This window comes from Uranotaenia lowii, chromosome 2 (assembly GCF_029784155.1).
Source record: "Uranotaenia lowii strain MFRU-FL chromosome 2, ASM2978415v1, whole genome shotgun sequence".
In the NCBI taxonomy this organism is placed as follows: domain Eukaryota; kingdom Metazoa; phylum Arthropoda; class Insecta; order Diptera; family Culicidae; genus Uranotaenia; species Uranotaenia lowii.
The window spans coordinates 45,943,932-46,016,020 of NC_073692.1; the positions used below are offsets into that span (position 1 = coordinate 45,943,932).

General features: G+C 36.3%; 2 protein-coding genes across 3 annotated transcripts; one reads left to right on the top strand and one right to left on the bottom strand.

Annotated features, from left to right (window-relative positions):
* Nucleotides 1–823: 823 nt before the first annotated feature.
* Nucleotides 824–3,835, top strand: LOC129741343 (uncharacterized). The gene is made up of 2 exons (XM_055733066.1): nucleotides 824–864; nucleotides 1,942–3,835. Exons 1-2 carry the CDS (start codon nucleotides 824–826, stop codon nucleotides 3,833–3,835), a joined length of 1,935 nt encoding a protein of 644 aa, XP_055589041.1.
* An 11,555-nt stretch (nucleotides 3,836–15,390) lies between these two features.
* LOC129748515 (protein phosphatase 1B-like) lies at nucleotides 15,391–59,373 on the bottom strand. 2 transcript variants are annotated; one of them, XM_055743163.1, is made up of 2 exons: nucleotides 58,924–59,373; nucleotides 15,391–19,368 (listed from the first exon to the last, which is right to left on the bottom strand). In XM_055743163.1, exon 2 carries the CDS (start codon nucleotides 19,011–19,013, stop codon nucleotides 17,904–17,906), a length of 1,110 nt encoding a protein of 369 aa, XP_055599138.1. In that variant the 5' UTR covers nucleotides 19,014–19,368; nucleotides 58,924–59,373; the 3' UTR covers nucleotides 15,391–17,903. The 2 variants fall into 2 exon arrangements, with proteins under 2 accessions (XP_055599138.1, XP_055599139.1); XM_055743164.1 differs by lacking the exon at nucleotides 58,924–59,373 and adding an exon at nucleotides 19,437–19,587.
* Between the last annotated feature and the right edge of the window lie 12,716 nt (nucleotides 59,374–72,089).

Here is a 72,089-nt window from a genome sequence, read left to right on the forward strand (position 1 = left end):
TATTGGACTCACTCTTTTTATAAATTAAGGACAATTAAAATTTGATTAAGGCTAGAAACATTAAAATAAATTAAATAAATACGACAATCAAAACAAATTAAAATAGCAATAAATAGGTGCAAATTTTCAATAAATCGTGCTGTTATGTTGGGTTTTGTGGGTGGGTTCAGGTGTAGTGTTTTATTTTTTTCTTTTTCAGGACCTTTTCTGTTAGTGTAGGTGTTTAGTGTTGGCCCAGGTATAGTGTACTGTTTAATTTTAAACTTTGTTCCGAATCAGAAAATAATACGTGGAATCTATACCATTCTTTTTAGCAAAGTTTTCCCCAGAAAGACAATTTCCAAAATTGCTTCTCTAACCGATTTTCCAACTCTGATTGTCAGGAGGAGTCGTGTGAGGTAACTACACAATCAGGTAACTGAATGTGTACTCACCCACCGCCCTGTTAAAAAAAACCACAGATTTTTTTAAACTCTAATCGATCCTCCGATTACCGAACGACTTTAACGCTGGGTGCCAAGTGAGACTTTTAGCCAGCAAATCCCGGATAATATGAGCTCAGTCGTAGAAGACTCCTTTGACTAGGTCTCAGGGTCGGCCTACGGCTGGGTAATCGGAGGGGAACGCGGACAAAATATACTAGACAAACTGTGGGTTTTCGAACAACAAGAACAACAAAGCAGAATTAAATTACGGAAAAATTACTTTTTATTAAAACGGAAAGAAAACTGCTTTTATACTTTAATTTCTGATTTGTGAAATTTGCTTTTTATTCAAGCTACTGTGTAATGTTGTATGTAGGGTGTGGGTTGGGCTGTGGTCGATGACCGTTGCGGTACGTACCGATGCTTCGATGCTACGATGGTGAGCGCTCACTGCTGGTCGTCTTTCGTTTCGGCGTTCAACTTCCGGATACCAATAGGTCCCCAAAATGGCGGCGGGGATTGGCTGAGGGATCACGCTTCCCGTGAATTACCTTTTGCTGTTTGATGGTGCTGGTCAGGCGTTGACCAGCGGGTAAGGGTTTAAACGGCGTCTTCCTTCCTTGACACAATCAGCGGGCCACGGCAAGACCGTATTGACCGCGCTGAGAAGGGCTCTCCTTTGGAATTAGAGACTCGAGAAGCTTGTCTCGAGTCCCGAGAGATGGGCCTCCTTGACGATTATGGTTCCTTTCTGAACCAGAGGCCAAACGTCCTATTACGGTTAGACGTAGCCCGCTACAAGCGAGCTAGGCCGAATCGTGCGACTGTGACGAAAACGGTGAACAGCAAACACAAGAACTTCGCACAAATAAATAACGATTGTGGGTTCAAAACATCACAAGACTCAACAACACGGAGCTTGGACAATCACGTCTTCATCGCACGAACGCCGGAAGAAATAGGAGGCTGAGTCAACGACTCTTCTTCTTGGGTTTCCGCTCCACATTCTTCTTCCTCACTCCATCTAACTCGTTTGGGCGAGTTATTGTAGATTGCATGCAACCCACATGCAATGTCGACCTTGCGAACTATGTTGCTTGCAGCCTTGCTGCTGATGACACCACACGCCCAACTTAAATCTAACAATCATGTTTTTTGTTAAACCTAACTTCTAAATAATTATAATTATCCCTAAACCTAACTAAATTTTACCAACAAGACGAAAAACGACAGTTTGACAAATATTTTAAAAATAAATTAAAAAAAGCATCTGAGGCATTTGTAACGACGGTTACAAGGGCGAATACGTAGAATGTTCGTTAGTTGGTACCAAAACACGCGTCTCACCACTGAAGTTTTTGACCATTCCTAGATCTGAGCTGCAAGCAGGAGTTCTAGGAGCAAGATTCGCTTCTAGTGTCATCAAGTCTCTATCTATCTCCATTTCGCAACGTTTTTACTGGACTGACTCCAGAAATCTGTTATGCTGGCTCAAATCCGACCATCGTCGATACAGTCAGTTTGTCGGCACGCGCGTGAGTGAAATATTGGAGCTGACCGACATTAGTGAATGGAATTGGGTTCCAACGAAAGACAATGTTTCTGACGACGGAACGAAATGGCGAGGTATTCCTGATATCTCCGAAGACAGCCGATGGTTCAGAGGCCCACCATTTATCTACCAGCCAAGAGAAGAGTGGCCTAAAACTCAATCGACTCTAGGAGCTACCGAAGAAGAACTGCGACCGAGATTGATGCTGCACTACGCTAGCTGCCAACCAATCATTCCAGTTGAAAATTCCTCCAACTGGGTCAAACTGTATCGATCGACTGCTATGTTCTTGAGAGCTGTTCAAAAGTTCATCGTATTCTTGACCATCAAAAGGGAGTCGCAGAAACCATGTGATTTATTACCGCTTAGTCGAGACGAGCTTGTCGCTGCACAAAACCTTCTATATCGCCAAGTCCAAAGTTATGCCTACCCCGAAGAATATGCCTTACTAGAGAAGTCTACAAATACTTGCCTACCGAAACGTAGTTCACTGTTCCGCGTATCACCATTTTTAGATGAACATCAAGTTATGCGCATTCATAATCGCGCAAAAAATTGCCAACACACTGATCTACAATCAAAAAATCCCATAGTTTTGCCACCCACACACCATCTTACCAAACTGATCGCACAGCATTTCCATCAAAATCTACTACACCGTAATCATGAAACCGCTATAAATCGCCTTCGTTTACGTTACCATATCCCAAAATTACGAGTTCTTTTCCGTAGATTGAGAGGTGATTGCCAACAATGTAAAATCGCAAACGCCAAGCCTCAACCACCAGCAATGGGTGATCTCCCCATTTCAAGATTGGCTGCCTTTTGTCGACCGTTCACATATGTAGGCGTAGATTATTTCGGACCGATGATAGTCTCGGTTGGTCGTCGTTCGGAGAAAAGATGGGGCGTGTTAGTAACCTGTCTAACAACCCGAGCAATCTACATCGAGCTTGCTCATTCCTTAACAACAGATTCCTGTATAATGGCCTTGAGGGTCTTCATGGTTCGACGAGGTGTTCCTGCAGCCATCTACAGTGACCGTGGAACGAATTTTATAGGAGCTGCTAAAGAGTTGTCAATTGAGCTCAATAAAATGAATCAGCACAAACTGATAGAAGCAATCGTCTCTCCAGACACCAAGTGGGAATTCAATCCGCCAGCTTCTCCCCACATGGGTGGTTCCTGGGAGAGATTAATCCAGACTGTGAAAAAGAACCTGCAAAACATGACGTTGATGAGACTACCGTCTGATGAAGTTCTACGGTGTGCATTGGCCGAAATTGAAGGAACCGTCAACTCCAGGCCTCTTACGTTTGTTGCATTGGACGACGAAGACTCATCTGTTCTTACGCCGAATCATTTCATCCTTGGATCGTCGGATGGTCTGAAACCTTTAGCCCTATTTGACGATAGTTCGAAGGCGTTGAAGAAATCCTGGCATACCTCTCAGTTGATCGCGAACATTTTCTGGAGACACTGGCTCAACGATTATCTTCCGTGTATTACACGAAGATCTAAGTGGTTCAACCAGATTCGTCCGATTGCCGAAGGAGACATCGTAGTAATTGCGGATCCCAACTCCCCCCGGAATTCGTGGCCTAAAGGTAGAGTCATCGGGACAAGTCATGCCAAAGACGGACAAGTTAGATGGGCCGTCGTTCAAACGGCGCATGGTATATATGAGCGGCCCGCAGTCAAGATCGCGGTACTCGACGTTGGCGTTTCATCTAGAGCATCCCAGGAGGAACCTGTCCGCACTACCAGGGGGACTGTTGCAAGCGCCGTGTCGAATCCCTCGGCCGGTGGCTGTCGATCATCGACATCGAGACGTCAAGAAGTGGAAAACGTCAAATGATCGCGACGGAAGCAAAGAGGAGAGAATAGTTTTCGGATTGGCAAAGGTTCAGCAATTAACGTGTCTAGTTTATAAAATTTACATTCTTCTATATTTCAAAGCTATCTGCATTAAAGTTTATATTCGTTAAGGTTAGTGTAGGAAATATTGGTAGTTAATAATATTGATGATGATATAATTAGTTAATGTCACTGTGTGAGCATAGACGATTATTAATATTAAAACAAAATGGGGAATGTTATTTTACAGTGTGAACGGTTTAGACCTCACTAAAGAAAGAGAGCAAGTGCTCTTTGAGAACTCAAAGAATGTTCACGGGACGAGAGAGTGGGAGAAGCCAAGTCGTGCGTGGCCGCGTGGCGCGTGTTTCTTCACGTCTGCAGTTAGTAGAAAGATGTAATGAAGTACGGATGTACGCAGATCGTCAAAGCGGAAACTAAAAATTTGAAAAGAAAAAAATGGCTTCTGGACGCGTTGGTTTTAGCATGCTGAAAAAAAAGGTCTGATCAGTCACGACAATGGCGCAGTAAGTAGGTCCTACGGTTTTCTCTGCAGAAAAAATACATCATCCTTTCATCCCTAGACATTCAATGAAAAGCTACGGGATTTTAATCGCATTTTCAGTGTTGTTATGACTTAATGTGTGAAACAGAACTCTTTGCAGGCTAGTGACCAAATAATAATAGTAAAAGAAAATGCTGATGTTTCAATGTCGAATGAATTTAGCTCGTTTAAAAAATGTGTTGATTATAATTCAGATTTCCATGTGGTTATAAATGTATAATTGGATAGATAATTCATCCCGAGTTCTCTAAAGGTAAATTGAAGTTTTTTTAAAGTAATATTAGCAATGATCTGCACCAAATCATTAAACACACTTCTCACAATAATTTATTAGAATTTTCAATAAGATACTGAACTGAAAATAATTTAAAAAAAAACATAGTGCCGTTGCGTTGAGGAAAGTCCGGGAAAAGGTGATGCATTACAGAATAAAACTTGGCATAAACTACTTGCGGGTTAACAAAGGTCCTACAAGGCGAAGCTATTTGAAACTAGTTTCTAATCAAAGTCGCGGTGGGGAGTAGACTGTACTTTAAAATTTTTATATTACAGAATAATATTTAGAACAGAGTTCATAAAGCTTGGCTATTCCAAAGAAAATTTAACAAAAATATTGTTGATCCTGTTGAGTAGAAGAGTTCTCAAAGGGTTACACAAGAAAAAAAAAGATAAAATAAAATTTTAAGTTTTTAGGATTTATGAAAGTCCCGAAGGAGAAACGAATTGAAAGTCCCATTGTGAAACATAAAGTCCTCAAAAGGGATGATCATAAAGCTTGAATTAAGTCATAATGGAATAATGGAAGTCTTGAATGAAAAAGTAAAAATGATAAAAAAGATCCGTTGAGGTGCAGAAGGTCTTGAAAGGGTTAATCTCATAACACGAATTTAGTATTATGTCCTTAAGGGTTAACAAAAGTCCCAAAAAAAAAAAGGAAAAACGATATTGAAAAAGCCCCGATTTGGAGCCCCGATTTGGAAAAAAAAATTTAAACAAAAGCTTGAATTATTAATAAAGGGTTAATAAAAGTCCTTAAAGGAAAACGGTATAAAAAAAAGTCCCCTTGAGGTTTTTAAAAGTTTCAAAAGGTTTATTATATATGAATTATAAATTAAGTCTTCATGGGCTACTTTCATTAGCGATTAAGATTTCAGGAGGTGTTAAGAGGTGTTGAAAGTCCTCAAAGGGTAAGGGTTAAAGTAAGTCCCGTAAAAGAAAAACGATTATAAGTAAAGTCCCGTTGAGGTGTTGAAAGTCCTCAAAGGGTTAATCATAAAGCTTATAAATTATAAATTAAGTCATCATGGGTTAATGAAAGTCCCGAAAATGAAAAACGATTTGAAAAAAAAATTAAAGTCCCGTTGAGGTGGAGAAAGTCCTCAAAGGGTAAGGGTTAATGAAAGTCCCGAAAATGAAAAACGATTAAAAAAAAAAAAATTAAAGTCCCGTTGAGGTGTTGAAAGTCCTCAAAGGGTAAGGGTTAATGAAAGTTCCGTAAAAGAAAAACGATTAAAAGTAAAGTCCCGTTGAGGTGTTGAAAGTCCTCAAAGGGTTAATCATAACGCTCATAAATTATAAATTAAGTCCTCATGGGTTAATGAAAGTCCCGAAAATGAAAAATGATTTGAAAAAAAATTAAAGTCCCGTTGAGGTGGAGAAAGTCTTAAAAGGGTAAAGGTTAATGAAAGTCCCGAAAATGAAAAACGATTTAAAAAAAAAAAAATTAAAGTCCCGTTGAGGTGGAGAAAGTCCTCAAAGGGTAAGGGTTAAAAGTCCAAAAGTCTTGGAAGGGTTGAAAGATACAAAATATAAATATACATAAGTCCACTGGAAAGCATAAAAGTCCTAAAAGATAGAATAATAGCTATTAAATGAAATTTAGAAAAAAGGCGTATGATGGTAAACGTTAAAAAAAAAAAACTCAACAGAATCTCAGCTGCAAGGATCATATTGGAATAATAGAACATAACAATTTTTATAGATGTGTGGTATGTTAATAATTACCGTTCCAAACAGAAATTATATTATTATGAAAAACCGTGGTTGCCCGTACCCTGGGTTCCCATGGGTCACGGCGGCGGTGTGCATGCTTGTGATAATGATGGTTTACTATCATTGTCCTGAGAGGGTCGTTGCACACATCTTGTCAAGCATGGATCATAATATGACTCAAATTAGAAGGCGTGCTGGACACCTTTATTTAAATTAAATTAGCGGTAGGCTCAATGGTGTCCCAAATTTTCATGATCCATGCTGATAAGATGAATGGGAGTTGAAACACTTGCCCTCCCTTCCGTTGAACAATGGGAAAATTTTGTAGTGAAAATATCACATTTTATCGACATAAAGTGATACTTTTCAATAGGGCATAATCTGTTTGGTAAGGTAGTTAGCTAGTTTAGTTTCATAGAATTAGGATGTTTCAAGTATTGCTAGGTTAGGTATAGGTAATGGTATTCGTCTCCCCAATGCTCTAGAAAGTGTGCATTTGCGGTTTATGAATTTCGTTGGCTTATTCTTAAATCAAGCATTTTACAAGAACTAGGGGCTCATTGGACGGGAATGCTGTTTTGACAAATATGATATTTCAGTTTGTAATACACTTTCGACATTTGTTTTTATTTATTTATTTAGTTTTGGTAGATTTATACATTTTTCGGTTAGGATTGAAATTCATAAATCGAAGTTTAAAATAGAAAATATGATTTCGATAAGCAAGTATGAGTAGATAGTTCAGATCATTTATTTCGGGCATTTAAAAACAGGCACACGGTTTATTTGAATTGAACCCCTATCGTGTAGATTGAGTATTAAAGTTTGTTTGAGAAGTTGACCACAATTAGTGATAAGGTTTTAAAGAACAGCACTGTTATTTTCCTGTTCCGTTGATAAGTTGATGATATTAATAAATCTATTGCTATTTAACCTTATAGTTCATTGTTGATGAGTTTAAGAGACACCTTTTCTAGATTCTGTTTTTATGATATCCTAATTGAGTTATCGAATAACCATGTAGTCGCGTAGAATCAATCACTTGAATATATTTTTTACTTAACAAATCTATGATTATTTCTAAATCAAACTAGGAAGAATCCAAATTTATGGAAACGAGTAAGGTAGATGACAGGTAGGGAAAATTCAACTACGGTAAGATAGTGAACCCTTCTGACAATGATATCGAGGCGTTAGCATATGATATCATATTATTTGATACCATACTGCTATTGCTCGGTTGAATTGAAGGTTGGGTTAACTCGAAGTTCATATGGGGCCCACCAACCGTCCTAGTCCGTCGAGCACTATCTTAACGCTTCCCCTAAACTGGTGCTTCAGAACCCTCGGGCTCTGTTGCCGCTATCCTTTTCTAAACTATACTACTCTCATTTAAAATTTTCCTCTTCTGTCCCCCGTTCTGTTTTTCCTTTCCGGGTCAGCCAGGCGCTCATAAACCCATAAATAAAAAAAAAAAAAAAAAAAGAAAAACCGTGGTTGCCGGAATAATTTATTTTATTAAAAAATAGAGCTATGGGAATGACGTTTATTTTCTATATTAAAGATTCTAGGTTAAAGATTAAAACAAAGATTGTTTATAGTAAATTATTGAGTTTGTATTATTCCTAAATGTAAAAAAAACGAATGGATATTTAAATAATAGTACCATTATGATGCAAAACTTCTCTTAAGGTCGATACAAATCTTTAAATGTGGGTACAGGGGATACGTGAAACAAGTAATTAAATTAAGTAAAACGTTTGAAAAGTTATAACGGTCCCAAAGGTTTACCAAGTCTTAGATGAAGACGGAAATTAATAATAGTCCTAAAAAAAAAATAGAATAAAAGGTAACAGGTAGTGTCTATTAACAATTACGATTGAAGAATGGATGTTTCTTATAAGGTTATTCTATTGACTATGGTTCAGGATATTTGAACAAGATTGAAAGAATAATAAATTCAGAATCTTTGACAAACAAGACCATGCTTGTTTTTTTTTAAACAAGCTTTGTTTTTGGTTTCAAAGTGATGTAACAAAAAAAAACAAGGTATGTAATTGAATAGTCCAGTTATGGTGAGAAAAAGCCTTTAAAGATATAAATAAGTTGGTAAAAAACTAAAGGAATCGCTTTATTACGCCAGGACAATTTTCGAATATCCCTAAATATACGAGCGTGATTTAGCAAGATCAAGCAAATTTGCTAGAATTTCTTAGATTCATTATTTTATTTAAATTTCTCTCAAATTTTCAAATTTTTCTTGAAAAACGGATCATGAGTTTGAGGGAGTATACCGAAATATTACATCAATTTTAAAATTAGCAAATAATGGCAAAAAAAAACAAGTTTTTATGAGAACTACGTATGTTCATCTATAAAATGAATCAGCGGAATTTAAAAAAAAAAAATAAGGTTACATTATTGGATTGTTAGTTTCAGATCAAAAAGTATATTGCTTATAACTCAAATTCCATTCATAACCCAATCCAGAGATAAAACTTTAAGGGATTTTTAATTGGTACGAACGTTCGTGTAACGAGAGGTAGGATTAAGAAGAAAAAAATGAAATACATAAATAAATCCATCAATAAGACTGACTGTTTTAAAATTTATGTAATGGTGTCATGAAATGACGAATTCGGTTGTTACGATATAAAACAAAAACAAAAGTCGCAAAAAGAAGTCGCACCTTATTGCTAATATCATATTTGGTTCAAGTGTTGACACTGAAGATGGAAAATGATGTTATTTTTGTATTTAAAAATCGAATTTTATATTTACCGGTTTTAAGAGAGGATTTTGATGATAAGTAATCTCCAGGTTGAGGTTTCCCTCAGATGATTGTGCAAAAATATTTCTAAGATTTCAGGCGTAATAAAAAATATTAGTTGCAAGGACCATATTGAATTCGCATAACATACTAATTACTATCATTATAGCTTTGGGATAGTAATTACCGATTTATATCGAGGGTATATTTTGTAAGAAGAATGAATAAAAGTCTGTGGTGTAAAGAATTGTATAATGTATTCTGAATTAGTAATTGTATGAATTCTCAAAGGAAAACCTTATCAAGGAGATAATGTAAAATATGGTATAGTCGATTTTAATTTCAGTTACGAAGGGCTTCATATGGTTATGATGAAATTTTAGTAGATTAAAACAGCACCATTTTTGATTAGAGACGGTTTTAAATTGTGTTGAACTCAGCTCGGACCGTTTAGGAGTTAAAGAGAAATGTGTGAGCTGGCGTAACGATATCTTTCATTGGCTATTCAACCATTTCGAGAGCAAAACCCAGAAGATCTGGACGCAATCAAAGATTCCGAAGCCAAGAGAAGGGCCCTGTTGATACATAACAAAAAGTGCTGGAGAAAATGATTCGTCATCGCTGGCAGAAACACAGAGAAACTTACCTCAACCGACGATATCGTCGCAGTTACGAACTGCTGGATGCATTGCGGAGGCCATCGACTAAGTAAGAGGAAGCTGGTTGAAATAGTTGACACTGATTCCCACAGCAAACAGCTGGTCAAGGACTCTGATTATATTTTTCCATTTTTTTGAATGGTTTCATAGGTGCTTCATAACATGGACAATCAGAACCAAGTAGAAGTTGTGATTCCTGAGTTTTACCCGAATAATTAAGCGACATTCGAATTCATTCATTAGCCACAGTATAGGATCCATGATTTTTCTAGTGGTGTTGAAAAAAACTTCCTTTTGTATATCTTCGTTTAAAAAACAAACTCAGAACAGCTCGTGTGATCTTAACGGCAAAGGAAATAATTGGTCCTCTGGAAGACTGATCGTGCTTCATGTATAAAGAATATCTAGAACGATTATTAAAACTTTAGTAAAAAAAAACATTATATCGTTATGTTAAGAGTAATTTTCTAATCAATATCTTCTCGTTATAATCACCTTGTGATATTCTCGAACAAACAAATTGATTTAGCCTGACATTTAACAGTGAACAAGCGGATACTGTTCTAGAAATCAAATTTTCACAACTACACAGGATATCTGTACCAACACGTGAAAAGGATGTATCTCCATAAATGGCGAATCGAGAAAAACGCGTTTGAAAAAAATACAACCTATTTTAAATCGCTAATTAAAAATCACTTGAAATTTTTACTTTTTATGAAAGACAAACGAATTTAAGAAACATCCTCTACATGTTAGAATAGAGGGATATCAATTTTCATGAAAAAACAACGCGCTATCGTAGATAGAACCTAGCTCACGTAATATTTTGTCTCCCTTGTTTATACACCCTTTGCTATTTTCTCATTTCTAGCTTCAGTTTTAAGCTCGCGTTCATTTGCAACTATATTTTTATGTTGAATAAAGTGTTAAATCTTTACCAACACATAAAAAGGATCAATCTCCATATATGGCGTATCAAGAAAATGCGTTTGAATAAAATAAAATCTATTTTAAATCCTTAATTAAGAATCAATTGAAATTTTTGCTTTTTATGCAAGACAAACGATTTTAAGAAGCAGATAGCAGAGAACTATGTGTTAGAATAGAGGAATATCAATTATCGTGAAAAACAACGCGCTATCGTAGATAGAACTTTTCTCACGTAATATTTTTTCTAACCTGTTTATACACCCTTTGCTATTTTCGTATTTTTAGCTCTAGTTATAAGCTCGAATTCATTTGTAACTATGTTTTTATGTTGAATAAAGAGTCAAATTGATTATTTTGAGTTTGTTTGCGGAGTAGTAGCGAAAAAAATTTCCGGAGTAAAGGGTGTATATCAACGTGATGGCAGTTCTGGTTTGAGAATGTTTATAGATCCTTTACTCAAATTGAGTTTTTAATGTAACGGAATAATATTTTCTGAAAAGGGTTTTACCGTTAAGTAGTGCAAATGTTGGCCTATCATGAGGTACTGAAATTGGTTTTTGTTTACTTTTGGAGATAGATCCTTTTCACGTGTTGGTACAGATATAATATTTCAGAAATACACTTTTTAACAACTTCAAGCAAACGAAGGAGTTTTACGTTTCCTTGTTTTGCTCCAGATATTTGTGAATCAGCGATTACCATCAGGTTCAGGGATGCCAAATAAATATCGAATAACTAACTAGGAACAAAATGTTTGTCAAAATATCCGCAACCTGAAACTTTCAGAGCTTTTTGTTAAAAATAGACAAAAAAAACGAAGATTCAAAGCTAGAATGATTATAAGATGTTAATCTATGTAAATTACATAGTGATATCAAGTTTCGTGCTGAATCAGGTCATGATTATTTTTTTATAATTCTGTAATGGAAACTTACGTTTACGTTCCAAGAATCAAAACTCGTTTTAAGGAACAAAACTCGTTTTTTTGTTGACAGGCAGTTATGATTATTGTTCGGCATCAAAGGCCAAATCAGTTAACGGCTAGTGGCGTTCTTGTAAATACTACTCACGTATATAGTTTTGCGATTGTGATAAATCGAGCAATGTTAAAAAAGGCCTTAAAATAACAAATGGTAACGTCTCAGTTACATAACGTTACAAAGTTTTTAATTTAGCTTATTTAAATTACAAGCGATATTGTGGCACGATTAATCAGTTTTAAATCATTACTGAATGTCAAAACCATTATAATCAAAATTAATTATGGGCGAATTACGAATGTAATTTTTTTTAGAGCAGTATAAAGCATAAAAGTTTTTGCAGTGTTTTAATAATTCAAAATGAAATTTAATAATCCTATACAATATAAACGTGGCATCTCTAGTTTTGTTTTCTTTATATACGCACGTTCTAGTTACACTGATAGTTTATTTCACACAAAATTGATTCCATTTAGGTATTAAGATTTGATGGGTATTGTAGTAATGTTAAGTTCTGATTCAGAAGCAAATATTTGCCATCGTTTTAAAAGAGTATAACCTTTAATTACACAGTTTCAATCCTGTACAATGAGAGCGATTATTTTATACCTAATAGAATGCAATAAAAATAATATTGAGAGCGGTTGTCATTCTACATGTAGAAGTATTTAAAGTTTTGTATTTGAAAACTTATTCCGATATTAAACATGATGTAGACATTATTCCGTAGATGAATGAGAATGGTTCTAAATAATTGATGTAGATCGTACTTGTAAACATGTTTAAAAACTTTCAAACAAACATATTATGGAAATATTTTTCCGAAAAATGAATATTGTGGATCGAATGACTGACATATGTTAGCTACTCTTTAATTTCCATTTACTTTTTTTTTAAATTAATTCCTATTCCACCTACAATAATCCGAAAGACAAAAAAAAATGTATAAATAGAAAATTTAGCATCGATAAAAGGTTTTTATCATTTTCGGGTTCTCCATTTTTGGAGCATGTGTGGAAATAACTCAGCAGTTCGACAGTCCATTTAAGGACAACCCGCATAAATCAGTATTATACAGTGACTACGTTAATCAGTTTTATAAAATATTTAGAAAATATTCTTTATTTCAAAAGGGTGATAATCTGATAATGTAAGAAGTTTTTAAGAGTAAGAAAAAAATAATAAAAATATTTGAACCTTTGAAGAATTTTAGAATACAAATATTTATAACAGTGTTTGAAATAATATCTGAAGTACCGATTATATTTCAAAATTCAATATTGTTTCCTAAACAGAGGTTGAGGAAACAATAGTAGGGGTGAAGGCGAATGTAGGAAATATTGGTAGTTAATAATATTGATGATGATATAATTAGTTAATGTCACTGTGTGAGCATAGACGATTATTAATATTAAAACAAAATGGGGAATGTTATTTTACAGTGTGAACGGTTTAGACCTCACTAAAGAAAGAGAGCAAGTGCTCTTTGAGAACTCAAAGAATGTTCACGGGACGAGAGAGTGGGAGAAGCCAAGTCGTGCGTGGCCGCGTGGCGCGTGTTTCTTCACGTCTGCAGTTAGTAGAAAGATGTAATGAAGTACGGATGTACGCAGATCGTCAGAGCGGAAACTAAAAATTTGAAAAGAAAAAAATGGCTTCTGGACGCGTTGGTTTTAGCATGCTGAAAAAAAAGGTCTGATCAGTCACGACAGTTAGTACATTTAAATCATAAACTGCTCCAAATTTATGATTATATTCATTCGTTATATCGATTAGACCGAGGCTGCGAGAGGAGTTATAAAGTTCAGGATAGTTGTGCATAGTGGTTATCACTTCACGATACGGTGAGCCATAGTTTGAATGATTATTTTGCATCGTAATACTAAGTTTATTAATCCAAATAGGACCCTTTACATCCCGAGTCGATGGGAAAAAACTTATGAAAGGAACATAAATGAACACTAAATGTAAGTTTGGACTGATTGTTAAAATTTCTAAAACTAACCTTCAACATATTTCCGCAGGAGAATTTTAATCGTCCTGTAATAAACCGATTACAAATTCCAGAAGAACGTTCTTTCATTCCCAAGTTGGCTTCAATCAACAGTATAAGAACTGCGGGTGCTAACCAAGGAATAGGTCATCAGTGAAAACAAAACAAAACATCTTTCATTTAGTAATAAAACACCAACTCTATTTTTCTGTTTGTCCATTTACTAAGTTTGTATAAGGGTATGTTTCTCTCTTCTTATCTCATCATCTGTATCTGCGTTATGTGTGGAATCCATTAATAAATACCAGAGTTTTCTTCTTCTGTTATATATGTTTTGTTTCTGTGTAGTTTGTTTCGATATTATCAAAGATGGAATCATTTTTTTAATGATGGTTTTTTTTCTGAGTCGTAATGTCTGTTCACATTGACACTAAAGCAGTTTTCCTCGTTTTTTTCCTTCTTGCTTTCCATTTAATTTATTGAATCTCGGTTTATCTTTTTTTACACCCCATTTCATCAGACAACAAAGCCCACAGCTATAAACCTACTCGATGAAATATTTTTTGAAACTTTTCTTTTTTTTCTCTTTAAGTAGGTGAACCGAATTTTTTTCTCTTAATCCAAAGCTTAACTGCTACTCAATGGAAAATATAACAACCGAAATTCATACACATGTACGTACACTAACCTAGGCTGGGTTCGTTTCGACTTTCTCAACTTTGTTTGCCCCCTAATGGTAAACGCGACCAAAAAAACGGAAGATTATGAACTCTCTTAATGTATGTAGTTACCTATTCACATATTGTTTGTTTGTATTTTTTTTTTGTTTCAATTTTCTGATAACGTGTTGTTACATATGCTAATGAATTACTTACGCGCAATTTAACTGATGTCAATTTTGTTTTTCCGAAGTTTGTAGAGCTATCCGGATTTGATAGATGCTAGTACAATAATGCGTAGCCTAAAGTTTAATTTCAAGCCGTCCGTCGATCAAACTTAAGTTTAGCAACCATCGCTGTCTGGAGTTATCTACAGCGTGATAATTGGCCGGAGAAATCTCACGTCGTCTCGAGATGTTTCAACGGAACGAAAAAAAAAAGTTTTTAAATTTTTTAAAAGCATTTGGATGAACTTTCACTTCAGCTTCAAACATAACATTTGTGGTAACTGATTGAATTTTAAATAATAAAAAAATGAATCAGAAAGAAAAATCTACGAAAGTTCTTGTTAGCGGTTGAAAGTTCTCATGCTGTTCATAACAGACTTAACTGAAAAACAGTACAGTTTGAAGCCTCGAAATGTTTCTTAAAAGAAAGGCTTTCTGTCTAGGTACGAAATGTTCGGAATCCTCAGATGATTAAAGTTTTTTTTTACACAATCTTTGTCATGATTCATCATAAACGGTAGCGTTGCATTGTTTTAGAGATAAATATTTGAAAAAAAAAAACTAAACGTGTGATTACCTGTTTTTCCTGGGAAAACTTCGAGTCACTCGTCTTATGTTATTCAAGAATTTTCAGGAAACTTATCATCTCAAATGCATTCAAACAAATGAAAAAAAAACTACCAGTGACTTCACGATATGGTGTAATTTCCCTACGGTCTAATATTTTCTGTACTTATAGCTTTCGTGACGTTGTCAGTTCAAAGTATTGTTGAGAATGTAACGAATGAAATGTTTCTAGTTGATCTTTTCTTTTTTTTTTTTTTCGTGGAAAGCTACCAAACGACATGATGAGTAACGATTGCTGATGTTTAAAAGGTTGATTTTTCTCTTGCTGTCCTGCCTGTCGTACTTTGTTGTTGTATTTCATATTTTAACACAAGCTAGGTAATAACATATTTTCATTACACATCGATTACTGGTTTGTGTTGTTGAATCATTTCCAAAGGGTTTGACCTACAACAAGACATCGACCAGTAAGTCAAGCGCAGGTTTAAACAGTTGTGTTGATACGGAGCGGTTTTTGTCTACACATATTACCGGTGCATGATTTCGAACGCGAATCGATGCCACTGGAGTGAGTGTGGTGGTTTGTTCCTCACTTGTGGAAGTTTTATGTTGTGTCCAGTCAAGGTACATGAAGGTCTTCGTGGAACATTTTTTTGAATATCTCATTGAAAAAAAATCAACGACTCTGCCTAAATACTTTTTATCAATTATTTCGTTGGCTATAAGCAGTAGAAATACAAGAATAAATTAAAAAAAAAAAATAAAAAACACACAAATTTGGAATGTTTAGATGCCATGTTGAAATCAGCATTTCTTAGATTAAATAAGATTTTACCAGAATATTGAAAAGCTTATTTTCAAGAATCGATTGCTACCTAAACCGTTATGAATAAGAGTCTCAGAGTTTTAGTATCCTTCATAAGAAACTACTCTCGGGAGCCACCAAATTTCCATGGATTCAAAAGTAGGGAAAAATGGAATAAAATCACAATATTTCTAATTCCAATTTGTTCACACGCCTTGCTGGGGAAGATTAATAGTCCGATTAATAATAAAATTAAAAAAAAAGAAACCTTCATGTACCGTTGACTCACTCGTTAGTAGCTCTTTAAACTACTCAAGTCTCAGAGGAGGAATGTTCCGAATATTTGTATACTATCATGAGTGTTTGATTTCGGATTTCGAAACGAATGTAACGGTTTTCTACCAATGAAAAACATTTCTCTAGTATAAACACATAGAGCACAAAAGAAAAATTCCAGTTCGATTATTTTGAAAGGAGCATAATTTTTTATTCTTAACTCAAAACTTCAGATCACAGTTGATTGGTTTAAATAATTGTAATAAGTATCTCATGTCATTCATCCGCACAACGACAACGCCATTTGAAAGACTCAGACGTTCAGCGTGAAGTGTAGGCTCACTCACGCCAAAAGACGCCACATTCGAAGATACTTACTGCGGGGAACACCTTTCGCCTGGAAGAATCACAGAATGCAAGCGAAAAAACACTGTTAAACATTTGTGTTGAGTGTTGAGCAGCAGCAGCACAATGTTCTACGAGAAACACTGAAGAAGGCGCGAATAAGATGATAGGTTGATCCCCTCTTGTGTCGTGGAAATCTACGTCTACGTCGACGGTGCTTTCGATGAATTGATAAATTACAAATATTGCGCAACGTCTGAACACAAACAAGTGATGTGCATAAACAATGTGGAATGATGTTTTCAGAATAAAGTTCGTTCGAGTTTTGCCAAGGCATTCTATTTCGTCAGTTTGAAATCTTAAAACAAGGCTTCAACGACTGATTGCTTTGGCAATTATACTTTTATATAAATGTACCTAACTTTAAGACTTTTGCATGAAGTGAACATATGATTTTGTTTCAGAAATGGATAATAATTTACAATTATGTCAGACTCCCGTTAGTTACTTTTAAAATTTTCAAATTTCTCAACTGATAATGGTATTCTTGCTGTGGAATTAACGTATGATCCAATATTTCAATTCAATCGACAACTGTTACATCCGTTTCGAAAAACTCCAAACGCCACACGGTTGGTGCAGCTAACAACCACACTCCTCTAATCATTTTCAACTGTGACTTCTTTCATACCCACGGTCGGCTTTGCAACGATATTGATACGGCATTTATTTGCTATACAAATTGTGTAATTTCTATTGAACGAGTTTTGGTTGCTTGTATTGTTATTATTATTGATTTTTCGCATTTCTTCCTTCAGATTCCAATTCTCGATTACTGTTTATTTTTTATTTGCTTTCTTCCTTTCTTTTTTTTTGTACACAAGCCATTTACTTAGATGTGTCGTATTCTTTTTTATCTCGCGCGCGATGAAATAAAAACGATGGCTGAACTTAAAATTTGATTATGATTTTCTTTTTTACTAGTATATAAGGTATGTTTGTTTGTTTTTAACTTAAATTTAAATAGTTTTGAACCACCCCAGAAAACTTGGCGTTCCCCAATTCCCACTTAGTCTCACATACACTCTGCTCTCGCTTGGTTTTTCTGTTTTTGTTTAATCTTCTGATTTTTTTTGTTTGCTTTGTCTCGCCTATACATGCATATGATTTTTTGTTATTTCTGCTAAAAACTCATCGTCGTCGTTGGTGGCGAGCCGGCCATCCCGGTGTTCCCGCCGTAACGAATCCAGGCACGCCCCAGCGATCCTTCGCGATACCCAGAATCGTTTGCCAATGTCTCAATAGCTACCCACCTCACAGGTTTCCGCTAGCTTCGGGCACAGTTCCTTGAACACGGCCGACACAAACGAGCACTTGGCCTCGATTCCGCCACCCGGTGGCAGCTCTGGAATGTCTTCGTCGCCGAGCCGCTTCAGCAGCAAACCGTACTCAACGTTGGCACCCATATCGGTGACGATGTCCTCGATCTTTTTGCGCAGTATTGCTTCGAGCTTCTCCTCCTTTTTGATGGCCTCCTCCGACGGTGTCGGCGCGCCCGGGAATGCTATGATGATTATGCTCATATTGTCTCGACTGCCCTTGTGCAGGCAGGTGTCGATGACCTGGTTGGCAATGTCCTCTAGGCAGTCGGTGATCTGCATCCGACTGTGAACGAACTGGCAGAGATTGGCATTGCTCATGACATCCCACACGCCATCGCAAGCCAGCACCAGGAACTCGTCTGCGGGATCGCGGTCTTGGCAGAAGATTTCCGGTTCCGGTGAAACGAGCTGCTCGCATTGACCCAGGTGGTTCACGTTTTTGAAATCGTAATCCCCCAGGGCACGGGAGACAGCCAGGCTTCCGTTTACCCTCTGGATCATGACCGAACCGCCAGCGTTCTGAATGCGTTGCTTCTCTCCCGGTAAAATCGGTTTGTGATCCTGCGTGCTAAAGATTGGTGTCGAATTGCGGCAGAGCACTGCTCGCGAATCACCACAATTTGCTATGTACACGTTTTTGGACGAGATGAACGCACAGACGGCCGTTGTGCCGGATTTGTCTGCACCGGAGGCCAGCTCCGGGATGTCTCGCATTGACTGGTCCAGCTTGAGAAAGCCGGAATAGATTCCTTTTGTAATTTCGTTATTGCTAAATTCCTGTGTTCGTATGATCGACTGGAGTAAATTCTTCGCACAGTGATCTGCTACCTTGTGCCCCGCGTGGCCATCAAACACCGCAAAATAGTTCCAATTCTCCATGCCGTCTCCCAGACCCGTTTTGGCAAAATGTGCATCCTCCATCTCACAGCGCCATCCCTGCATTGATCCGACTCCGTATTTCAACCCATTTCCCTCACCATGCTCGTTGTGCTTGGCCGTCAAAGGTTTCTCCAGAAAGGCGCCCATCCTGAAATCGTCGAAATCGCTGTCGACTTCGTGGCAAACCTAGCAGCAGTTCTTGAACTATCTGCTTCTCTCACACAGTAATCAACATTGAACCACGGTGGCCCAACAATAATAAGAACGATTTCACTAATCTTCTCAAAGGTGGAGCGTTTGTGGCCAGGTATATGGTACACTCTGCACACGTCGTCGTTGCCCGCTTGGTCCTGTGGTTATCACTCTTCTGTACCGTAAACCACGCGCGTCTCACAGCTGATGAGAGCTGACAGCTTGCCTCGAATGAAAAGTACCGGGCCAATATCTATCTCTCAAGTCCCTTGCGGCTCGCGCGCTGCTGCTACTGGTGGTTCCCGATAATCTGAAACGAAATACAAAAACGAAACACGTTTTAGTAGAGGTTCACATTTACCATTTTTCGGGTATTACTGATAACGCGGTTGTAATCTCTCGCGCTGGCTAATCTCGACCGATAATTGGCACTGGGCCGCGGGAGAAGAGCGCGTAGGTATCTATGTACTACGCGATAGGGCGGAGCGAGGCGCAACGGGGAACCCAGAAATAGAAATGATCTCAGCAGAGCACTGAGAGGCCTAATAAATTACACACCGTCGTCACAATGAGCATTGTCGGTCGCGTACGTATTTACGTTCGTATGTAAGTAGGTACGACGGTACAAACCGGCAACGAACGATATCACATCTGAAACCGAACCGAACCGAAACGATTAAGTGTACTGTTGTTGTGATCTTGGCAATTGATGCTCCTTGTCGTCTGGCAGTGCCAATATTCTACCGGTTACAACAATTGCATAAACCACAACCACCATTCCATCTGCACGGTTCCGCGGTGTGATTTGCGGTAGTAGTTAGATAGACATCCCCGCGCTATCCCATTTGCTTTTACATCACAATTGCAAATATGCCTACAGATACAGACTGCAAAAAAAAATTATCGCCAAAGATAACAACAACAGTCGGGCAGCCTGAGAGAGAGCTAGTGTGATTATTTTTAAGCAGCTTTCGTATACTTAGATGATAAATAGTAAGCAGTTCCTTCTACCGGGGACGAACCCGAGTCGGTCGGTCGGTGATATGATGAATGAACTTAGGTGATGTACCTGCCTCATCGTCGTGTTGTTTTGTGGGTGCTTTTCGATTAAGCCCACTTTGTCTTGGTCTCGTCGATTGTTCAGTTAAGTTTTCCTGCATCATCAACAAATGGATGCGTGAATTTTCGATCGACCGGAAACTATAGCAGACCCAGTCAATAGTCTTCTGCTGCTGCTGGGATGGTGTCACGTGATTGAAGTGGGATTTCCCTGATGTTAGATCATGCGAATGACGAATGCGTTCGTTGTCATCTTGCGGGGGAAGGAAATAGCTTGAATTTTTTTACTCTAATGTTAGTATTTGTGCTTTCTTCCACCCCGCGAAGCTCATATCATAGTCGAACGTGAATGAAGTGTGTTTGATATTTTACTTATTGTCAATTTATCGCTCGTCTTAACTGTAGGAAAGGTAAAGGGTAATAAACACGTGTGATTTTTCTCCAACATCTGTGCTCGCTTCATAGTTGTCGAAAAGCTTGATTCTGGTGTCATAGGTAACGAATTCATGAAAGTTTAAGTTTGATTTATGGTATCTTTACATGATTCATAGTTTGTTTTCCTCCCGCGTAGTTTAACACTAAAACTACCGTTATACGTTGTTCTTTTCGTTGATGTGCAATTAAAAACTGGATAATGACTTTCAGGGTAGCAACGGGTATAAGAATAGTGTTCCGACAAAAAATGAGTTTTTTACAGCTCTTCTTTGTTAAACAGAATGCAAAAAACAAAGTATGGATCATCTTATTCACGATATAGGGAAAATAATTTAGGTAAACCCAAGGTAGTGTGTTGGGTCCCTTGTTATTTATCTTGTACATCAATGACATGAAAAAATGTTTACAGTACGGTCGTCTCAAACTATTTGCGGATGACTCAGTCTTCTACTGGAGCGGTAATGATTTAGAACTCGTTATACAAGAAGCTAATGCGGATTTAAAAAATATGGCTAATTTTTTGAAATACAGAAAGTTGTGTCTGAATCTTACTAAAACCAACTGGATGGTTATTGGAAATCGCAACGCTGAAGCTGGTTCTAATCTGTTTATCGATGGATGTGCAATCGAAAGAGTACACCAAGTTAAATAGTTAGGAGTACAAATACATGAAAAGCTGAATTTCGTAGCTCATTCGAATTTAACGTGTATGCGCATCGGAGGTCTTTTTTTCCACGCGTAAAGAAAATTTGAATTTTTAAATCGATTAGTCGGAAAAAGTGTTCTACTGTATAAATTATCGAGAACTATCGGCGTGTGGTAATCGTGAACGAGTTTCGGGAAGTATTAGAGGAGCAAATTGTGATCAATTGTGAAAATTGGTGCGGGAGCGAAAGGACGCTTTAGTTCGTATGCGAAAGTGAGGTTAAGCTATGGCTGGCGATACGCAGCATCCGGATCCGCCGGATTTGAATACGAGACCGACTGGTGCGATTAGGAAAATTATCCAGGAAACGATAATGGAGGAAGGAGCAAGTGCGACGGAGCTGGTTAGCAAAAAACGAGAATTTTCGAATTTCAATTACACGGTTACGGATTCCGGACCGTATCGAGTATTTTTCGAGATACGCAATGGGTCAAACGAAAAAACATCTCAAATTAATAAATTTGCTTTGGGAAGTGCCTTGAGGAAAATGAGCCCCTTCAAAAATTTCGTCATTGACATGAAATATGTTAGTCGGCAGAAAATTATAGTGTTTCTGAGCAGCTACAACAAAGCAAATAGTCTTGTCGAAGAAATCAACAAATTGGGTGGCGAGTACAAAGCCTACATACCAAAGCATTTGGTATGTATTACGGGAATTGTGACTGGGATACCAACTAACTTGGATGTTGGCGAGATAAAGGAAGACACGGAAAGTGATGTTCCGATCCTAGATATAGATCGAATGCACAGAGGTAAGGAAAAAATACCTATTAATAAAATTCGCATAACTTTTCGAGCCCAGCAGTTGCCAGACGCTGTCAGAATCTTTGGGTGCCCTGCCAAGGTTAGGCCATTTACTCCAAGCGTATTATTATGTCAAAAATGTCTGAGATTTGGCCACAACACCCAGAACTGTAGGGGAGCCAAACGATGCGACAAATGCGCGGAACAGCATGATAATAAAGAAGACTTCGAAAATTGCCATAATCCGATCAAGTGTGCAAACTGTCGTAGTTTGGGACACAGTTCTACTGACATAGCCTGCCCAGAAAAAAAGAGACAACAGAACATCAAAATGTTAATGTCCAAGCGAAATTGGACATATGCAGAAGCCAGAGAACAAGTTTCAACGGTCACTCAGAATTTGTATGCTCCACTGCAGGATGCCGCAGAATTTCCTACACCTGCCGAGAGTTTCGCAAGCATGACGCAAGGGAACTATCGTTGGAGAGACCCCTTGCGGGAGCAATGGATAACCACAAACCAGGAACGGAAATCGATTCAACCAGCCGTAAAGCTTTACAAGGATCCAAGCCCATCTATACAGAAAGGTAAGAGAGCCCGTTTTGAAAATCCTGCTAAGCAAACCATGGCAGAAATCGTCACCCAAGAGCGGGATAATATCATCCGCAATGATGGTAGTACCAGTCTTGGCTCGGGACTTCAAAATAAATGGAAAGTGGACGACAAAGAACGCTGGTCAAACGAGGTAAGAGAATCGCAAATATCATTTGAACGAACATTCCAGGAAAAAATGATGTCATTTTATACCGAGTTCATCGGTCTTTTGGGGCCGCAAGAACAAATCAAGGATTTGTTTAACAACTGTACCAAGAAACATTTTAACCTTGCTAATTCGGTGGTACTCAGTCAAAAATAAAATAAAAACAAACAAAAAGAGAAAGAGTTCCCTTTTTTATAAATTAGTTCAAATCATGGCTGATGAATTTAATGGTTTTAAAATACTGCAAGCTAATGTACAAAGTTTCCACAAAAATAAGATCGAAATCCATAGGGTCCTCTCAGGGGGAGATTTCACTGCAGCAATTCTTTCGGAAACATGGACGAATGAGCTCTTTGAACAGACTAACAAATATAACGTATCGGGATACCATTTTATACCTCACTCTAGAGGAGATAACTACGGCGGATCTGGAATTTTGCTGAAAAACTCTTACAACTACAGCAAACTTACCCAATTACAAAACTTATCATCGTCAACTCAAGTTGTCAGAGTAAGAATTGCCAAAATAGATTTGATTTTATGCTCCGTGTATATCAGTCCCTCAGTTTCTACAAGCGAATTTGAGATGGATATCCAATCAATCTTATCCAGCCTTGATCAGTTCAATAAAGTTATTATCGGGGGCGATTTTAATGCCCACCATACAGAATGGGGAGATGACATATGTGACTCTAAAGGAGAGAAATTATTAGACGCAATCAATAGTAGCAGACTTCTTTTGCTGAATGATGGTAGTAAAACCTTCATACCGGCTCAGCTTAACAGGCGTTCAAGTGCCATAGACGTCACTATGTGTTCTGCAAATATGAAAAGTATGGTAAATTGGAGAGTACTAGATCATGGTATAGCCAGTGATCACATGTGTTTAGAAATACTCTGGGTAACAAAAGTACCAGTTCAGAAGCAATTTTTTTACAACAAGACGAAAATTGCAAAGCAATTATCCGAACTCGATCCCTCGCAAATTAATAACGTCAGCGATTTAACAAAAAACGTCAGATCAATACGAAAACAGAATCGGATGACATCTAAAAGAACGCCAAAATTTTGGTGGTCTGACAGTGTTGATGAGGCTTGGAAGGAAAAAACGGAAGCTAGAAAAAAGTACAACAGATTTTCAACGATTGAGAATTTGATTGAATTTAAGAGGAAAGCTGCAGCTTTTCAGAGAAGAAAAAGGGAAGAAATTCGCAAGAAGTTGGAAGATTTCCCTAATGAAATTGGTCCTTTCGTCAGTTCTAAAGAGCTCTGGATGAAAGTTGGACGTCTAACTGGTAAAAAAGTTTTTAAGAAAGAAAACAACATAATGAATGATGATGAGTCTTTGGCTGAACAATTCCTAGACGTTCATTTTGGTCCACATGACCCTAAACACTATGAAAACCCTCTGATCATAACTACAGAAAACTTATTGGATAAAGAAAACTGGTACAGGATTTTGGGTAAAAAGAAAAAGTCATCGGCCCCAGGGGAAGATAACCTTTCATACGAATTGTTGGAACATCTTAACGCAGGGCTTACAGAAAAATTAATTTTCCTTCTGAACGACATGTGGAGAAAGAGTACCATCGACAAGAGCTTGAAAATTATCAAAGTGATTGCGATACCCAAGCCAGGGCGCGATCAAAGTACAATTGCAGGAAAAAGGCCGATTTCCCTCGTACCAGCCATCACAAAGCTAGCAAACTCAGCTGTTCTAGAGCGTCTTCAGAGGTTTCTTGACAAGAAGCGAATACTACCAGATACCTCTTTTGGCTTCCGTAAAAATATGTCAACCAATACTTGTGTAAACTATGTACTAAATTGGATCAAACAAAGTAAAAGACTAAATTTTCTAACAGCACTAATCTGTATTGATTTGTCCAACGCATTTAATGCAGTCATGCTGGATAAACTCGAAGAAATCCTGCAGAGGATTGGAATTCCCCAAGATATATTTCAATGGACAATTTCCTTCTTGAGCAATCGACAAATTATCTTTCACACAAATAGCAAAACCATTATGAGAACTATAAACAACGGACTCCCGCAAGGTGATGTTTTGTCTCCCACTCTGTTTAACATCTACACCATCGATCTGCACAGGAATATAAATACGGAAGTTGCATTGGTACAATACGCTGACGATTTTGGCATCCTGATTCGGGCAAAAAATATCGATGCTCTCAACGATCTGGGACAGACTTATCTAAGTACGTTCAATAATATAGCAGAGTCACTAAACTTTTCCATCAACCCGGATAAAACGAAAGCGCTACTATTTCAGCATGGTGTTAAAGAGCTTAACATTTCTGTTAACGGCACCAAATTGGAAACTGTGAGAAGTCATAAGTACCTGGGTGTAGTCTTCGACCGTTTTCTGAGCTTTGGAATACACATCAAAGAGCTGAGGTCTAAAGTACAAGATCGTCTTAACATGGTAAAGGTTCTCAGTGGGATCAAGCATGGCGCCCACCCCCAATCAATGCTCAAAATACACATGGCACTCTTTAGATCCACTATGGAAATGAACAGCTCCGTATATAACAATTCCAGTATCACAAACCGTAACACAATGGCTGTACTCAACAATCAGTGCCTGAGAAAGGTTACTGGACTAACGAAATCCACTCCAAGAAACATAATCGTCGCTCTCAGTGGCCAAGAGCCCGTAGCTCTGCGTCAAGAGTTCGTGGCCTGCAAGGAAATATGCAGACATTTTTCTCGAAACAATGTGGTAGCCGATCAGTTAAAAAGTGTTCAGTTACCAGAAGATAGGGATCGCTGGAAAAAGTTCTCGTATTTAGAACAGACGTATTGGACCCATAAAGAAGTCTTCGATCGTATTCAACCCGTTATTCGCTCAGAAATATTGCAACCTGTGGAAATTTTCCCGGAATTGGAAGGGCTATTAACGGCTAAACAAAATACGAACCCGGCAAAGGCAAAACAATTGGCCTTGTTTGTAATGAATGGCAGAAATATTGGAAGAGGGCGGATATTCACGGATGCTTCCAAGGATGGCTTAAAGTGCTCCATAGGCGTGTATTTTGAATCAGCAAAATATCGTCTGTCCATGGCACTGAGTAAAGAAACGAGTATCACTTCGGCGGAATTAATCGCTATTAGAGAGGCCACACGTGTGATTGAAGAAAGATCGTTGGTCCGTTCTGTTATCTATACCGACTCCAAGGCGTCATGTATTATGCTGCAAACGGCTCAGGAATCAAAAGAAGACGAAAAAATTTTGATTGAAATCCTTCGTATCTGTTCCCTATATCAAGTTGCTATACAGTGGATCCCCAGTCACGTTTCTATTAGTGGCAATGAAATAGCAGATGGTCTGGCCAAGCACGGCCTGCATTCGGCTAACATATACGAAAACTACCTTATGTTGAAAGATAGCATGATTTTCTTTAAACGTACCTTGGACGAAAAAACAAAAAGTTGGTACAACTCATATTCTGAGGACAAAGGAAAAATTTTCCATTCCCTCCAACCTGTGTTTTCAAAAACACCTTGGTTCATAGGACAAGAGATGAACGGGCGTGATATTCGTCTCCTAAATCGTTTGATGGCCACTCACGATTTTTCCAAATATTGGTTAGCAAGAATGAAAATTGTAGACGATGCAAACTGTGACAACTGCTCTAAACCAGAAACCGCTAATCATGTTATAATGGAATGTCCCAGGTTCACAGCTTTGAGATCACAGTACGACTTTGATGGCAAATATGCTAATATCCAGGACCTCTTCAAATCAAAAAACATCACGCTCTACAAGCAAATCGCAGATTTTGTACGCAAAGCAAATATCGACCTTTAATCCGTAAAATCAATGGAAACAGGGCATATAGTCTTTGCCACTGGCCCTTCCCCCCCTTGGACTGCGGCCCAAACAGCAGGCGGTCCAGCAGTAGAAAGAAGAAGAAGAAGAAGAATTTCGTAGCTCATATCGACTACACTGTCAAGAAGATTGCCATGAAATATGGAATACTTTGTCGGATAAACGGAAATATGACTATCTGGTCAAAAATTATCTACGTAAAATCTGTTATTATGCCACACTTTGACTATTGCGCTACCATATTGCTTCATGCATCAGATACACAAACAAAAAGGCTGCAGAGAATACAAAACAAGATAATGCGAGTAGTGTTACGATGCAATCAATATACTCCAAGTGCTCTTATGCTTGATATGCTGCAATGGTTGACAGTTAAGCAGAGAAATGCGTATCACAGTTTGATTTCTGTTTCTGGTTCGTTCTGTTTTCTACAACGGACTGAAGATTTATAATAACCTGCCGCTGAACATCAAAGACAGTTCGAACTTAAATGTCTTTAAGAAACTGACAATACAATACGTTAAATAGTCAATCTGAAACAATGACCAATCCTAAAAAGGATCATATGGATGTGATGAAGATCTGAAGAAGTATCAGATTTATAAAAAAAGTACGGTGATGGACATACGCGGGAGTAAGACAAACAAGTCGTACAGGAATTGATCAAAAAATGTAAACATAATTATCCAGAGGATAAATAGTCCCTCCCACTCCTAAAGAAGCGTATGGGGTGGAGGAAGGACCCAAATAGGCCTGTGGAACCATCATAAAACAAAAAAAAAAATGGCTTGAAGTTTAATAGATTTTAAGTGTGATTCAGTAAAAATCCAACAAACACTTAAAACTGTTCAAAAAGGTAAAATATCACGAAAAATGTTAAAAATGCACCACTCATTGTACATAAAATTTGTATGGAAAATATTTCAATGTTGTCTGAGAAAGAGAATACGGATAATCATTAACCTTCCCATGCCGTTCGCAAAATATCTGTTAAAATTTTTTCGGGTCTATTTGATCTGCAGTTTGTTATCGTTCCCCTGGCCATAAATAATAACCGATTTCGATGATATTAAATTAGTTGTTAAGGTAATTTAATCTAGTTTCTCAACATTATGAAATTAAGTGTCTTCTGATGAAATATTTTTCATAGTTTAGGCTTTGAGAAAAACCGTTTTTAAAAGAAATCGGCCAACGGGAACCAAAGTTATAAGAGAAAAACTGGTTTTTCATGTTTCTCCCGAACAAAATGTATCAAAATCCCATACAAACTTCAAGCTCGTTGAGCGACCCCTTCCCGTGATCCGATCTGGCCCAAATTTGGCATGAGATCTTGTACTAAGCCTAGGATCAATTTTAGCCTGCAGCACATAACTTTTTCAAAAGTCGGGTCATTTGGGGCACTCTGATGGCCACCTTAAGGAAAATGCTTATTTAACCATAGAGAACAGCTATAATATGTGAATTACATCATTGTTTCGTGTTCAGACACTCAAATAGTCTATTGCCTAATTGGATGAAACTTGAAAAAATAGATAAAAACGTTTAAAAATGCATTTTGAAATTTTTTGCCGAAAGCTGAAAACCAGCCACTGTAGGGGCATAATGAGAACCCCCCCGGGGCAGTATAAGCACTATTAGTAAAGGTTCGATGAGCGTTTTCTGCCGGGGAATCTAGCAGCGAATTCGACTCGATGAAGTCAACTGAATAATAGAGCTACCGCTTGACTTGTTTCATCTGACGATTTGGCCTATTAGTAAGGTGTCGGAGAGTAATCAGTAATCAGTAGACTCGAGTTCGATTCCTGGTCAAGGTAATTTTTTTTTTCATTTAACATTCATGATCGATGCATTTTGCACTAAACGGTGAGGCGTAGATTCAACAAACAAAGCAATAGCAAAATAATCTAGGTCTGTTTGTAGAATTCAAACAATTAACACATGCTCATTCATTATGTTTCTGGTGTTTTGTTTGACGGATGATGCTACTAGCCGTAGCTCTATTATTCAGTTGACTTCATCGAGTTGAATTCGCTGCTAGATTATACGTCAGAAAACGCTCATCTTGCCCTGATAAAGAGTTTAAATAGCCAGCAGCGTCGAAGGCATGTTCTATCCTACTAAAAAAAATGTGTGGAGGTCTACAGAAGGTATTTTAAGCTATTCTTGCATTTTGTTTTCGGTTCAACCTGATAGCCAAGATTCCAAAGAATGTAACTATTGTTTGGTTGATTCGATTCGATTGTATATTAGGGTGTCCCAAAATTGCATAACTTCTGGGAATCTGGGGGCTCACCCTCCAAATGGTAGATTAGAATGTGCCGAACAAACTTTTATATGTGGCCGACTAAAAAAAATCATGTTTAGAGGTTCCGCAAGCGCGATCTTTAAAAAAAGTCCATTTTCAAAAGATTTGATTTTAAATAAATTCTGGGTCCGAAAATTTTCATAAAATTTATATATTTTATATTTTTTTAATTTTGTTTGAGTTAAAAACTACACGTAAAAAATACAAAATGAACCAAATTTGTATCAAAATGTAAAACTAGCAAGCTATTTTCAAGGAAAAAAAAATTTTTGGTCCAAAAATTTTGAATTCAACTGACCTAAATGTGTACCAAGCGTAGAATATTTTTGATACCAATGCCATCAAAAGATGCGGATTTTTGTGCACTTAAACTTTGCTGAACAAAACATGTGGTTTGTATGAACGTATGAACAGCTCTTCACGATTTAATGCTTAACAAAAATAACAATTCAGGATATTTTCTACTAAATTTATCAAATTTGTCTTAATAAATACCTACTTTTAAATCAAAATACTTGCAAAAAAAGACTTTGATGGTTTAAAGGAGTCATCAGAAGGCCATATGCCGAATTTGAGCAGAATCGGACAACAGGAAGGGGTTGCACTGAATCTAAAGTGTGAAAGGGATTCTGAAACATAGTGTTCTAAAGAAGCATAAAAAACTGGTTTTTCATCATACATTTTTGTCTTTACCAATCGATTGCTTGATTATGAAGGTTTTATTAAAATTTCAATTAAGACTAACATTTCACTTGAAGACTGCAACTCGATTGGACTTAAAACAAAAAAGTTATGGCTGTTCCAAGATTGTATTTTTGTGGCAAATTGTCGTTTAACACACAATGAGTACTTTTTACTCATTGAGTTTCACAGGACAATTTGTAACCAAAATACAATCTTTGAACAGCCATAACTTTTTTGTTTTGAGTCCAATCGAGTTGCAGTCTTCAAGTGAAATGTTAGTCTTAATTGAAATTTTAATAAAACCTTCATAATCAAGCAATCGATTGGTAAAGACAAAAATGCATGATGAAAAACCAGTTTTTTATGCTTCTTTGAAACACTATGTTTCAGAATCCCTTTCACACTTTAGATTCAGTGCAACCCCTTCCTGTTGTCCGATTCTGCTCAAATTCGGCATATGGCCTTCTGATGACTCCTTTAAACCATCAAAGTCTTTTTTGCAAGTATTTTGATTTTAAAGTAGGTATTTATTAAGACAAATTTGATAAATTAAATAGAAAATATCCTAAATTGTTATTTTTGTTAAGCATTAAATCGTAAAGAGCTATTCACACGTTGATACAAACCACATGTTTTGTTCAGCAAAGTTTAAGTGCACAAAAATCCGCATCTTTTGATGGCATTGGTATCAAAAATATTCTACGCTTGGTACACATTTAGGTCAGTTGAATTCAAAATTTTTGGACCAAAAATTTTTTTTCCTTGAAAATAGCTTGCTAGTTTTACATTTTGATACAAATTTGGTTCATTTTGTATTTTTTACGTGTAGTTTTTAACTCAAACAAAATTAAAAAAATATAAAATATATAAATTTTATGAAAATTTTTGGACCTAGAATTTATTTAAAACCAAATCTTTTGAAAGTGGACTTTTTTTAAAGATCGCGCTTGCGGAACCTCTAAACATGATTTTTTTTAGTCGGCCCCATATAAAAGTTTGTTCGGAACATCCTAATCTACCATTTGGAGGGTGAGCCCCCAGATTCCCAGAAGTTATGCAATTTTGGGACACCCTATTGTATATACAAAAGTTTTCTAAAAAATTACGGGAACTTTATGTCACTCTGTATCAAGGCCGTGCGAACGGGGGGTTAAACCCCTAAACCCCCCCTCCCCCCCATTGAGATTTTTTTCAAGTAAAATTTCTACCGTAGTGTCGGAAAATTACTTGACCTAAAAAGGTGTTTAAAAATAAGTGTTAACAAGCAAATCAGAAATTTGGCTCGCCTCAGGCGGAATTAACTCTTGAACCTCAAGCCCAGACATTTAGTTTTACGACACTATATGACGTTCACGAATTGAAACTTATTTTTAATTATAAATTAATTCAATTAACCTTTTGTATTGAAACTCTAAACTTGACTTACAAAAACCCTACCTAGTCTTTAGTGTAGAAGTGTAACTAAATAAATACAGAGTTTGAAACGAACCATTTCAAATTCACTTAATACTTAATACTTAATTTATACACCGACAATTTGGATACCATTAAACAAGCGTTTCACAGAATTAGCCAAAAAAAAAAATCTTAAATCTAATACCTTTTACCTTATTACAAAAAATTTGGATTTAAATAAAACCATTTATGTCATTGAAAATGTTATGATGATATGAAATATTCTTCAAGAAACCAATTGCAATCTAAATTCTATATCGTTCTTGTTTCTCTCAGCATCACATTAAAAACAGGTTTTGATAAATTACACAAGGCCAAAAAATTTACATTTTTTCGAGGTGCAATGAATTTCAAACGTGATTTTGACTAATTAGAGTGCCCTCAATCAAAATATGCAATTTTTTAATCAGCTTTTTTTTTATTGAAATATCTTTTCAAAATAAGTTAAAACTATTTGATGAAGCTCTGCACTTTTTTGACAAACTTGAAAACTAAAACACAACAAATTGAAATGGAAGTTTTAAATCAAATATCAACTTTCATCAAGACTTTAAGTCACTTTGAGTTTTGCGAGAAAAATAATAAAAGTTTTCTATTTGTTTATATTTTCTCATTTAACGAATCTAAAAGGAGTTTTAAACCAAATGGAATTTTAGACATTTTTTAAGCATAAATTTAATAACCGTTTTGCAGGTTGTAACAAATTTGTGAAAGATATCAAGTTTTTTTTAACTTTCTGCCAGTAAGGTATAAAATACTTGTAATGATATCCATCCTAATTGAAAAAAAAACTGTTGAATTTTACTTTTTTTAAACTTTATTTAAATGAAGTATAATAAACTAAATCAGAATCAGATTTTTTTCCTAAATGTATGTTTGAAAGTTAATTAGTTATCAATGATTGATTTCACTTAAAACTGACACATTTCAAAACTCCATAGAATCAAAACTAAATGTGATTGTTCAAATTTGACAAAAGATCAGAGTTCAGGACGATAAAATCTACCAAATCAGTCATTAAAACATAAGCACTAAAATGCTGTTCCCTTGAGTTATCAATTAAATTCTATAAGTAATTTTTTATAATAGTAAGACGTGTTTTTTTAAATCCTTCATTGATGTCGAAAAGCTTATTTTGTTTGAATTTTCAAATAAGTTAACCGAATTTACTAGAACAGTTTTTCTAAATTTTGAAATAAATTTATCAAATTTTTAAGACAACTTATTTTCATTTTAAGAAATATTTTTTATAAGTTTGGCTATGTTTTTAAATTCTTATTTTTTTTTATTTAAAAACATAAACCTTTAATTTTTTTTACTAATAAAAAACTCGCGATTTTTTTTTAATTCAAAACACTACAGTGGATTTTTTTAATTGACCCTCTAGTTGAAAATGAAGAAAAGAACTGTAAATTAAAATGAATAGATAATAACAATTATTATCAATTTCCTAACAATTTATCATGGTGAATGATTTACCTGATCAGACATTTATTTTAGAATACAGATTTTATCTAAGCCTGTTCAAATTTAAAAATTAGACTGCTGAAAATTATTTTCAAGCAAATTTCTATTTCAGATCATTTTTAAAAAAATGTCGATAACTACCCGAAAATATCATTGGTTTGAAACTTTCATTATGATTGGTTTGGGAAATCTCAATTTTTTAAAATCAGTAAAATGTATTATTTTTTGAATGATATACCATCATGATTATCATGAGTAAGAAAATGATGTTAGAAATGCATTTCTTTGTTAATTGTGTATTTTTTGGTATTGTTATTATTTTTAGCTTAATTTGAATTTCGAAAACCCCCCCCATGGACGGGTCCTTCGCACGGGCCTGCTCTGTATATCGAGTCTTCCGAAAACTACCCTTACAAATATTTTTGAATTCCGTAGAAAATATCCAAACATGACTATTTTCCCGGTGGTGAGCTGAAATTGCCGTTTTCCCGATGAGGCAATGAAATTCCAAAGTTCTTCCCGATATTCCTGGTTTGCTAGCCACCCTGCATGCCTCATGTCTTACGTTTCAAGCCCCAGAGCTGAGCTACTCCCAACTTAAAATAGTTTTAACTGTTTTCTTTGCAATGGGCTTAAAATCCGTGTACATAAAAAAACGTGCTTATTGCAAAACACTGTGTGGAAACTGTATCGTAAAATTTTTGAATTAAGAAATAAAGTTTTTAAGATTTAACATATAAAAGGCTTCACGGCTAATATATAAAAGGCTCTAATCTGAAAAACCAGTGTAAAATTAATTGAAATAACTCTTACTCGATCAATGTGAAATATAACGAAAACAGGCACCAGTCAAACATTACAGTGAGCCAATTTCCGCCTTCAGCCTACATTTGCACTTCTGCAATTCAAACTAACGATCGGATTATACTTTTACAGTAGAGCAAATGGGGAATCACTGACTCTGTACCTATCTATACCTTCATACATATCTATAGGCACCTCTGTTTTAGCAATAAGGAAAAATCACAGGTCCATCTTAAATGGATTAATTATTGAATCGAACATAAACAAACACTGAAAATAAGCACACCCGAAACGGGAACTGAACCGCGTTTTGGGTTGGCTCCACTATTGGAAAAAGCAGGTAAATTCATATAAACAAACTTGTATGTTTTGTTTATCATTAACGAATGGACTCTGAGCCGCGCACTATAAATACCCGGTACTTCTGCCTGCTCTCTATAGAACCTATATAATTGACCTTCTTCCGTGGATAGACGACGGACGAGTGATAGAACAATCTATGCATCTTTGGCACATACGTATAGAACATACATACATACATATAGATAGCACGTGAGCTATGTATACAACACGTCGATAAAGCCGGTAATTGCATAAGTGTCGATGAGGAGAAACAACACATTAGCGTGGGCGGCTTTTGCTGAGAAGAAGAATAAGGGACGACGATTGCTCCTACCTGTTTAGCGGACTCTGAAGAAGCTATACATAAATAGTGCTTCCTCATCGTCAGCCTATAGCCTAGGCTGTTGAAGACAGGATGGGGGTGTGAATGTAAGGTGAAACATACAGCCACGGACGAACGCCGACAATACGCGTTGTGGTTCCTTGACAATTCGTGGCGTTTCGTTTCAGCGATACAACGCCCTAGCCGTTGCATCGGTCATTGTCTCCTCAGAGCGCCAACATAATAGGGTAAGGAAGGACATCAGCAGCAGGGTTCAGGTGGAAATTAGCCCCGTTCAGTGGATTTACTTCAGTCCAGAGGAAACCACATTAAGAATTAAACTTATTTCTCAAACAAATTTTAAAATATCTTCATATGAAGATATAACCTGAGTTGATATTCAAAATAGATTTTTCTCAAAAGAATGTTCCTTACACGTTTTAAATTACAGGGATCACTAAAAAAAGCTACTGTACATACGTGGGGGCATTAGTTTTGTTTTCCGCGCATTCGTCCGTCATTTGCACCATACTACGTGAAGGAGAATCGAGGAACGCGGATGGATATTATTGGAACTGGATCGATGACCGACATGGCAATATGTAATGCCTTCATTGGATTCCAGTAGTTATCCCTCATAATCCTGTTTGGGCATTTGAAGCGTGGCGTGATTTAACGATATGCTATGGACACACACACACAAGCTGCTCATGCTGCAACATGATTCACATGAAAAATAAGCGTAAATCGTGTAGACGAAGAGGTTGACGTAAATTAATTTGTTGTGCTGATTTTGGTTTGTTTGTTTATGAGTTCGCAAATTGAAAATGAAGGGTTTTACCCTTATTGCTGTAGACATTTTTCAACATCTCCAAAAATCCCAGTCTGTACTATTTACACTTTTATGCTTTCATAAACATTTGGGAACCTTCTAAGTTTTCTATTTTACGTAAATTTGACGAAAAACAAAAACTAAAATGTTTAGGAGTTTTTCTTGCAATTTTTCAAATTTTCTCGTAAAGAATCACGACATCTATAAGCATAAAAAATCATCTTTCATCTGTTCCAATGATTAACATTGGTCTGGACATCCATCACATCACGAAAAATTTTCAAATTCAGTTATTTTTTCTGTTATTTTGAACGATTTTCAATTAGCATGTTTCATTTGGAGGCACTTAAATCAAGGGCCGTGGAAAAAAACGGCCTCATGGTGGGAGGGGGTTGGTGACCTGCTTTTTCTATTACATATTTGCTCAAACGATGCACGAATTCAAAAATTTTAAAAGAAATTTTCATTATTACTTTCTACTAAACCATTTTTAAGTTCTTTTACATTAAAAGTTTTATGTATTACATAGAAAATTTTGAAATTACCTCCAAAAAACTGTTAAATGCAGGGTTGCTAACCTTTTTTCGTTTTGAAATTCCGAAGCTTTTCCCGGTTTTCCCCCGGTATTTTTTTCGGTGAAAACTGATGATTCTCCCGGTATTTATCATATGCGTTTTTGAACATGAAATCATGGTAAATTTAAAAAAAATCAACGCACACCACTAAAATATATAACAATTATTTCCCAAAAATCTTTAACCGGTATGAACTCATGACAAATACTTCGACGTCTTTTAATACGTAGCATCAAATTGCCAGGTTTTAATAAAATTTTGGAACGAATCCAATAAAATTGACATCTATTCATTGGCATTCTACATCCGTCTTTGACCAATTACTAAGCGTTTAAGGAGTGAAAAACCAATTTATTAAATCCTAAAATTTGTTCCTACTTACAATTAAAATTTCATTAAACTTGCACCAAAGTGCTATAGTGCATGCAAAATAACATTCTTCCGGGACTGCTCCAGTATGTTTTTGTGAGCTGAACAACAGGTTTGCGAAAAAATGATCACATGTAATCAATAATACCTTGCCATGCTAAATTGTAAACTCCTCTTTAGAAGCTGGACAGTTCGGTTGAATCCGTTCCGATAGACGCTAGGAATCTTTCTAAACATCCACACTAAATTTGCAAGTCCTAAACTAGAATTTTAAAGCTGAAACATGAACATTTACTAATTATACCTAATAAATTGCAGCTTGAAGCTGTCGTAAAAATTGCTATCAGAAGTAGTGTCTGCATTCCTTTCGTTGCTTGGAACAGTTTTGCTCCATAATTTCAACAATTTTTCAAGAACAAATCCAATTAATTTGATCTTGAAATTTAATTGGTTTTTTTGGTTCTTTTAAGCCACTATGAAGCTTTCAGTTTTTCTAGAATTTGAACAAAGTTGTCGAAAAATTAATTTGTGCAGTTTAAATAGAAACATGTAGAAAATACATCGAAACAAAATATTAAACCATTTTGTCAACTTGAATGGGGATTCGCCTTACAAAACTTAAAATCAGGTTGCAGGGTAATATTTTGTTATTTTATAAGTGCAGTTATTTTTTTTTTTTTTTGTACAAATCCAAAGACATGTTGTAGAAAAAGCTTCCTATAAATTTACAGGGTTGCTACCGAACCAGGAAAACCGGGAATACTTGGAAAAAACTTTAGAATTTCATCTCATCACCGAGAAACTGAAAAAAAAACCCGGGAATTTCGGCACATCATCGGGAAAATTGTCGTATTAGGACATTTATCACAGAATTTCAAAAATATTTTTAAAATAATTTCTAAATTTAAGTGCAGTTTTCGGAAGTCTCGATGTAGTAAACAAAGTTTTAATAGCGTTTCTAACTCACTGCGGACAAGATTTTTTTTTCTGGGATTTTATCCCAGCCGGATGATTCATCCCTAGAACTATTGCGAACCAGATACGAAATTTCTCGTTTTATAGCTCTCCGCAAGTGTGCTACACTTACAAGCATAACTCAGATGTTATAAATTTTCTAATAAAAAATTAATTGACAAAATTGAACACAAAACGTTTGGCAACTCAATGATAGTATGTTTCTACAATTTGGTCCAGTAGTTTTTTTTTATAGATATGTATATAGAGTGAAGAATTTCGGTGTTTCTCTGCTTAGATTTCCTCGCAGTCCAATGTGTTTCCAGTTTTCCAACTTTCCAACTTTGTTTCCAACAACCAGTTTTAGTTTTCAGCGTTTTTTAAATGTTGTTTTTGTTGTGTTTTTCGTTTAAATTGGCCTTAGGAACGAAACCTTATGTCGCAAGTGTTTTGCTATTCATTCTTCCTACGTTAAACTTTTGCTTAAAGTTTCTAGGTTGGAATACCTATATGTCTTATGTAAAAATTTTGACGAAAACAAGCTCCTGTCGAAAGTTTAGGTCTCTACTCTGATACAAAATAATATCTTACATTAAAACGATCTAAGTTCAGCCCTGTCTTATTCATGATTTTCTATAGTTTCGCCAATCTTTAGTTCAAATGACTAGGGCACTACTGAAGTTATTAATTGGTTTATAGTAGTGTAAATGGTAAAATAGATTTGTATAGGGAATCCTTTAATAACAAAAAAGAGAATTTTCCTTCATCAATGGTTAAAATCATGGACTTTGCCTTAAAATCTAGTTAATTTAGCTTTTTGATTTGAACAAAGAATAAGTTTTTATAAAAAAGCCTTCGATTTGCTTAGAAAACTTTTTTCATGCTCAAATCGAAAAAGCTAAATCTTCCAAACTAATGAACAATTTCAAAGATTTTACATATTAATGAAATTTTCAAAAGTAAAATAATTGGTTGAAATTTTGCGGTTACTTGCGATCTCGATCCAAATTCAAGTGTTAGTTTGAAATTTGACTCTTGATGAAACTGCAATTATAATATTAATAAATTTTTAAACGGGATATTACATGTTTTTTTATCCGCAAATACTATTCGTTAAAATGAATTCCCATAACAACCCCAACAATGTCGTGTTTCTTAAATTCAAACTGACAGACTTTGGTTACTAATTTGAAATAAAAATAACAATCAAAATTATTAGCCAGCGGTCTCTTGCAATTTGTAATCTGAATTTCGACTAATAATTCTGTATCTGAATTTGGAATTTGAGTATGAATTCAGGTTACGAATTCAGATACAGAATTAATATTCAAAACTCAGATTAAGCTCATAAATGAGTTAAAATTTTCAAGATAACTAATGAAAAAATTTGAATTTTTGATCTTTTTTTGAGTTTCAATACGATTTCTTAAATGTAAGGCTATGATCATTTAGTATCCGGGCACTTTATTTCGGTGATAGCTACGTTATTAGAGCTCGGATATGCAAAACTTTAGCAGCGTTGTGTTGGTTACGAAAAGGGCTCTCTTGCCTATTTTTGCCAGATTTTTAAGTTAATGTGTGTTTGAGATATTTACGATGCAAAAAGACATGGTAAAAATAATTTTGCACATGTTTGCGCCTTTTGCGCATTTTGCGTCTCGAAAATTCTTCATTGTCGACTTGAAAACTCATAAACTGTTGATTTTTTTCTGATTCTTTTTTGAACAGAATGGTTAAGAAGTATAAGGAGCCACTCTAGAATCCACACGAAGTTCAAATCAAGCATCGGAATGGAGCCCTTGATCTTAAATTTGGTAAAAAGTCTATGGTTATTGGGGATAACTGAATGCAGACCCCTTAAATAATGCAATTAATCCATTTCCGTCAGTCAAAAAGTGTTCTCTGACTAGTAGACACCAAGTAAATAACTAATAGTGAACAGTTCCTTCGATTGCAATATGTGCAATCGGTTTTTTAAGCAGTGCGACAGATGTATCCTGATGGACGAAGAAATTTATGGTAAAACCGGATTTAAGAGATCAAATTTCTCGAGATGCCTACTCATGAAAAGGTTCCAACCACATTCCAATTGCTTTTTCCGGGTGAGTTTGTGTAAAATATCATGATTTTGCAAAGGTTTTACTTCCGTGGTAAAAATAATAGATCAATACATGACTGACACAAGTGTGCAAAGATAAAAAAGAGATTTTGTGAAAAAGTAAGATTATTTCTTGAAATAATTGATAAATAATTTTTTTATATTTTTATATTAAATGTCATATTAACACCTTCATTTCCTCCATATAAAGTTTTTCGATCAAATGAATAGTTTTAAAATACAAGCGTTTGTAACTGCCCGGATACTAAATGATCATAGCCTTAATAAAAACAATTTCTGAATTTAGATTCCATATCAATATTTCGTTTTAAGCCAAGAATTGAAATTTGTTTCAGAGCCCTCAATCATTAATCTAGTATTTTATATTTGATGTTTTGGGTTTCAATCTGAATTCATTATTTCCTGAATAAAAATATGAATTTCGGATGATGAATCTTATTTCGACTTTATAAATATGGACCACCATTCTGAAGTTTTGAATTCTGCAAAAAACTAAGTTTTAGAACGGATACGGATATCTGGTATCTGATCTCAGGTTGTTTCTAAAGCTATGATCATTTAGAAACCGGGCACTTCATTTTGGTGATAACTACATTCCTAGAGTTCGGATATGCGAAATTTTGGGAACGATGTTTTGGTAATGAAAAGGACTACGCTAACTATTTTTTCAGATGTCTCAGTTTGTGTTTTTGAGAAATTTACGATGCAATTATCGTAGCCCTAAAATAGTGGTTTTTTTCATATTCGAAAATTATTTTTTAGAGCATATGAGTTTTAAAAATTGTGGATAAAATTTTAAATGAAATGCAAAACCAAATTTGAATAACAATTTCAAATCACGTTTTCAATTCTATTTTTTGATGATGATGCGAACTGAGAATGGGAATCCTAAACTAGATACATAATGTGAAACATGAAAACCAAAATAAAATACATTTCAGATTTGATAATAGGGAATCAAAACCCGGATTAGTTTACGAGGTTTTGACATCAGTTCTGAGCAAAGTTTGATCAGGAATTTAAAATTTGAGTATCGAGTAGAACATCTCGCCTGCTTTTCCTGGACCATCATGGGGGAAGTGGGGGTGGGGGGCGGGCATTCTTGAATCAATAAACACGTATTAAATGTAAACCGGCGCGTTTGGGTACACACATATGCGCACTTTGCCCCTAACGAAAGGGAAATCCTACTTTAGAAAGCCTTACAAAATTTAGAAAATTGGTATAAGTATTCCTGCTTATATATTTCTTGTGAAGAGCAGTCTCCTTTTCAAAAATATCTTCGAATTTACACTGGATTGCCTTCTTCATTGACGAGCTATACAAGATTCTGCTTAAAGTGGGCGCCCTACCCCCAGCTCCCCTAAGTGATTTTTGTCAAAACTGAGATAGGAAGATTTTTGGAAAGTTTAAGCATGTATTGAAATACTGTAGAAGACTTAGGGCTAAATTAAAATTACTTCAATATTTTCAGGGCATTCAAAAATAACCATAACATGAAAATCCTTTGCTTGGGATCAGAAAGGTGTAAGTACACTTACACGACACTTCTCTGACACCAAACGATTCAAGGTTTTGTCTAGCTCGTGTACATTTTTGTCATTTTGAAAGTAGGATATTCAGAAAAAAACCAATTTTTCACTACTGGATCGTGCCAGCCCACACAGCACAGTGGTCCGAAAGGGCTAAAAGTGGAACTTTTTTCATCTTATCTCTTAAGTGTCTTGAGAACATTTGCTTCTTCAAACATGCTTCATAACTTGAAAGTATCAAAAGTTAATGAAAGTCCACTATAAAAAAAATGAAAATTCTAACATATTTATTTCAATAAATAGAGCTTTACTTTATACTACGAAGTTGTAGAATACGTTAAAATATGAAACATCAAAACTCTATCTCTTTTCAGAGCAGAGTTATAAAGGTTTTATTTTGAAAATTATATAAAAATTAATTCTTTAAACTTAACATAGTTAGATGAGGATTTACATGAATAAGATGTTCTGAACATTTGTTGGGGCATTCAATTCACACGTTTTGCACAATAATTCAACATTCTAAAACGTTTTAAGTTTTATTTTTACTCAACTTAATAAGCGTTTATTGCAAAACCGTGCAAGTGGATTTTTAAAACTAATAAACCACATTGAAGTTTGAACTAAGTGCAACAAATTGGTGTTGGCGCCATTTGTCCCCATACGCTCATATTTGAACACAACAAGCATATATTTGATGTGTTTTACGTGTTTCCATACAAAAAATGGAAAAATTGATTTCCAGGCTACGCAGATGCAGAACTCAGAACGAAGGCAGTTGAAAATAATTTTTGTATGGACACACGCAAAACACATCAAACGTATGCTTGTTGTGTTCAATTTCAATGACAATTACTCCAATTTTGGTACAAAAAAAGACAAAAAATGACAAGAATGGCAAAAATGACATTAGTGATAATGCCCAGAACATGAAATATGAAAAATTCACATAATTTAAACTTTTCTGTCAGTAATGTTTGATATGGTCGGGGTTCGATCAGACCGAACTAAACGCCATTAGCATTTTTTTGAGTCACTTGAGTATTGTACAAACATTTTCATCTATAGACGAAATCTGTATAACTTTTTTTTTTTTTTTATTTACAACTAGTTTATTAAAGGCCTTTTACTTTTATAAAGTTTAAATGTGCCGAGGGTATCTGTTTCATTGGTTAGTAGGGAAGGGGGCCGTAATCTGTATAACTTATCAACCATAATTAATAATTTCTAATCCAAGGAAGAAATCCCATTGAATTATTTTAGATGTTTCGGTCGCGCATAATAATTACAAGAGTTTCAAAATCTGCAGTTTAAAATTTTCCTCATGGCGTTCAGTTCGGTCTGGTCGAAGGCAGGCTATATGACCTTACATTTTGCAAGTCACCGATACATATGAACTAAGAAGTAATATCTAAGATGGATCAGCCATCATGTGAGGTCAATTTGACCATGCTGATTTTATAGTAATCAATTGTGATCGTTCTCGTGTAAATTAATTCTATCTTCGATATAAATCTTCGACCACGAAAAAAAACACCGTTTTATCTTTGATCAAAATCTATTAAACTAAAACGAAAAGAATGGTTCAAATATTTCGTGAATGTTTGTCGAGTGGTTTTCAAAGACAAGAAAGGTTAGAAGTTAGTTCAAGTCTGCAATTCAAAAAGTGGCAAATATTTAAATTGACGCCAAGCAGACTTTTACCCGGGAGTTTAAGCCCGGATGTTCCAGAGTCACAATGTTAACTATTGGCATAATCGTCGGTCAAATGTAGCAGTAAAATGCCAACTCTACAATTGCAACAGTTTATCAAATCTAAATGACGCAACTGATACTATTCCAATAAAATTGTTCATCTGTACCAGTTCAGCGGTGTTGGTCGTAAGATTAATTTTCGACGAATCTATTACCGTACAAGGGGACACCGACTGTGCTGAACTACCAAACCCACTAAACGGTTTTGAAATGAATGCTGTATGCTGCACCATCGATAAAGTACGTTCACCGCCGTAATTGCACAAAGCAATTGCATTGCACTACGCTGCATTTATCAAGCCAAATACTTCGCCCCGCTGCCGCTATATTCAGTCTCAGTCGTCGTCGTCGTCGTCGTCGTCAGTGTCAAGATCAATCTTGTTTGTTTGGCTTTGTGTTTCGTTCGGTCTCTCCTCTGGTATGGTCCTCGCGTGTGCGCTTTATGTCCACCACGTTTGTTTGGTGTAATTTTTGTCACGAAAGCTCCGGTTTCATTCAAAGAACTGCTCAGGGGTAGGAAAAAAAAGACTACCAAACTCATTCATATTCCCGCTTCCTGCTGATGTTTGTGGTTTTCATTCAGCGGAAAAGTTCACGAAGTTTGGATTTATGTATGGCTGTGTGTATGAAGGTCTAGCCGGCAGGATTCTTAACGTGAAAGAAACCAAGAGGTTAAATCGTAAAAACCGGAATTATAATAACCTGGCATGTAAATCAGGACCAGCATCATTCAAGGGGAATTCCCGCACGTGATGAGAGCATGACTAAGCGGCGCCACAAACACAATGGCAATGGACAGTGGCGCCCTCTTTAATGCAATGGAATGAAAACGCGCTCCAGAAACCTTCGTAACCAGGGTTGCCAACTATTTTTCAGAAAAGTCTGGAAGATTTTTAAAAAATGTCTGGAAATTTCTGCAAATGTCTGGACATCTAAGTTTTGAAGGTGGCAACTTTTTTTTGGTCCCCAGATCTCAATGTTACAATAGTATTTTTCTATCACTATATCAGTCACGTGCTCTGTCTGAGTCTCAATTTAACATACATCCTCAAAGCATTTGCCAAGGTTTCGAACCCTTATTGAATTCATAGTTCATAGGTTCTACTAATCATTTCTTCAGGGTGGCCATTCGAAATCCATTTTGGATTTCCCGCATTTTTCCCGACTTTTTCCCGCATGTTAACATGAAATTCCCGCTTAGCACCTGCTTTGACATGTTTTGTTCCAGATTTCACAGGATCCAAATATCTTTGGTAACCAACGCCCTAGCAGCGACAAGTCATCTGATGTCCTTTCAATTCTTTGAGACATTTTGAATATCAGAGAATCCTCTACCTGAAAAAGACCTCGTAATACATCATATGGTAATATCATCTGATTGGAAATGATCGATTCAAAACATGAGGGGTATTACAATGGAACAAATATAAGGAAAATGAAATAATCGCTCTTGGTTTTATAATTAAAAACTCTCTGGAGTATTCGAACGAATATTCGTTTGGCCGAATAATTTATAAGGTCAATATTCGGTATTTGGCCGTTGGCCGAGTCGTCCATCATGCTTCCTCTCTATGAGCGTCGGATAGAAGCTTCAATTGTTTCGCCTCCTCGGCCGCCTCTCGCTTCCGATTTGCAATAGTTTCTATAACAGATTGTTTTCCTTTTTTTTTGTTTTAGTAGGACTCGACATCTCTCGAGTGAGTATAACGAGCATACTGGATTAACGATTTCGTTACGGTTATTCCCGTTGTTCAATGAAGCAAGTTAAAAATAGTCAAAACCGATCCAACATGGTAAGAGGATCCATCTCGACCTGGTAGAAATCGGTCGAAGCCAATCGGAAAGAGATTGATGATCAACTGTGAATCAATTTTTACTTGTTTCGCCTTTTTCGTTCAAACTTCATTGAACAGACTTCCACCGAGCCAAAAATTCCCGACTTTTCGGGAGAAATTCCCGGCTTTTTCCTGCATTTTTCCCGGTGGATTCCAAATCCCGTCTTTTTCCCGCATTTCCCGAATGGGTGGCCACCCTGTTTCCTGCCATATTACACCATGACAAAATTGAATTTTCATAGAATCTTAGAACAATTTATGTCCAAACACAAAAGTCTGGAATTGTCTGGAAGAAATGCCAAAAGTCTGGAAGTCTGGAAACCTAAAAAAATGTCTGGCAAAAGTCCAAAAAGTCTGGAAGATCCAGACAAAATCTGGAAGGTTGACATCACTGTTCGTAACATCAGCACAATTCCAATACATATATATTTAGTTTGGAAGATACAGCACATAAGGATTTAGGTACGGTACTTATCAATACTTTTCTCCACTGAGTAGAGGAATGTGAAAAGCAGGACAACGTTAGCCGGTCGATAGTAGATTGACTACGACCCGGAACCTTTTCCGGATGAGTTGTTTGTGAGATTTTTTTTGAAAATTTGGAACTCCCAAGCAAAATGTTGTATGACCACTACATTCAAGCGAAACAACAACAATCGAACTCACTGCAACATCTTATGCAATCCGAGATCGTACCTAGTGCACCATCTCACTTTGGGGTTTGAGGCGGCAAAAAGTCAAAAACTGAACTTTATCGGATCCCATTTTTATTTTTACTAGTTAATAACTTAATATTTAATTAAGATATTCCCAGTTTTTAAACTCATTATCTTGAATAATGAACGCACCACAGACATCAAACTTTGAAAAATTGAAAAATTTGATGTGATGAAGAAAAAAATTTAAATCACATATATTTCTATGGAAAACATTTTTTTCTTAAATTCAAAGTACACCATATGAAAGCTTATATTAAAAGCTATCATTGAACCATTCAAAATTTTTACACTCTAAATTGATCTATGATAAAAATGAGTAAATAATATTTTTTTTCAAAAATCAAAAACTTTAAAGCCTAGCCGTTATCTTCGGAAATGATTCTTTCTGTTCGGCTCAAGTGATTCTATCTTTGGACATGCAAGCAGCCTTGCCAGATCTACGGATTTCTCCGTTGTTCTACGGATTTTCAGCCTTTCTACGGAGCTACACAGCAATTTTTTTATTGCTGGAAACCAGCAAAATTTTGCTGGTTTTTGTCCCGTTGACTTTCCAGCAAAATTTCCAGCAATTTGAATTGCTGGAAAAACCAGCAAACATTAGTGCTGTATTCCAGCAATTCAAATTTCTGGAAATCAGCAATCCAGATTGCTGGAAACCAGCAATTTTTTTCAAAACATTCGGCTGTATTTGGTATCAAATTTATGTTTCAATTCGAAATTAAGTATTGAATACTGGCTGCATGTACCTATAATGACCAATAAATAAGAGTTATTCCATTTTTTTCAATTATGTGGTATTTATTACCAAAATTATACATTTTTTTAATATACCAGCACCGGTTCTGCTCTGGGGTGGAAGCTTTGTGTCAAAGTGTTGACCACCTGAAATAAAGTTTTGATTAGTATCTTTCATAAAATATCTACCTACCATGGTTGCTATAATATAGAGGAAAATAAGAATAATAGATTAATCTATTCAAAGTTCGTGAAATAAATTCTCACCTCCGCGTACGAAAACAAACCGACCCCAATTTGACAACTCGATTGCTGATTTTCCAGCAAACTAGATCAGTTGCTGGAAAGTCCTGCAATTTGAAATCCGATTGCTGGGTTTTCAGCAAGAATGACAAGAACACAACCGAATGCTGAAAAATCCAGCAATCAGAAAACCTATTGCTGGTTTCCAGCAAAAAATTGGATTGCTGAACATTTCCAGCAATTTTTTTTGCTGGAAATAGATGCAAAAATTTACTGTGTACGGATCGATGCTCGAGATCTACACACAAAACTTTCGAGGCCGAAAATTAGCAAAATTTTGCTCAAATTTGACCAGCTAAAATCTTAGCAATCAATTTAGCAATTTTTTCGAACTAAAATTTTAGCAAACGAGAGAAAAATTTAGCCGCCGCAATTTTTGCTCCCTTTTCTAGCAAAAAACAGGAGAAAAAGATCGCCGGACCTGAAATTTCAAAATTTATGGGCTTTTCTCTGGAGATTTAGGGGGAATGTTTGATTATTAAATACAATACTCAAATTTCATTCACTTTTAATTTATTGTTCACATTTTTCCAAAAAAATTTAACACTTCGTAGAACATAAGTTCCGATCCTGGGGACGTACTTTCCGGCGAGCGAAATGCAATGCCATTCTTACCAACGAATACACTAAGTTGTGTGTCGGATGGAGATCGTTGAATTTTCAATCTCGGCCCTTTCCATTTCCAGACTGTTGAGGGAAGTTGTACCTGGTAGAAAAATAATAAACAGTTTTGAAATTAAAAAGTTGGAAAATCTGTATAATTTATAATTGGCCCTACCTGTACGCTTCCGGCGTCGATTAGGCTAGTATATCGTAGTTGACTTAGCCACCTTTAGAACCACAAGAATCGAACTTTCGGAACCGCGCTCAATCGTGTCAGTTTGTTTTTTTCCTCCCAACACGCGGTGGCTGCTGTCTGTACACAAAGCGGCTAAACAACCTTCGTTTTGCTAAAATCAAGCAAGATAAACTTTAAAACTACTAAAATAAAGTAAATTTAACTTTTTGCTAAATCGACGGTAAAAAAATATTTTTGCTAACGGAAAGTAACAGTGAAATTTTGCTAAGTGGAGCCCCGAAAGTTTTGTGTGTACGGGTTCTCAGCATTTCCTACGGATTTTCTACGTATTATCGAATAAATTCGAGGGATTCTGCGCGGATAAACGAAAATTTTACCTGACGACCAAAAAAAAAAGTCATCAAGTTTTATTTTGCCGAAATCAGTACATTTTTCGAGTTTCGAAAAATTTACGGACTTTAGCGGTTTTCAATCTGGCAACGCTGCTTGCAAGTGATTCCAACCCCGGAGAATCGTTTGAATTTTTCGGAACATGCAGTCAGGGTTGCTGAATTATTATTTCCCAAATTCAGGGAGCTTGAAAATAAAAATCAGAATAAAAATAGGGATAAATCGAAGATCAAACTGAGTACCTTTTTTGGCCATCGTTATAAAATGTTGTTCAACCTTAAAACGCGACATTTTTTCACTCTGTTGTGTTGTGAGCCTACTTGGTTGAATGATTCAGCAATATTTTTTGTTTTCATGCCTTCATTAAGTTTTTACGCAATAATCAACTTTCCCGCAAGTACGATCAAATAAACATTTCCCTCAAATTCATCGTATTTTTTGACACTTCAACATGCTGGGATGCCAGATGTTTTATTTTTCCATAAGGGAATTTCCAATCCAGACATTTTTTTTCAATATTTTTGAATTCATAGATTTTGTGAAGTTCCTCGTTTATAACTTGGCACGAATAAAACAGTTCAACTATCATCAATCCCATTTTTTATTTTTTTTTATCAGAAAACATAATCGTTTAAAAAGGTACGATATGAAAAATTGAGATAAACATTTCCTAAACTTTATTTTATCAATGCCTTATGAAAATTAGTTTAAGAAATTATTCATTCCTGATAGAATTTCCATTTGAAAAATAAGATAAAAATATTCCAGAGTAGCCTTTACCTAACCGTGGCTAGAGAAAATTCAAATTCATGACAAGTATAATAGGATTCTTATTTTATAAATTCAGCTTTGAAGTGAAACGGATACAAAAGATAGTTTTCTCTTGAGTTTAAAAAGTTTAACTAGTGGATATGTTGGATTCGAGATTATTTTCTGAAAATATTTGATCTTGCAAAGAATATTTCCTTTTTTCATTGAACGTAATGCTTTTGATGATCTTTTCTATAAGCATTTTTAGTTTTAAAAGTTACTAATTTTTAAAAATTCGAATATTTTAAAGGTTTTACTTTAAATCGTTTTAAGATGAATTAAACACGCTGGCTAAAATTTCTCGTTTAAATCACTATCAAAAGAGAAATTGTAGAATTAAGTGTAAGAGCATCAGTACCGGTAAGTGCTATCTCAGGTGTTAACCCGGGACACATTTTCGGTCTTATTTTAGCTTTGGCAGCTCATTTGCGCACTGGTAAGTGCTAAACTGGTTCCCATTTTTGCCATTGGTGACGCATCGATAGGTGTTGTTGTTGTTTGTTGCTATTTTCTTTTGTGAATTTTCCCCAGACACTTTAGCACCTGTCAAATCAGGAGCTGGTCGGTATTCATATTTGACTCCTGGCTCGCTTTTTTAACACCCAGGAGCAAGATAACACCTGGTTTGAAACCTTGCGGTGCGCCGTCGAAGTGTCAAAATGGAGTGTTATTATAGCTTTGACACCTGACCGCTGCTGATACTCTAATAACTTTTCATAAATATCTACGTGAATAGGAAAGGAAATGAAAAATAATCTAAATTTAAAACATATTTACCTCAACTTTCATGTTATTGGACTGCGAAAAGACTTGTTTAAGTTTCGAATATGATGAGTATCTTTTTGGTAAAAAGTATTTTTACTGATGTTAAAAATAAAGCTTAATCCGCTACATTAGAGTGAATATCTTATTTGTGTACTATGAAAAACCAACTTTTTTGGTTTATTTGTGTTTTCCGTGCAATCGCGAAGTTAAAATGAGGCAAAGAGTAGAATTGCACTGATGAGTTTCCAAAAACGATTTAATTCAGTTATCACAACCTACATAACAAATTAAAAATTAAAAGCAACAAAAAGGAGAACCTTTTCATCCATTAACAAAACTTTAATAATTTAAATACATTCTTAAAAATATTCTTAGAAGTTTGGTAGAAGTATGTTCAACCTTGAGGATCGTTTTTGAAAACACGTTAGTGTATCAGGAACAAGAATAGGGAAATCAAGTTAGTTGAAAGAAAATTTAAACACATTTTTACTATACTTTTAAACTTTTTTATCACTGCCTCAAAGATAAATATAGGAGTTTCCTTAAGAAAAATCTAGGAGCATAGGAGGTGTAGGAAAACCGATCACACCATTCACCAAAATGGATCCTGATCTATAACCTTTCCCCTACTAACAAAACCCTTTCCTTGGATATTTGAATATAGATTCGCAGACGTACAGACGGTTTCTATAGTTGGTGATATTGACTTACCTTTTTTTCGGAATTTTTCAAAATTATTCTTTGGAATATTTAGGGACAAAAGGTTGTTGATTGATCCTCGAAAGTATCCTACTAACAATCCTTCCTTCATTCCTCATTGACTACTAGGACGTGGCCGGCGCCGTTATTGATCATTTTCAAAGGGAGAGCATGAGTTTTGTGCATTGTGAATGAAATGTTAATCCCAAGCATCATTCTTTTGGCCCTTGCACAAAACTGATGGCCTCGATCAATCACGGAGTAGCAACCATTGCACTATGGGGTTCGAGGCGGCAAAAAGTCTAAAAATAAACTTAATCGTAATGCTTATTCATCAATACTAGTTGATATCTATATATTCAACTAAGATATTCTCAAAATTTCAGCTAATGATCTGTGATAGTTTTCGCTTCACAGACATCAGACTTTGGAAAAATGCAATTTTTGCTTATACGATAATTTTTTTTAAATTCCATTTTTTTCAATGAAATTTTTTTTATAAAAAAGATTCTAGTATACCTTTTGAAAGCTTATTTTAAAAACTTTCATTCCTGTTCGTGCAAATTTCTACACGATAAACAGAGATGTGCAAAAAATGGGTAAATTCATATTTTCTTAAAATTATCCAAAAGTTTTTGCCACATAATAAAAAAGCCCCGCATTGCTCCGCACTTTCTTCACTTCTATGACTTGGTCCAGGGTCCTAAGAATCCAATAAAAGAGAATCCAGGCACCCCAATTCACCCTTTTCAGAGTAACAGCAACAATACGGCACAAAGATCTGGTGAATGGGTACTTTTTACCCATTTTCAATAAGAATTTAATTTTTTAATGCTTTTTTACTGAATCAAAGCAATCGAGATTCCCTTGAATTCAATAGTTTGAATTAGAGCAAATCTTTCGATTGCTTTGATTTTTTGAGTTTTTTTTCCCATTTCCGCAGACAATAGCCTCTCATTTTGTCATATTATCTTATTCTTCGGAGTATCGCAGTATATGAATGCTTTGATATCAAAAATTAATGGCATGTCCTCCAAAACACCCATGTGCAAATCTCAAATCAGTTTAAAATAACGTCAATATTGCAAAAAGGGAATATGGACGACCCCTTTTGCCGGTCCCCGATTCTAAATTTGATACCAAAAATCAATGGCTCGTCCATCAAAACACTCATGTGCAAATTTTCATCTCAATTCAAAGCCTAATAACGTCAATATCGCTGAAACAGTCAACAGGCAATACGGACGACCCCTTTTGCTGGTCCCCGTTTCTAAATTTGATATCAAAAATCAATGGCTCGTCCAGCAAAATACTCATGTGCAAATTTTCATTTCAATTCAAAGCCTAATAACGTCAATATCGCTTAAACAGTCAACAGTTAATATGGACGACCCCTTTTGCCGGTCCCCGTTACTAAATTTGATATCAAAAATCAATGGCTCGTCTACGAAAACACTCATTTGCAAATTTTCATATCAATTCAAAGCCTAATAACGTCAATATCACTAAAACAGTCAACAGTTAATATGGACGACCCCTTTTGCCGACCCCTTAGCTAAGATTCGATATCAAGAATTAATTGCCCATCCCTAAAAACACCCATGTGAAAAAATTTGCGAGTTTATCTTCTTTGATATTCATAAAAAAGTAGAGAAAAAGCAATAATATAATTTTTGCCGCCTCATTGTATGGGGCTGCCCCATAGTGCATTGGCAAGGTAGAACTTGTTCTGCTTAGCCACGCCAGCGATCAAGGAATTTGAAGTGCGTAAGTTGAACAAAGTCTAATATAATATGTTATTTGAAGTTTCAAATGAATGATCATATCTAAGCACTTCAAGTTCAGTGATTTAAGGTGGATATGAGTAGTCAACTAAGCTAAGCTAAGCTAAGCTAATAATCAACTTTCCCGCAAGTAATTTAGACTTTGAAGTTATAGAAATTTTATTTATTCTTTATTTTTTATCTGTTCTGTTAGAAAGGAATTCAAATGAAATAGCAACCAAAATGAATTTTAGATATTTTTCAAAATATTAGTTAAAAAGCTTTTCAGTCTTCAACTAAGAAGTAAAAAATAATAAAAATGTATAAATGATTGATTTATCTTAAAACAGTTTTTTAACGCTTTATCGTTAAAACTGAATGCGATAGACAAAATCTGACAAAAAACTCGAGTTCAGGACGTCAAAATCATCTAAACCCCGTTAGAAGATTTGAATCCAACAGAGTTTGAAGTTATTGAGTTCGAGGTTGGAGTGACGACGAGCGAGCACTGAATTTCTATTGAGTTTTGAACGAATCTGTAAAAATTTCTGCTTACTAAATCATTCAATTTTCTGTAAAAATTAAAAAAACGGGCAAAATCAGGCTTATTTCCAAACATCAGACAAAAAAACTATCAGGTTGTTTATCACGATGGACCTTCAAAAATCATTTAAATCCAGAACAATAAGGCACCTTGGCATCTCTGCGTGCAGTCAAACACGCTCATATTTTTTTAACCAAAAATGACTTTTATTGAACCTTTTTCTGCGATTTCTTGAAGAACATCAATTCTTATTATTTTTCAACCTTAATGAATGTTTGAATTTCAACCGTTTTAGAAGTTCAGACGAAAAAAACAGATTATGGTTAAAATTTAACCGTAATCCTAAATGAAAACGAGGAAGAAAATTAACTGTTGTCGGGTGCTAGTGCCGGTGTATACTGTTTGGCTCCACTTGGTACCTTCGCTGGATGGGAACGAACTGCGATCGAAGAACTAGGAGAGGCCGTAAGCGGAATCGGAACAAATGTAAGTACTACCACCGGTGTTCAAAAAGTTGATTCCCGGATGCAAAATTTGTTTAGCAGCTCCGAGCAGATTCCAACCATGTTCAAAAATATCTCTGCCAAGAAGAAAGCGACGAGCAGCTGACCAGAAGTGCTATCCGGATATGAACAAGAGCGACCCGGATGTGGGGCGCAAGTTGTTTCCGTAGTACCAAGGTGAGTTTACTTTCAGTATCTGCCCTCTGAACCTAATTAAAATCAAAAAGCAAGGAGAAAACTTAAATAATTCTTTATGTCCTCCACAGGTCCTGAGCGACGACAATCGCGGTCCTTGGTATATCGGCACAGGTGGAAGAGCTGATGGTTGCCCGGATCAATTCCGTTGTAACTATTGATCCGGAACAATTTTTCCGGATATTTTTTCCCGATTCAGCGTTGTTGGAGATCAGAACATCAGGATTCCCGCGCACTCCTCTGCAGGCAGCGCAATGTCATTCACAAAACGGAATGCAAACGAAAAAGTCCCGATTTTTTTAAGTTATACTTGAGATAAATAAAGCAGGATCAGGAACATGATTTAACGTCATTGATTGTAATATTGACATTTATTTAAATTGATTTCCGAAATCATCGTTTCAATTTTTTAATCGAATTAACCTAGTTTCTGTGGTCGAAAAAACGGTTATTAAACAACCATTATCCAATCTAGGTAAACGGTTGAAAAATAACCATAATCCAAGTTCTCCGTAAAATCTCATTTTATGAGTTTTCATTGAAAACTAATAAAATGACTTAACCCACAAAACTGCCATTATGGTTATTTTTCAAACATTTATGGTTTAACTTGGCCCTGTGTGAAGGATTTTGTCGAACGGCTGACTTTTACTTGCCGACACGTACGACGTTATGTTCGTAAGGGAAGTAGAATCATTTTGCAACTTAACCAGATGATTCTTTCGTAGCTGACGTCGAGCTGTTAGAATCGGCTTAAAGTCGCGCCTTGCATGCTTTATGAAGGGATCTCTTTGCATCTCTGCATAATTATTCGCATTATATAAACATGCTGATGTTAAGATAATATATTAAGCAATAGATAGAAAATAAAAACAGTTAATAGAGTCCAACTCAAAAATCAATATAACTTCGATAAGTTCCCATCGCGACTAAAACATAAACAACTGACTTGGCTCTGGAGTATTCAAACAGGTGTCTACATTCGAATAAAGGTGCATTTACAGTTCTTTCGAACGTGAAAATGAAAAAACTTATATTCTTCAAAAACTCGACTATGCTGCATTTCATGGCTGCGAAACAAGGTGGAATAGATGCGGAATGGTTGAACGATTATTTTTGAACTGATTTCCTTGTTCAAAGCCCTTTAATATTAATTTTATTTCAATTCCCCCGATTTTCACTGCGGAATATTTTTTCCACGTTCACTGACATTCCGCTCGAAGTGTAAACGCACTGAGCGAACGTGAAAACGGAAAACGAACATGGTGGTGAATATAAATTCCGCGTTCATTTTCACGTCCGAATGGCAATGTGCATTCTGAAAAAAATTTCACCGATGACGGAAAAATTTTTGCTGCATAAAAAATTAGTTTTTTAATTTGTAAGCACATTTGAAGGCAATTGAAGGCTTAAAATACTACGAGTTTGAAATGAAACGCATACGATATTTTTTTTTTTTAACTTTAAAACCCGCTTGGGCATCATTTAATTGCACCTGTTGGAAGAGCTTCTCAACGAATAAATGTAAATGAAAATCATCGAATGGCCAGATTCCATTGAAATAAAAAAAATAGATTCCGCTTTGTTCAAATGTGTGTTTCAGAAAAGGTATGGAAGTAATTATAAAAATTAATGAAATCATTCAAAAATAATGTGTTTTAAGGAGAACTGAAAAGCAGAAAAATTTACAAACAAAAGAGTACTGATGCCTTTTAATTAAATAAAAACCTTTTCAATTGTGTCACTAATTAAAAGTAATTTTGAAATTTTTGTTTGTCAATTTTTAATCAAGAACAAAAAATGGCTATCTTGTAGAAGTTATATTCATAACGTCCTTTCAATAAGTTTTTCAAAAGAAACGAATCGCTAAAGCTCGTTACTCCTTGATCGATAAATAGTTTTTGGGAGTACTTTAAATTCATAAAATTTAATTTAAATTCATTGTATGCAAAGATAAGAACTTTGGGATTATTTGATTAAATAAATCGTTTTCAAAGCTGAATATCTTTTGAAAAAGAACAATATGTTTTTTTGAGAAATTTGAATTTAAATTTGAGCATTGGTTCGACAAGTATCGATCAAAACATTCGTTGAATGATCTGTCATTTTCCGATCGAAACCAATTTGTACCCGCAGTTGAACAAACCTCTTACTAATTTTGAAGATTTGACCGATTTGACATTTCACTGCGGAATATTTTTTCACTGTGGTGAGTTCACGTTCACGTTCGAGTTCGAGTTCACAAGAACTGTAAACCGGGCTTAAGTTGTAAAATATGGCGAACGCAAAAAATTCTGGTTCTATTCCGTTATCCATCCGGAAACTGGTTGTTCGTGATGCACAGAAAATTTTTTTGACTATTACGTGTCACTGAAAACTGCAACCTTGAAAATAAATCACCTGTAATTAACAAAACCTGTAATTTTAAATTGATTTCCTTGAAAGTTAACGAAGATTCATTAATTATCACAACAAATGTCCTGTAAAAAAGTTGTACACTAAAAATTAAATGTCACGTAATCATGTTTTCGACCTGTAAAATTACGGTAAATGTCCTGCTCCTTTTTGTTACAGGACATTTGCGTAATTTTACAGGAAATAATTTTTGCTGTGTGTGAATAACGGTCAAACGCACCGGGAAGTGGCCAAGCACTACGAAATCAGCAAGACAGCGGTATCAAAAATAATGAAGAAAATGAAAACCTTCGGATCGGCGGTGGATCGCCCGGGAAGAGGACGGAAGCCCAAGACAGATGCCAGAACGGACAAGTAAATCATTCCTGCGGTGAAGAAAAAAAGATCCGGCAGATACAGGAAGAGCTCCAACTTTCGGTATTGCGTCTTACTGTCCGTCGCCGCATCCAAGCGAAGGAGTACCATAGCGTAATCGCAGTGAGAAGGCCTTTCATCAGCCAGGTGAACAAGGCTCGTGTGTGGCGCAAGTCGGGTGAGGAGCTCCAAACCGCCATCTGCTCCGAAATAACTTCATTTCGTGATTTTTTAATTGATAAAGAGTTGAAAATTCTAAAACAGTAACACGGTCGAAAAATTTAAAATGCGAGGCATATCCATCGTTTTTGTTGAGATTTGTCCAATCGAAGCAATCGATGGGACAGATAACTAATATGTAACCATAGGGATGGTTTTCCTATAAATAGGATGTAAATAAAGTATTCGAAGTTCTACAAGCAAGTAGTACAGATCTCTCCTTTTCACTGCCCAAAGTGCTTCGCAACAACAGGTTATGGGCCCAGCACTAGTAGAAAGGATGAGAAGAAGCGGAATCAATAGTGGACAGTTATCCAGCCAGGAAGCCGATGGAAGGACAACGAGCCGAAGCCAAGGGAAGTCAACGAGCCGGAAACCGTGGAAGGTTGTAGGACCAGGAGCCATCTGGAAGGTCGTCGAACCGGGAAGCCAGGTGGAGGTCGACAAGCCAGGAACACGGTGGTCGTTGGACAGGTGCCAAGGAAGGTCGTTGGGCCTAATCCATTGAGAGTTGATTGGAATCCATAAGAAGGTCGGCGAGCCAGAGGAAGGTCATCGTGCCATTGGTAAGGCGTCGGGCCAAAAGAAGAGCGCCGAGCCGGAACCAAACAAGGTCGTCGGACCGGAGCCACTGAGAGGTCGTCGGACCGGTGCCATGGAAGATCGAAGGGCTGGGACTAAAATGCGGTCGTCGAACCAGAGCCACTGGTAGGTCGTTAACCCGAAAGCCATGGAAGGTAGGCGGGCCGGTATCATGGAACATCGTCAAGTCAAGAACCAGGTGGTGATCGTCGAACCAGGAGCCACTGGAGGACTTACGAGTGGGGTACCACGGAAGGTCGTCAAGCCGGTGCCATGGAAGGTCGTCGGACCGGAAAGCCAAGTGGAGGTCGTCGGGCTGGAATCATTGGGAGGCACAGGCCTCAGGAAAGGCGTCGAGAAGGAGAATGCTTTGAGCCGCAAGAAGAGCGCCGAGACCAGAGCCACGGAAGGTCGTCGGGCCAGAGCCATTGGGAGTTCGTCTGACCGGGAGTCATTGGAGGTCGTCGTGCCAGATCCCGGGAAGGTCGTCGAACTGGTGCCATGGAAGGTCATCGAGCTGCAACAGGGGCGAAAGCGTCATGCAATGAATGCGACGAATGAGGTCCGGTGCGTGCGTTGAAGAGGAGAAGCCCCATCTTCAAGAGGAGCCGCCGGAGGCAGTAAGCAGACTGCGAGTGTGTATGTTGAGGAGGAGTGTTGAGATTTGTCCAATCGAAGCAATCGATGGGACAGATAACAACATACACATAATAAATAAACAATCTAATATGTAACCATAGGCATGGTTTTCCTATAAATAGGATGTAAGGATAGTAAATAAAGTATTCCAGTTTCTATCCTCAAGTAGTAAAGTATCTCCTTTCCACTGCCCAAAGTATTGCATCAACAGTTTTGCAAATATTTTTACCACTGACCATATTTTTACTAGGGGAGATAAAAGCATAATGGCCACCTTAAAGAAAACGCTTATTTAACCATAGAAAATAGCTATAATATGGAGGTTACATTATTGTTTCGTGTTCAGACACTTGAAAAGCCTATTTCCTAACGGGCTGAAACTTAAAAAAAAAAGATAAAAACGTTAAAAAATGCATTTTAAAAAAATTTGCCAAAAGCTGAAAACCAGACACTGTAGGGGCATAATGAGAACCCCCTATGGGGCAGTATAAGCACCATTAATCATGTGAACGATCAGCGTTTTCTGCCGGGGAATCTAGCAGCAAATTCAACTCAATGAAGTCAGGTGAGTCGTAGATTCATCAAATAAAGCAAGGTGTGTTTGTAGAATACAAACGATTCACACACGCTCATACATTATGTTTCTGGTGCTTTGTTTGGCTGATGATGCTACTAGCCGTATAATGTAACAATAAAAAAAAAATCGATCATGAAATGTAAATGGAAAAAAATCACCTCGAACAGCAATCGAACTAGTCTTTTAATTAACTCACCGACACCTTACCAAAAGGCTAAATGGTCGGATGTAAACTAATCAAGTTGTGGCTCTATAAATAATTTTTAATTCACTGCTAGATTCTACGCCAGAAAATGCTCATCGTGCCTCGCTCAGTGGTGCTCTATATGCCTCTAGTCAACAAATTTAAGTAAAAGCGTGTTTTAAAATTGATGAAAGTGAAAAATCAAAAATTTTATGATGGTAAAAATTGAGAAACAATGTGTACTTCATGTTGCAGTGCCTACATTATAGATCAAGGTTATTTCAAGATCATAAGAGCTTATTTCGTGATGCTCAAAAATTATAATATTTTCGTTACTTGAGAACCTAGCTGATTTTTTTCAAATATCTCTGTAAAGATGATAAGGAGATTCCTATTTTTGTGAAAAATTAATGCTATAGGAAGTAAAAACAAATCCTCATGGAAATTTATTTAAGAAAATACGTACTTTTGTAGAAAAGAGTAGTGCTTATTATGCCCTGGGTGCTCGTTATGCCCTTATCTCCCCTATAAGTTTAAAAGCAGGGAAAAACGAGGGAATGTGGCAACTAAAATTTCAAATTCAAGATTTTTCTGTGTAATAATTTCCTTGCATTCTTCTTAACCTTACGTATTACTAAAGAAGGCTATCGTTACTCAATAAAATTACAATAACAATTACCTACAGTTACAATTTAATCAGGACAGTCATAAAAATTTTATGAATTCCGTGCTTTCTGTTCTGACTTTGCATTCAATGACTGAATTATTCTCATAACCAACGGAATGTTGTAGTCACCCGATGTGGTACCAGCAATTTCAATCTGTAGTGTTAAATTGATACAAACACCCTTTAAAAATGTTCAATTTAAAGTCATTGTAATTTATTGATTATCAACTTCAACGCAGACAGTTAGTTACAATTAAATTTATAGTTTAAGAAAAACACATATTAATAATATCCTACTTATTGAGTGTAAAGAACGATTGTTCTAAAAAAACATTTTTATAAAATAACGAATAAATTGCTTGGAGGACAAATTTTTGGACAAATTTTTATCATTTCGACTCTTTAAAAATTCTTTCATTGAGTTTTAAAACTGAACTTTTTACTTATGTCAATTATAATCTGATTGACAGGTAATTTCAGGATGTTGTAAAAATTAAAGTATAGATAAACGGATTTCTAGAATTATACCTCATTAAGGCCAATCGGCTTGCGAAGTCTTATAACTCATAACCCTGCAGATATTATATTTGCAAAATTATTCAGCGGAATGGCTATTCCACTTGAAATTGAAGGCAGCTGAAGCATAACAAAACACAACCAATGTTTTTTTTTGTCTCCGCCCTTTGGAATGCTCTAGCTAGGTACTTACTCATACTGGACCAGGAATTGATTTCATGTTTTCAACACAATCGATCGGTTTTGTGCAACAAAATCGACTTATTTGCAAAAAACACACAGCGAAAATTGCCACAGAAGCACTTCCCCGCACATATCCGAGTGCAATGTACGGGCTTCGGTTCCAATATTTGCTTATTTTTCTTGGATATTCCACTTTTTCCGCTGGATTTTGCTCCTCTTTTGTCCAATACTGTCAAATCGAAACTTTTTCAAGCTTCATCAAAACTACGTTTTCGGTCGCAGATTAGAACAATACCATCTTAACAGGCAAGATTATCATTTTCAGTCCCTCATGACCTTAGAAAACTGAACGAACGGTGATCCATACTTTTTTTCTCGCTTTGCTTTCGCGAAACAAGCTTACCTTATTCTCGAACTGCAAACTTCCACCGCCACTTCACCACCACCACAATCAATCACTACTGAATCCGGGACCGGAAGCGCCCTGCTGTGCTGGAGGAAGTTGAGCCTACAAACCAGCTCCAACAATTTTCACGCCACTTGTCCAAAAAGCTAACCCCCGAGGTTGCTACTTCCGCGATACGCGCTGCTATCCTCTAGCAAGCGAGGTGTTCCGTGAATTACGTGCACGATTGTTTGAACGGACCGCAGATGGGAATGCAATATATGGCGAGCAGGTAAGGTAATTCGTCGCTTTCGAGTGCTCGGATTCGCTACCGCGCGATTTGCAAAACCGTGGAACGAATAATACGATATCTGTACGCGCTGCTGATGAGGCCAACACCAGAACGGGGGAAGAAAGAAAAACTTTTGCGATTTGGGCGGCTGACGTTTAGCGAGAGACGGCGACTGCATGCGATGATCGGGCAAAGACAAATTTTCTGATGACGGCGGCGGAGAAAGAAGAAAAAACGGGCGAAACGCGCCATAAGCCACAGCTGCCAGATTTGCATCTTTAGTTCAAAAATTCTGATTCTATAAAACACTCTCGTCATAAAACTTTTTTTTTTCTAAAATTCGGATAGCATTCTACCTTTGTACAGTAAATACAAAACGACATTTACAAATTTGGCATGAATAATTTTTTATGGGAAATTCTCATATTGATACCTGGGGGAGGAAGACTGAATAAAAAAAGAAAAAAATCTTTCAAACGTCAAATTTCTCTCATCAATCTACCGACCTAGTGCCAAGGTTCAAAATTTTACATTCTTATTTAAAGATTTTTGTAGTAACCATCCTTTCGCAGAACATCTCCTATTTCTCACTATCCCGTTTCCAGCTTATACCGAAGAGTTTCCGGTCAATCCCAACATCACCATCAAAACGCAAGACCTTCCGTTCAAAATTCCGAATGTAGAATGGTCATAATCATCCGTTCATTTCGTATCGATATAATTCACTCGATAGCTGCTCATAAGTTCATTCATGCACAAATTGTCTCTCAACCACCACTCACATTTTTCTTTGCATGAGTTCTTTCAAGTGTGCGCTTACACACTTAATTTGTTTGACAAATAACGCTTTAATTACAAGCCAATCATGTGCTGTTTCTAATACTCAACTAACTCAACTTAGGTTTTCTTAATTACATATCGAATCTACAAATTTACCAACAATATTCACTCATTCTCTCTTATTTTATTACCATGTTTTTTACAAGCTCTTATTAAGGACTGTTTCCAGGTAAGAATAAACAGGAATTCATTTTCATCCATTCATTTTAGCATAAATACTTAACCCAGGGCATATCCACCACATTCGCCCTCTTCTGTACTCTAAATATTAATACAAATTACACTGCAGACGCACTTCTTCAGATATCGTTACAATATTTTATCTGCAAGGTTGTTTAGTTAAAAAAATATTTTTGGGTTACATGAGAAATTTACATTTTAAAGTGTGTTTAAGCACACTTATAACTTCATATACTTTGCAAAAAAAAACATTTTTTTTTGTTTCCCACATTCATCTTATACAATCGAACCAAATTTTTGAGAAAGCAAAATTGTTCATGATTTTTTCATTATTTTAAATAATAAATTCGTATTAATTGATTTACGACAATTTTCTTTCAACTCGAACGATTTCATGGTTATAAAGTATTGTGTAAGATTCATTCATTTCTAGCATTTGTTTCGACTCAAAATTAGATAGAGCTTTTTTTGTGTGTTATAATGCTGAGTGCATTGAGTTCCTTTTTGTCTCTAGCCACTCATTCGTTTGACAGTTCAAACATCGATTCTGTTTTGTTTTGGTGATCCTCCCGAACCTCCAAACCGATAAGAGGAACAGGCCACGGAAAGCTTGAATCCATTTCCCAAGTTGTTAACGCAAAGCCGAAACTGTCTAGGCGAGGATGTTCCTGCGCATTACTAAACTCCGGATGTCGGAAAACTCTCGAGATTGGAGAACGAGGCAGAATATACACAGATATAAATGTGACGAGTGCGTCCAGTGTCAAGATTTCCTGTTCTATGAAAATGCGATAATTGTTGATTTTTACCCGGTCAAACGATTTCAGTCTGAACGTATAGAGAACATATAGTCGTGATAGATAATTAAACTGATTGATGGTTAATGATGAGAAAAAGTAAGTACGAATATACATATATTTTCAAGGAACTTTAAACCCTAAACAAAACCGTCCTAATTTTTAGATGAGAACCTAAAACAGCTGTATTTTCTGATTCCCGAAGCATCGGATTTGAATGCACCTTTTCAATTCAAGCCAACATCCCTAAAGACAGGATTAGATGCAACCATTGTGTTATAAACCTCTTAGAAAGTGACAAGAATATTTCCTGGCGCTTGAATTTATTGAAACCGGATTAACATTCCGCGCTGTTGAAAGTAATAATAGCTATAAGTTTAAACAATTTGCGTTTAATGACATCTTACCAAATAAAAGGTAATAATTAAATGTCACGTTAATGATAATTGGGATCCAAATAATCAAACATTAACTAAACTTAGCACACATGAAAATCATCAAACAAACCAGCCATCTTATTAAGAAAAAGATGACTTAGTCACCAGAAAAAAAATCCGAGAAAACTTCTTTTTTTTTTTTATTAATGTTATGCTTAATGTTGTTTTATGTTATACATTCTGCATTGATGTTAATATGTATGTATTTTAAATCTATATACAATTGGACATACCTAAGAAAGAGAACTTCATAGAATATGAAGCTATTATCAGAAAAGTCAATTTAATATTGTGGATAATGTAACGGTAGATAGTTCCAATTTACAAGATGTTAAAAAAACATGTTACGATTTTTTTACCAACACCCTAGGTTGTAATAAACACAATGCCAAGTCAAATTGAAGAAATGAAAGTTTTATACTAAGATATTTCATTAAAAATCGTTTCCAATCCAGGTTCGGAACTGATCTATGAAATGATTAATTGCTCTTGCGAATTCTGTCGCGTCACCCGAGTTTCAAATTAAGGTTTATAATTTCGATTCGAAACATGCTTTTCATCTCTCAGTCAACGACTCGTTACAGTTTTACTTATAGAAGATGTTGAATACTAAGGATAACGATAGAATTCAAATAGCAATCGCAACTCTTGCCTACATTTTCATAACATATAATTTAATGAGATCTTAATCGTAGTTGAATTAATTTATACGTTGGCTATTTTTTTCTAAATACGTTCCTTAAGTTAAATATAGTAATAGTATTGTAATTGTCGTTCGATTCAAGTTATCCTGTATTCAGTTACGATTTGGTGTTTTATGATAATAATCCCCAAGTGATGAATGTGACTTAATATAATAAAAAACTAATATATTCTAACTCTATCGTCCTTTATTCTGTACCGAGTTGCATTTTTCCTATATATTTTTTTCAATTTTTGATACTTAGCAGGGCCAGATAGCGAGGGCCAAAAATAGTGTAGGCTTTACTAAATTTACCGAAATAAGATAAAGGGACTTGAGGTAAACAAAGAAATGAATGCAAAATAAAACTAGAATTTCTATACATAAAAAGCGCCCCTGTTAAATCATAAATATTTTCCTTATATCTACTATCGTGAAAAAATTTATTTAAAAGCTCTCAGAGGATAAAAAATATTTCTTTACATTACCGCATCCATAATTTCAGCAAATTTTAAATTTATTTTTTTTTTAAAGAATTCTTAATTGAAACTAAGAGATTCTATTGTACGTTTGTTCAACTAACCTGTATACTACGAATGATATTCTTTTATTTTATTTTTTTAATCGTGCATTTTCGAGACTCTAATATTTAAACGAATTTGTAGGTTACAGTTCTACATAAGATCAATTCTATCTCTACAAGCAATTCAATGATTCATTTTATGTTTTAAAATAAATTGATGAAATCAATTGAGATGAAAAACTAATATATTTCACTGTCTATGTTATAACTTGGGTTTTGCTCTTGATTCCTGAGAACGACGATGACGTTGAAACATTGTTAAACGAAATTTATTTATTGCTTATTCATCAATTATATTCTGTGAATCAATATAAGCTGTAGAGCTCATAATTAGGATTATTCCAAAATTAGTTATTTTAAATTAGTTCACTGTTAATCGCAAGTATTTCAATAAGTCACTGAATTCTGTTTACGATACTCCGTTTGAAAAAAAAATATTTATGGCACCTTCGGCGTGTCATTCATATTATTTTGAGTTACGCTTTAGAGTACAGATTTAATTTTTCAAGGTCAATATTTATTTTGAAGATTGAAATTTATTACTGTATGAGAGATTCAACTTCTTATTTTAAAATTCTGAATTTAAGCTCAAATTACTTGGATTTTTTTTCTGAATTTGTATATTGTTATATGGGTATGACTCAAACTTTAATTTCATATTTCATTTTCTGCCTTAAATCATAAGGATATGATTTCATACATATCTTTTTTGTCTTTTTTTGAAATAATGTTACATCTGATTTCTGGACTCGATATTTTAAATCAATTTCTCAATCGTCTTTCGGGAACAATTGCTTTTTTTTATAAAGCACACGATAGCATTCATTTTTAAATCTTAAGTTATGTTTTTTTTTTTTTTTTTTTTTTTAACCATTGGACTTGTGTTTGCACTTGTTTAAATGGTACTCCAATTTTCATTTTACAATTACATCTTAGACATTCTGCAATCTGAATACAAACATAATAATCAATTATTTCAAACATGACTAGTGCCTCATACACAGTATTTCGCACCTCCCTACGTAGGATTATTTTGTTATCCTGCCAAGTATAGATCTTTTTAAAAAAAAAGACATACACCGTCTTAGCCGATTTAGGCTTTACAGACTGAATAAATGACGCGGACAACTTAAGATTAACATTTAACACCCAGTACCGAGATGGGAATCGAACCCATGCCATCAGTGGACCAGCGATTACCGTCTTACCACGCTAACCACTCGACCACCGAGACGTACCATCTTTAAATAAACCCCAAAAAAATTCAAAATAAAATTTAAAGGCTTCCGGGAAAATTATCCTTGACAATTCCGCCACCGATACTTAGCAATAATAATTCCATTTGTAACCCTTAACTCAAATCGAGCTTGAACTCTACTATGTCGTTTTCCAATTCACACTCGAATATGATCATTAATAAAAAGATTCACATAACTGGGTTTAATTCCATTAAGTTAGGTACCTGTCTAACCAAAAGGGACTTTCTGTATTGCGTCTCATCTAGTATTTTATAGATCGTCAATCCATCAACATATAATTCGACATTGTTGTATATCATCGCATTCAGTTTGTGACCTGTCGCACAAAATGAATGGAACTTTACCTGTATGTATTGTTTAGTTTGTATTTGTTTAATTTTAATCTTTCATTTGACTCTATTTGGACTTGTACTTCTGCAAGCCGCATTTTTTTTCCATAATCATTCAATAAATACTTTATTCAACTTTTGAAAAGTCATCACATACAGTTTGTGACCTGTCGCACAAACCGAATGGGGCTTGACCTGTCGCAAGCCGTCTTTTGATAAAATCTTCTATTGTTATCTTACATTTAACTTCATTTGGACTATTCGCATGCTGTCTTTTATCGATCGTCATTTCATTAACACATTGTCCAACATTCTCAAATATCATCGCATTCAGATTGTGACCTGTCGCACAAATCGAACGGGGCTTGACCTGTCGCAAGCCGTTTTTTGATGAATCGTTTCAATTATTATCATATATATATTCGACTTCATTTGAACTTGTCTTTCTGCAAGCCGTCTTTTAACGATCGTAATTTCATGAACACATTATTCAACATTTTCCAATATTGCATTCAGATTGTGACCTGTCGCACAAACCAAACGGAGCTTGACCTGTCGCAAGCTGTCTTTTAATGAATCGTTTCAATTGTTATCATATATATTCGACTTCATTTGGACTTGTCATTCTGCATGCCGTCTTTTATCGATTGTCAAGAATTCTAGATATTTATTGTAGTGTCGTACACTATGCCCGAAGACTCATACAATCATGTACAACAATTTGACATACCTTGATTATACAATTGACCATGTTCCAAGTGTGAGACGATTAAAGATTCAGTTTTGTACGACGGCAATCCGAGTAAGTTGTGCGTGCTTTACATTCCGAAATACCCGACATAACACTGGCGACGACGGGAAAAGAATCGATCTTTTAAGAGTGCGAAAAAGTAAATTGAACGGGAGTGAGATATGTAAGTACCGAAATTATAAGAGAGTTAGTTTCTAGAAAAGAAATTAAAAGTAACCTGTGGTGAAAAATGGGGCTAAATAGATTGATGGCTATGGTATTAAAGATGGCTTCCGAAAACGCGAAAATGTGATTTGGGGAATTTGATTGAATTGGTGAATGGTGAATTAAGGGGTACCGATGAAGGCAAAGGACCAAGGGTTGATTATGATGGAATGTTATTTTAAAATAAAAAGGTGTTCAAATTGAAAGAAAATTAATCTATGAATAAAAATGAAAAATCATCGGAAGCGGCCATTCCAATTCTTGAAAAATTCAAGGCCAAGTGGAAAAGTGTGGTTGTAGTGTTACCGGCAGAGCGATTTGGGTAACTCAGAGAGAAAAAAAGTGATGGCAATTGTGTTTGTGACTCCAGTGAAAGGAGATGAAAACGGATAAGCAACGAGACTCAATGAGTTCCACAGAACAGCTGATCGAATCGCCCGGGGGAAGGTACTGCACGTAGTTTTTGTAGCTCTACGGAGTTTAGATTTGTTTGTCTAATCCAGCATCTAACTTTGGAACTTTGGACACGTAAGTAAGTATTCATTTATTTTAGTGCTTCAATACCATTGCACAAGTTGCAAAGTAAACGAGGGAAAGCGTGAAATGGGCCGAGCGCCGGATTTACTGTTTTGGGAGCGAGCCGTTGTGTAGTGCATTGTATTGATGGGGATGTGAAAAGGACCGAGTGTCGGATTCACAAATATTGGTAGATGTTGAAATCCATAATTGTCAGAAAGAAAAAGAAAAACTTTCTTCATTAGATTAACAAATATGAATGAGTGAAAATATTCGAAAAATTGTGAAAAGGACCGAGCGTCGGATTCACACGCGTGTTTTGGTACGGAGATGTTTTAAGCTTACGTTTGGCAGAATGACCGAGAGTCAGATTCGTGAGAGAAATTTGGTTAGCAAAAATGAATGAGCCACTATTTTCGAAACATTGTGAAAAGGACCGAGCGTCGGATTCACACGCGTGTGTTGGTGCCGAGATGTCGTTAGCTACCGTTTGGAGGAAAGACCGAGAGTCAGAGTCCAGAGTTGTGAAAGAGAAAAAGAAAGAGGAAAATAAGTATGTTGGGGGATTTGCTTTGTACATGAATCGATGTAGTTGTGATTGGGCAAATGCAAGGGGAAAATAATAACGCAAAACAAAGGAAAGGAATCAAAGTAGGTGAGTGAAAGTATTTTGATTTTCTCGTTCTCTTGCTGGCTCTATAATTATCTTCGATGATGAGTCGTAGTAAAACAGTGTTGCTAAATTTTCAGAATACACAATACGATAAAATTTCACCTCAAACATAAAACATTTGGTTACTTTTTCTTATTATTTTAAAACTCAGGACAAGAAGCAAACTTAGGTAAATTATCAAACTGGAAGTATTAAAAAAAAAGGGAATAAATAACCGACTGTTCTGCTAAGAGTAACAAGAACACATTTCAAAATATTTTATCCATCTCTTGCGAGAACATTTGACGGATTAGATGGATTTATTCCACTGCGAGAACAATAAGACGGAGTGGTAAAAATAAAGTTAAAATCAAATAAGTTACTATTTTTTGTGTACCGAGGCATAATTGATATTTCACCACAGGAAGCTTTGGTTCTACTTAAAGAAAAGTTAACTTTGATTATTTTTATTAGCATGGATCCTTCACGAGTAATTCGGCCATTCGATGTTAACGTGGACCAAGCACAACTCGCCTCTCAATGGCGGAAATGGAAACGAGCTTTCGAATATTATCTGGAAGCAAATGGGATAAAGGGCCAGCGGGCTAAGAGAAACCAGTTGCTTCATTTGGGTGGTCCAGAACTTCAGGATATTTTTGAGCACTTACCAGGAGTAAATGACGTTCGTTATGTCACTAAGGATCCTCCTTTTTACGATGTGGCAATCGAAAAGCTAGATGCACATTTCCAACCATCGGCTGGTAGACGTACATACGAAAGAAATATTTTACGACGAATCAGACAGCAGACCGGGGAAAGATTCAACGATTTTGTAATGAGGTTACGCATTCAGGCAAGTCGTTGCGACTTTGATGAGGCCACTTTTGAATCCATGATAATTGATCAAATTGGGGAACACAGCACATCTAAAGCTCTCAGAAAAAAGGTTTTGGAAAAAGATCGCACGTTGAACGAAGTAGTAGCTATTGGTAGGACACTTGAGGAAGTAGAAGAACAGTGCAAAGAGCTAGAAAGCGCGGAAGTTTCAATAAGACCAACAGGGGCCGTTTGCAAGGTTGGTGTTCAACAACACCAGTTTGATGGGCCAATATTGACTTCACGTCCATACTGTTCATCGCTTATGCCGTCAGCAGAGCGTCGCTACCAGTACACGCAAGCCCAACAACGATCTATGCGACCAGAGTATGGTTATGACTCTCAAGGCAGATGGGCCCCTAGGACCTATCTATATCCCCGACAAGATGCTACAAATGTCCGAACTATGCAACCTGATTTTGGAAATAGTTCCCGTGGAAGATGGAGTGGAAAAGATAACACAAATTTCCGCCGAGATTTTCACAATGTTCGTCAACGTGGAGGTTATCAATCATCAAATATTCATCGAAAGAGTTTCACAACGGATAGACAACAGTTTAAGGTCGACAATAGAATTTGTTTCGGCTGCGGTCAACGCGGACATATCAAGGATTCCCACGAATGTTTGGCCAAAGATGCTCAATGCTACAAGTGTGGTAAAATTGGCCATTTCGCAAACTGGTGCACCCGAGCAGAAGGGGAGCCATCCACAAAACGAATCAGAGCTGTGTTCCCCGAGAAAACCAACGAAGAAGAGTTGCGTAACAAAGAAGATGAAATTTGTTTCGTTATGGGTCAAAACATTTTCCCATTTGCAATTGGTGGAGTTCGAATCCCGATGGCTATTGATTCAGGAGCGGCAGCCAATCTGATTGACATGAAAACATGGGATAAGTTGCGGAAATCAAGAGCAAATGTTCGGTTCGAATCAAATGTAGATCGTTCTTTCAAAGCGTATGGATCTGAGAAGCCTTTGAAATTGGTTGGGATGTTCACGTCAGAGATAAGAGCAGGGGATAATAAAACCATAGCGCAGTTCTACATAGCGGAAGATGGGAAGCAATGTCTTCTTGGAGATGAAACTGCAAAGCTGTTGAAAGTTTTGAAAATCGGGTACAACATCAATTCTTTGAAGGAAACGAACACTTTTCCAAAGATCAAAGGAGTTATAGTTGAGATTCCTATCAATCAGGACGTTCAGCCAATACAGCAAGCTTATCGAAGAGTGCCATTTGCTTTGGAGGAAAAAGTAGCAGCTAAACTCCGGTATCTTCTAGAACAAGATATTATCGAAAGAGTTCAAGAACCCTCAGCATGGGTGTCACCAGTTGTTCCTATACTGAAAGATTCTGGAGAGATAAGGCTGTGTGTCGACATGCGGAAAGCTAACCAGGCAGTGTTAAGGGAAACGCACCCCTTACCGATTGTGGACGAGTTGTTTGGATCAATAGACGGAGCAACCTTATTTTCAAAGGTTGACATCAAAGAGGCATACCATCAGGTGGAGATATCTGAACGTTCCAGAGGCATAACCACGTTCATAACAAAACAGGGATTGTTCAGGTAAAATCCAAACGAGTCAGATATTCCTTTGTATAATAACAACCACAACAACAAAAACAATGTTATAAAATAAACTCTCTGCTCTTGGGGCAACAATGTAAATGTGTTTTTTTCTTCTTCTTCTATCTATTTGATAATGAAATTTTCCTTTGACAGGTTCAAACGTTTAATGTTTGGTATAAGTTGCGCACCCGAGCTATTCCAAAAAGTAATGGAATCAATAGTCGCGGGGCTCGAGGGAGTAATTGTATATCTTGACGATATATTAGTTACTGGTGGTTCTCAAGATGAACATGACAGACGTCTGAAAGCACTGTTAGATAGACTGGATGATTCTAATATCTTACTTAACAAAGACAAATGTGTTTTTAATGCGTCCGAGATAGAGTTTCTGGGCCACAAACTGTCAAAACACGGAATTCGGCCCACTGAAAGCAAAATTGCAGCCATAGAGTCTTTTCGAGCTCCCAATAATATATCGGAACTAAGAAGCTTCCTGGGATTGGTAACATACATCGGGCGATTCATCCCAAACCTGGCCGACAAAACCGAACCAATCAGACAACTCCTTAGAACTGAGGAAAAATTCAATTGGACTTCTTGTCAACAAAATGCCTTCGAAGACATAAAGAGATCAGTTAAGAATTCAAATCTTCTCGGCTATTTTAATCCCAAAGATACATGTGTTGTGGTTGCGGATGCTAGTCCGGCAGGTTTGGGGGCCGTTTTGCTGCAAATGGATACTTATAAAAACACGCGAATCATATCATTTGCAAGTAAAGCTTTGACAGACCTTGAAAAGAAATACTTCCAGACAGAGCGAGAAGCTTTAGCATTGGTATGGGCGGTCGAAAAATTCCGGTTGTACCTTCTTGGAACCAGATTCAAACTAGTTACCGATTGCAAACCCCTCCAATTCTTGTTTACAGTACGAGCGAAACCATGCGCTAGGATTGAAAGGTGGGTGATGAGGCTACAAGCTTATAATTTTGAAGTTGTTTATAAACCCGGAACCAGCAATTTGGCGGATGCGTTGTCGAGATTATCGGTACAACCTCCTAAAGAATTTGACCCTTCAGAAGAAGCTTGTATTTATCACTTGGCTAGACTGGATATCCCAAAAGCTGTTACGCTTGAAGAAGTTGAAGACATCTCAAGTAAAGATCCAGAACTAAGGGACACGATAACGGCGTTAGAAACAGGGGAATTGGATAAGGTACCTCAAGTTTTCAAACCGTTCATCTCGGAACTGTCAAGGTCCGGAAACCTGTTGATTCGAGGAGACAGACTAATAATACCTACTTTTCTAAGATCGAGGGTGCTGGACATTGCACACGAAACACATCCCGGTATAGTGGTAATGAAGCGAAATTTACGACAGAAGGTATGGTGGCCACTAATGGATAAAGAAGTAGAATCCTACGTAAAAAAGTGTAAAGCTTGCACCTTAGTATCAGGCTTGAACCCACCAGAACCAATCTGTTCCACAAACTACCAGATAGGGCATGGGCCCACTTAGCCATTGACTTTACCGGACCATTTCCGTCAGGGCACAATTTGCTGGTGATCATCGACTACTTTAGTAGGTTTACAGAGGTAATAATAATGAAATCCATCACCGCTACCCTTACTGTTCGTGCTCTTCACGAGACTTTTTGTCGATTTGGCATGCCCGTTTCCATAAGAACAGATAACGGTCCACAGTTTGTGAGCGCGGAGTTTCGTCAGTTTTTGGATCAGTTTGGGATAGAACATCGAAGAACCATTCCGTATTGGCCACAAGCTAACGGGGAGGTGGAACGAATAAATCGAACAATCGGCAAACGAATGAAAATTTCGCAAGAACAAGGATCCGACTGGCAATGGGATCTACGCATGTTTGTCTTGATGCAAAACTCGACGCCTCATTCAACAACTGGAGTAGCTCCTTCCTCGTTAATGTTTGGACGGCTTATGAAAGACAAGTTACCAGGATTAATGACAAAACCGGAAAACATTCTCGAAGAAATCCAAGACCGTGACAAGGCTAGGAAATTTCAATCTACAGAATATGCCAACAACAGGCGAGGATCACAACACAATAGCTTGAAGGAGGGAGAAACAGTTGTCGTCAAAAGGACTCAAAAAGATAACAAACTGTCCACAACATTCGACCCTGAAGAATTTGAGGTTATCCAAAGGGAGGGGTCAAGGGTTAAACTGAAATCCAATTCAACGGGCACTACAATGTACCGAAATGTCTCACATCTCAAAAAGCTTGTTTCAGATACAACTGGAGGTGCGACCACATCATGCAATCTGCCTCTCCATAGCGAAGATTCAGAGTTGACCGACTTACCCCCAACAAGGAGTCCTGAGGAGGGAACGCGAAACGAAAGTCTCGAGAAGGAAACGGCAAACGAATGTCCAAAACGTGCTCGAAGGGTTCCCAAACGACCAGCCTACCTTAAAGACTTTACGCTTAATGAAATAACAAATTTATGAAGAAAGGGAGGAGTGTAGTGTCGTACACTATGCCCGAAGACTCATACAATCATGTACAACAATTTGACATACCTTGATTATACAATTGACCATGTTCCAAGTGTGAGACGATTAAAGATTCAGTTTTGTACGACGGCAATCCGAGTAAGTTGTGCGTGCTTTACATTCCGAAATACCCGACATAACATTTATCATCAGAATAAATTTGTGACCTGCCGCACAAACTCAACTGGTTTCGATCTTTTATGAGCATATCATGAGCAATTGTTTATCCTTATTTGAAATGAGCACTATAAAATCAAGAAATCTGCTACGCATTAACGTATTTTAAAGAAATTTTGCTATTAAAGTTTCACGAACGAAATACAGAATATTTTGTAGCTCGCTTTTCGCTAGTGCACAACTCTCCAACGTGTAATTATAACTAAAAACTGAAAGTCTTCATTTTTCGGGGATTTCCTGTTTCAACTTCTACGCAACAATTTATGTATTATTTGCGCTTTGCATATTTTTGACTTTACCAACGATTATGCTTTCAGAGCAAAATGCACTGTGTAATACACCACAAACACGTTGAAAATTTGGTATAAATTCAATGATTGGTGTCCCATAGCAATGACATAAAGTAGAACATAAAACGAAAATACATCAATCATTCAGGCACATTAATCAACCCTTCATTTTTCTTTTTAACTTTTAAGGCTTTTTTGCAAAATTTTCCTTAAAGCGTTCACTGTTG

Excerpts from the sequence above, each read along its gene's own strand:
- LOC129741343 (XM_055733066.1), top strand. The coding sequence starts at position 824 with ATGACCGTTGCGGTACGTACCGATGCTTCGATGCTACGATG. Across the intron at positions 865-1,941 it reads GATGCTTCGATGCTACGATG|TCAGTTTGTCGGCACGCGCG; the intron begins GTGAGCGCTCAC and ends TCGTCGATACAG.
- LOC129748515 (XM_055743163.1), bottom strand. The coding sequence starts at position 19,013 with ATGGGCGCCTTTCTGGAGAAACCTTTGACGGCCAAGCACAACGAGCAT.